The 72,089-nt window shown below is 49.1% G+C and overlaps 2 protein-coding genes across 2 annotated transcripts; one reads left to right on the top strand and one right to left on the bottom strand.

Moving 5' to 3' along the window:
• The first annotated feature begins 48,543 nt into the window (after nucleotides 1–48,543).
• Nucleotides 48,544–51,757, top strand: LOC117866662 (protein neprosin). Its single transcript, XM_034750939.2, has 7 exons — nucleotides 48,544–48,816; nucleotides 49,263–49,349; nucleotides 49,456–49,698; nucleotides 49,811–49,978; nucleotides 50,271–50,324; nucleotides 50,428–50,574; nucleotides 51,075–51,757. The coding sequence occupies exons 1-7, from the start codon at nucleotides 48,667–48,669 to the stop codon at nucleotides 51,441–51,443; spliced, it is 1,218 nt and encodes a 405-aa protein (XP_034606830.1). The 5' UTR covers nucleotides 48,544–48,666; the 3' UTR covers nucleotides 51,444–51,757.
• An 8,651-nt stretch (nucleotides 51,758–60,408) lies between these two features.
• Nucleotides 60,409–62,130, bottom strand: LOC117834180 (disease resistance protein Pik-1). The gene is made up of 2 exons (XM_034713804.2): nucleotides 61,533–62,130; nucleotides 60,409–61,463 (listed from the first exon to the last, which is right to left on the bottom strand). Exons 1-2 carry the CDS (start codon nucleotides 62,007–62,009, stop codon nucleotides 60,483–60,485), a joined length of 1,458 nt encoding a protein of 485 aa, XP_034569695.2. The 5' UTR covers nucleotides 62,010–62,130; the 3' UTR covers nucleotides 60,409–60,482.
• Between the last annotated feature and the right edge of the window lie 9,959 nt (nucleotides 62,131–72,089).

The following is a 72,089-nucleotide window of genomic DNA, read 5'->3' as shown; positions in this document are numbered from 1 at the left end:
ACTTGCTCGAATGCGCCGCCGTCCAGCAGGTGGAAAGTTCCGCGTCCCGGCGACGCGGGCAAAACGCCAGCAGGGCGGCGCCCGATGCGCCCTCGGAGAGATGCGGGGAGTCTGTCCACCAGCCTCCTCCTAGGGCAAACCAGGCCGCGTCCGCCCGGCGGACACCCCCACCCGCGGGAGGTGGGGCTCGATCCGTTCATCGACGCGTCGGACCCGTCCGCGATGCCCGCGACACCCTGGATGTGCGGAGGCGCTCCCACGCGGATAGGGAGGATGGGGTAGATCGCGGCTACCACGTCCACCGCGGTGGGCACTACGACAGCAAGGAGGACCGCAGCCCGAGCCCCGACCCGATGGGGCCCCGGGCCTTCTCCGCGCGCATCCTGAACGCGCCCTTCCCGCCGCGCTTCAGGCAGCCGACCAACGTAGCCAAATACTCGGGGGAGACGAACCCTGGGGTTTGGCTCAGTGACTACCGGCTCGCGTGTCAAGCCGGCGGGACGGACGATGATCTGTTCATCATCCGCAACCTACCACTCTTCCTGGCCAACTCGGCACGAGCCTGGCTGGAACATATCCCTTCGGGATAGATCCGCTGCTGGAACGACCTGAAGGAGATATTTATAGGAAACTTCCAGGGCACGTACACGCGCCCCGGCAACTCCTAGGATCTCTGGAGCTGCCGCCAGGGATTGGATGAGTCCCTCCGGGACTACATCCGGTGCTTCTCGAGGAAGCGCACCGAGCTCTCCAACATCACGGACGCCGACATCATAGGGGCCTTCTTAGCGGGAACCTCCTGCTGACCCCTTATCCACGAGCTAGGGCGCCGAGGCCCACAGACAATGGAGGAGCTCCTCAACATTGCCACCAGCTACGCCTCGGGCGAAGAGGCTGTTGGAGCGATCTTCGACCGCTCCAAAGGCAACGCAAAGTGGGAGGAGGATGCTGACGAAGGCACCTCCAACCGCTAGCAGAAGAAGAAGGGCAAACAGCAGCGCGAGGCTCCCCTCGTGGTTGCTGTCGAGCGCAAGCGAGGACAGCCACCCCCGGAGGGCACTCCTGGCTTCTTCGACAAATTGCTTGAGGGACCGTGCCCGAACCACGAGTTCCTCGCGAAGCACGCCTACAAAGACTGCAACCTCATGAAGAGGTACTTTGTAGGTAATCCAGTGAAGGGCGACCGGAAGCGGAAGCCCAATGAAGAGAAGAAGGGCGACGAAGAGAAGGAAGATGGCTTCCCCAAGGTGGACGGCTGCTTCATGATCTTCGGCGGCCCGGCGGCGTACGACTCCAAGCGCCAGCAGAAGCTGGAGTGCCGAGAGGTCTACGCGGCCGAGCCGGCAACGCCGGCCTTCCTCGACTGGTCGGGACCGGCCATCACCTTCGATCGGTCCGACCACCCGGGACGCGTCCGGCATCCAGGACGCTACCCCCTCGTCGTCGACCCCATCGTCGGCACGACGCGCCTCACCAAGGTGCTCATGGATGGAGGCAGCGGCCTCAACATCCTCTACACCGAGACCCTCGATGCTATGAGGATTGACCGCTCCCGCCTCCGTCCCAGCAAGGTGCCGTTCCACGGTGTCGTGCCGGAAAAACAGGCGATGCCTCTTGGGAAAATCGACTTGCCCGTTACTTTCGGGACCCCCTCCAATTACAGGAAGGAGGTCCTCACCTTCGAGGTGGTGGGGTTCCGCGGAACCTACCACGCCATCTTGGGGCGGCCATGCTACGCGAAGTTCATGGCCATCCCCAACTACAGCTATGTCAAGCTCAAGCTGCCGGGGCCCAACGGGGTCATCACCATAGGCACGTCTTTCCAGAAGGCGTATGAGTGCGACGTGGAATGCTGTGAGTATGCCGCAGCCATCTCCTTCACAGGAGATCTAGCGGTCCAGCTCGCGGAGGGCGCCGAGGACCAGCCCGACTCCAAGCAGTCGGCCACCTCATTCAAGGCCATCGAAGGCATCAAGGAGGTCCACCTCGACCCCAGCAGCTCCGACGGCAGGACCGTGCGGATCGGCGCTACCCTATCCCCCAAATAGGAAAGCGTGCTCGTCGACTTCCTCCACGCGAACAGCGATGTCTTCGCATGGAAGCCCTCGAACATGCCCAGCATTCCAAGAGAAGTCGTCGAGCACTCCTTGAACATCAAGGCCGGCTCCAAGCCAGTGAAGCAAGGACTACGCCGCTTCGACGAGGAGAGGCGCAAGGCCATTGGCGAGGAGCTCCAGAAGCTTTTGATGGCCGGATTCATCAAGGAAGTGTACCACCCCGAGTGGCTAGCTAATCCTGTTCTTGTATGAAAAAAGAATGGGAAATGGAGGATGTGTGTTGATTATACCGGTCTCAACAAAGCGTGTCAGAAGGATCCGTTTCCTTTGCCACGCATAGATCAAATAGTCGACTCAACCGCCAGGTGCGATACCCTTAGCTTCCTTGACGCGTATTCCGGCTACCATCAGATCGCGATGAAAGAGTCCGACCAGCTCGCTACCTCTTTCATCACCCCCTTCGGCCCCTACTGCTATGTTAAGATGCCATTCGGCCTCAAAAACGTGGGGGCTACATTCCAGCGATGCATGCTGAAATGTTTCGGGGACCTCATCGGGTGGACCGTTGAGGCTTACGTTGACGATATCGTAGTCAAATCCAAGAGGGGCGACCAGCTCGTCCCCGACCTCGAACTAGCCTTCGAAAGGCTGAGGGATAAGCGTATTAAGCTCAATCCCGAAAGGTGTGTTTTTGAAGTCCCAAGGGGCATGCTGTTAGGCTTCATCGTCTTCGTGCGCGGCATCGAAGCCAATCCGGAGAAGATAGCAGCCATCAGCGACATAGGGCCAATCCGGAACATAAAGGGAGTTCAGCGCGTCACGGGATGCTTAGCGGCCCTGAGTCACTTCATCTCATGCCTTGGTGAGCGGGGGCTTCCTCTCTATCGACTCCTGAAGAAGACTGACCGCTTTGAATGGACCGGTGAGGCCCAGGAGGCACTTGACCGGCTCAAGGACCTCCTGACGAAGGCCCCAATCCTGATCCCGCCGACTGACGGCAAGCCCCTCCTGCTCTACATCGCGGCGACCACCCAGGTGGTTAGCGCGGCCCTGGTAGTGGAACGAGAAAAGGAGGGACACGCTCTCAAGGTGCAACGCCCGGTGTATTTCATCAGCAAAGTCTTCTCCGAATCCAAGGCGCGCTACCCGTAGATCCAGAAGCTCATCTACGCCGTCCTCATCACGAAGAGGAAGCTGTGCCACTACTTCACCTCCCACCCGGTAACGGTTGTTTCATCGTTCCCACTAGGTGAAGTAATCCAGAACCAGGACGCCACGGGACGGATCGCGAAGTGGGCGCTCAAGCTCATGGACCAGGGCATCACCTACGCCCCCCGCACCGCCATCAAGTCCCACGTACTCGCTGATTTTGTGGCAGAGTGGACGGAGATTCAAACGCCATCGACGCCGGAGAAGCAGGAGTACTGGACGATGTACTTCGATGGGTCGCTGATGAGGGCCCGTGCCAGAGCGGTTCTCATCTTCGTCTCTCCTCTAGGCGTGCGCATCAGGTACATGATCAGCCTTCATTTCCTTGCATCCAACAATGTCGCTGAGTACGAGGCCCTCCTCAACGGGCTTCGCATTGCCATCGAGCTGGGCATCAATCGGCTAGACATCCGGGGCGACTCCCAGCTAGTCGTCAAACAAGTCATGAAGGAGTGGAGCTGCCACGACCCCAAGATGGCAGCCTACTGCAACGAGGTTCGCAAGCTTGAAGACAAGTTCGACGGGCTGGAGCTCAACCACGTCGCAAGGCGCTTCAATGAAGCCGCCGACGAGCTGGCGAAGGCAGCATCCGGCCGAATGCCCGTCCCCGACGGCATCTTCGTCAGTGACCAGTTCAAGCCTTCAATCCGCTACCCAGAGCCGGCGAGGGTCGGCGAAGCGCCCTCAGCCCCGGGGTCGGGCCCCAACCAAGGGGAGGTCGGCAGCGCGCCTCTCGTCCCAGGCCCAGACACCAGCCACGACAGGGTCCGCATCGCTTCGCCCGACTCGGCCCCGAAAGCCGATCCCTCCGGCCCCATGGTTATGGAAATCGTGGTAGACCCCGCGGTGGGGGCCGACCCCCCAGCCGACTGGAGAGCCCCATACCTCGACTACCTCGTCTGCGACACGCTCCCGGCAAACAAAACGGAGGCCCGTAGGATCGCGCGTCGTGCCAAATCCTTCACCGTTATCGATCGGGAGCTCTACAAGAGAAGCCACACCGGCATCCTCCAGCGCTGCATCCTGATCGAACAGGGAAAGGCACTGATCCAAGACATCCACGCCGGAGCCTGCGGTCACCACGCCGCGCCAAGGACCCTCGTCGGCAATGCCTTCCGGCAAGGTTTCTACTGGCCGACGGTGGTCGCCGATGCTACCCAGGTAGTCCGCACCTGTGAGGGGTGCCAATTCTTTGCGCGCCAAACTCACCTGCCCGTGCAGGCGCTACAGACCATCCCCATCACGTGGCCGTTCGCGGTCTGGGGGCTGGATCTCGTCGGGCCCTTCAAGAAAGCGCCCGGGGGCTTCACCCACCTACTTGTCGCCGTCGACAAGTTCTCTAAGTGGATTGAAGCAAGACCGGTGGCGCAAATCAAGTCCGAGCAGGCGGTACAGTTCTTCACCGACATCATCCACTACTTCGGAATCCCCAATTCCATCATCACCGACAACGGCACGCAGTTCTCCGGGAAGAAATTCCTCCAGTTCTGCGACGACCACCACATCCGAGTGGACTGGTCGGCCGTGGCACACCCCCGCACGAACGGGCAGGTCGAGCGAGCCAATGGCATGATACTCTAGGGTCTCAAGCAACGGATCTTCGACCACCTCAAAAAGTTTGACGGACGGTGGGTCGCCGAGCTTTCCGCAGTCCTTTGGAGCCTGAGGACAACCCCCAGTCGGGCGACTGGCTTCACCCCGTTCTTCATGGTTTACGGGTCCGAGGCCATCCTACCGACCAATCTGGAATACGGATCGCCAAGGGTCAAGGCGTACGACAAACAAGGGAACCAGGCATCGCTTGAAGACGCACAAGATCAACTCGACGAGGCACGAGACGTAACCCTGCTGGACTCGGCTAAGTATCAGCAGGCCCTACGGCGTTACCACAGCCGCAAGGTACAAGGCCGAGCCTTAAACGTCGGCGACCTGGAGCTCCGCCTCGTCCAGGATAACAGGGGTCGGCACAAGCTAACTCCCCCGTGGGAAGGTCCTTTCATCGTCACGCAAGTACTACGCCCGGGCACCTACAAGCTAGCGACCCCTGACGGGCAGATCTTCAACAATGCTTGGAACATAGAACAGCTAAGGCATTCTTACCCCTAGTTTTCATTTCCAAGTTCTGTACATAGACTTGTCTATAAATTCGAAGCTTTCTTTTTGCGGAAAAAGGAATTTCAAGCCGTTTCTTTTCAAGTTTTTCCCGTCGAGCTCAGGGATATCCGACCCTGGCTTCGCCCCAGGGTCGCATATCCCTCAGGGGCTATCAGGGGCTTCAGCTCAAGCCACTTGGCACCGTCTAAAGAATGTTTTTTCCCTTCTGAACCGAGCCTCCCTTTTTGAACTTTTGGGCATAAAAAGGAGAGAGTGCACGAACGGTGTTCAGGCAAGATTGATCGAACTGCGAAAAAACCTATGCCCCAGCGGCTACGGCGCCCTCGCTCATCAAAGCTTACTGACATCCCCGGCAACGCACTCTAAACTTTCCAGTCCAAAGAACAAGAAAGGGAATCGAGAACCTTTTTACGATAAGTTAGGGAAAAGGCCCCCATGGCCATTACAAAACGAGTTTGAACCTAACATATTTACAACTTGGGCGCCAGCCCGGTACAGTTAGCTCGCCGGGGGCTCTTCGGGAGGGACAGCTTCATCCTCCAGGAGCTTCGCCAGGGTCTCTACCGGGGTGAACACGGACGCGTCGATCTCATCCAGCTCAGCCTCAGAGTAGCCAGCGGCGTATCCTCCGCTCATCCCGGCGAAGTTGATGCCGGAATAATGGGAGCCGAAGACCCCGAAGGCTCGCTGCACGCCGGTGTGGAGCGCATCCACGGCGATCTCGCGGGTCCGGTGGTACATCCCGGGGACACAAGCCGTCAAGGAGCTTGACCCCTCCCCCTGGACCACGCCGAGGCCGTCGCAGACGACGCGGACCGCATCCCGCAGGGCGCCGTGCTCACCACGCTTCGTGTCAAGTAGGTCCCTCAGCCTGGTGATCTTGTCTGCAAGAACCACCCGGAAAGACCCACCAAGTTAGAAATTACTGCAACACCACGGAGACACGGGAACGAAAAGGAATCTCACCGTTGGACCAGGCCTTCAGCTCACACTCCCGGTCAGCCCCCTGGGACACAGCGGTCTGGAGCCCCTGCACCTGTGCCCCGAGCTGGCCGACCATCTTCTCCACCTCGTTCTTCCAGGCCGTCTCGGAATCCCGCTCCTGCCAGGCCTTTTGCCGCTCGCGCCGGATGCGCTAAACAGTCTTCTGAAGGGCATCAAGATCTCCCCTCAGCCGTCCGAGCTCCTCGGCATCAAGGCGGGCCTTCTCGGCAGCAGCAGCCTGGAGTTCCTCGCGGTCGAGGTGGGCCTTATCGACGACGGCTTGGAGTTTGGCTTCCGACCGCCGCACCTCCTCCTGCGCCGCTTGCTCGCGCCTTTGCAGGTTGTTGATGACCCCCGGGGTGGCAGCAACCTGCATGGATAGCTCCCTAGTTCACTCCCTCTCCAAGTTGAAGCGCTCCCAGAGCCCCCGCTCCAACAGGAGGAAATCAGATTTCCCCCAACTGCATTCTTGGAGAGCCTACAAAGCAATACACCATCAGGGGCAAGGCAACGGGAAAGGGACAATCACTGACAGGAGGGGTGACGTACCTGGCTACCAGGGAGGACGACGTTGTCCAACTCCCCCAACAACGAGGACAGAGCCGCGTGGGCGCTGGCGAGGCTGCCCTGCACCGCCTGCCACTTGCGCCACTCCGCGGCGTCATCCAGGGTGAAGAGGTGCCTCGGCGGGTCCTTACAGGACGACCAACGCAGGACAGACCCCCTCCATGCCCTGGGGACGGAAGTGGCCAAAGCCGAAGCAGGAGTTGACCCGGAAGCCTCTGGGTTCGCCGACGGTCCCGGCGCCTGCGTCCTTGTCACTGTCGGGGCCGCCGCGGACCCACCCGACGGCGCCACCGCCTCCGACGCGGGCGGCGGAACAAGTATCCCCGCGGTCTCCTAGCCTTCCGCTGCAACCGCCGAGGCGAGCTCCTCCGCCCCTGCTGGAGCCCCTCGAGCGGGCACCTCCGCCTCCGGTGCCACCTCCGCCGGGACCTCCGGGGCCGAGGTCCCCGCCTCCGTCACTGCTGCCCCCTCCGCCGCAGCCGCGGAGGCAGACACTCCCTCCTCCGTCACCGCTGTCGTCCCCGTCGCGGCTGCAGGAACATCAGTCCCTATTCCCGTCGCCCCCAATCCCTCCACCTCGTCGGCGTCGAGGTCGATCACTTCCCCGGCCTGAGTGCCCTGGGGAGCGACGCTCTGCACCAAGGGGTTGACCGGGGAAGCGGAAGGTTAAGCGGGGTCCACTCCCTCTCCCGCGCTCGATGGCGCCGCCACTCCGCCGGTCGCCGTCACGGGGGCCGCTTCCGCGGTGGGACACGCGATCGCACCAGGGATCCCGCCGCTCGCCGCGGGCGGGACCACGGTCCGCCCCGTAGAGGCGGACGACACCCGCAGCGCCTTTTTGGGCGCCAGCTGAAGAACGAGGCCACGGGGGACGGCGCTGCGAGACAATGAACGGATGTCAGCGGAAACGAACGCAAGGTGGGGAAAGGAGCGAGGTTCACGAGGAAATCCAACTTACGTTCCCCAAGAGCAAGGACGGCGCGCGCGCTTCGCCTCAGAGCCGGACGCCGACTCCGGGGCATCCAGCAGCGGCCGCTTGTCGCCACTCCTTTGCTCTTGGGTCTCAGGCGCGACGGCGGGGGCGGGCTCCGTGGACCTCCGGGGAGCACTCCGCACTGACTCCTGGGGGGCACCCCGCGCCGGCTCCTGCACGACGGTGGGGACGGGCTCCGACGACCTCTGTGGAGCGCTCCGCGCCGACTCCTGAGGAGCGCCCCGCGCCGACCCCTGGGGGGCGCCCCGCGCCGGCTCCTGGGAGGCGCCGCATCGACCCCGAAGGGGCGCTCCACACCGACCCCTGGGGCATGGCCCCGGAGCCTTGCGGAGCCGAGCCCCGGGCAGATGATCCCTCCGCCTCATCCCTCACGGCCATTTGCGGGCGCGCCTCCCGTATTACGAGCGCACCCGACCGAGGGGATAAAGGTAGCTCTTCCTCCTCATCATCATCCTCATCCTCATCCTCATCCTCATCCTCATCATCGTCATCATCATCGTCTTCGTCGTCCGACACGACCCGCCCTCGCCGCCGCCGTTGGAGCTCCTTGGCGGCCTTCCTCTTCTTTTTCGCCGTCTCCTTGTCCTTGCGGCGTTTCTGCTCCTCAGCATGGAGATGGTTTTGCAGCCGCCGATCGGCATCCTCCGGCACTGGCGGGTGCGAGTCCACAACTCGAGTCAGCATGCCCTGCGAACACGAAGTGGCCCCGTGTCAGAGTGACAACCAAGAAACACGAAAAAAGAAGGTCGGCGCACAAATTTCTTACCAAGTCCTCCTCCGGGCGCATTGGCGGGTGCCCGGGCACCGGGTAGTCGGCGTACTTGTCCTCCAACGCTTCCCGGATAGGCTGTCGGATCTCGGAGGCGGCGAGCGCACCTGTCGCCAGGACGGTACCCTCAGTCGACGCGCCCGGAGTCATGTCGGTGAGCGAACGAGCCCGGAGCATCAGCGGCACCACCCGCCGGGCATGGTACGCCCCGATGACCCCGGCTCTGGTAAGACCTCTCCTCTTCAATTGCTCGATGGCTTGCAGCAGGTCGAGGATCCGCTTCTTCTCCTTCTCGACCGGTCCATACGGCCACACATCCGGCGCCACGTCGATAGTGCGGCCGATGAATCCTGGCAGGGGGGAGTTTGAGTAGTTCTTCACGTAGAACCACTAGTTATGCCACCCCTTGTGGGACGTCGCGGTTTTCATCGCCATGTACTCCTTGGAGTGAGTATGGCGGAGGTGGATCCCGGCGTACCCGATTGGCACCGGGGGCGACCGCTGCTGGTTCCCCCTCCTCTCCGTCATCTGGTACAGGCTGACCGTGAAGAAGTACTTGCACAGCGAGAAGTTGGGCTCGATGCCCAGGAGCCCCTCGCACAGTGCGACGAACGTCGCGATATGCTGGATCCCGTTGGGGTTGAGGTGCTGAAGCTCGAGACCGTAGTAATGGAGGAGCCCGCGGAAGAATCGGCTCGGCGGAGTCGCGAATCCCCGCTCGTGGAAGTGGGCGAAGGAGACGACGTAGCCGGCGGGAGGCGTCGGCACCTGCTCCAACCCTGGCAGCTCCCACTCGCCCACCTCCGTCCTTTCGCAGAGGAGGCCTTTCCTCACCAGATCTTCGGCACGCGAGGAGTTGAAGTGGGAGATCCCCCAGGATCCCATCGCCGAAGGGGGGGAGAACTCGACGGGGATGAGAAGAAAGGGCGTAGCTCTGAGCGGAGGAAGACGAAGCGGGCGCGGATGAGTTGAGCGCAAGTGTGGAAGGTGAAAAGACATGAAAGTAGAAGGCAGGTGGAACCAGTCAGGCGGAGCCTACGTTTTATAGGGAAGGCGCGAAGAGAGTGGAACCGACGCCCTTGTCGCCACAAATGTGGCACCAGGTACGCCCCCATCATGCCCACTTTCTTTTCGAAGACCGCGCGCACAATCGGCCGTAGAGACATCCTCCCCTCCTCGATTCGCGGGTCAGCACCCTCCATAACTCCGCCTCTCGGCAGACGCGCACGCGATGACCCCCACATTAGGCCCGAGACGCAACATCCGCCCCGATTCAGCCCGAGGCCCACCAAAAGGTAATAAGGGATACGGGGCTGGAAACGCCCCTACGGCCCATTACGATCCAGAGGTTCGAAGGCTGGCCCGCTACAGGTTCGACAGCTGCCTCAGGACATCCCCCGAGCGAGGGGTAAGGCGGGACGGGTCCGCTAGCGGCTACCACCTAGGCGAGCGAAATCCAAGGGCGTCCCGAACTCACGTTCGAGTCCAAACCGACATCAAAGTTCATGGTTTTTCCATGAGGAAAGGCAACGAGCCCCCGGATCCGACCGAACGGACTCGAGAACTATATGAACTGGCCGGCTGGAGCCTGGAGTACGCCACCAGCTTGGCCCGAGCCGACCCCCCCGAACGGGGACCGGGACTCCACTCGAACCAACCCGTTCGCAGCTCAAACGAGCACCATGGTTCGTCCAACGAGGATAGCGTGGCATGGCTCAACCCCTCCGTCCCAGCGAACGAATGTTTGAGGGATAACGATCAAAAGCCGATCTAGCCTCCCGATCGGTCTCCCGCAACGCGCGGGGGCTCGGGGGCTAGCGTCGCAACCAACGACCACGCGTGTGGTCGCGATGTGAGGACTCCCTACCCTTGATCAACCACAGCTTGCAGGGCGAGCAGAGATCTCTAGCGAAACGATGAAAGAAGCCTCTGGAGGAGCATTCTTGCTCCACCACAGGCTCGAGGGCTACTGTTGGGGGGAAATATTAACGACATCCTAATACCACTCAAAGCGAATGTCATGAAGGCCCCGGCCCACCTACGGTAATTACGATTACATCCGACCCAGTGAAGGCAGAGAACACCCCACTCCGTCTCGCCTGACCCGGGTCCCCGTGGTCAAACAATCCCGACCCCTAGATGGAGGGACTCCGCCTCACCCGACCGTGGTCCCAGGGTCGGGAGCGCCCGACCCCTCGCCGCAAGGCTCCGCCTCGCCCGACCGCGATCCCAGGGTCGGGAGCGCCGGACCCCTCGCCGCAAGGCTCCGCCTCGCCCGACCGCGATCCTAGGGTCGGGAACGCCCAACCCCTCACCGCAAGGCTCCGCCTCGTCCGACCCAGGGAACCGGGGTTGGGAGCGCCCGGCCCCCACCCCAAAAACTCCGCCTCGCCCGACCCCGGACGCGGGGGTCGGACTCACTCGGGTCCACGAGACGGATATTCTCCTCGGGCGTGGGCTTGAGGATCAGGATAACGATCTCGTGGGTCCCCCTGTCGACCTCGCCATAAATGCGCTACGGCCCTGTAAAGCCAAGAGGGGAGCGGCGTCCCCAACGTAACCAGTCACGAATACCGGTGCGTGGCCATGCGGCGCGGGCTGCAGTAGCCGCGGCTCCTTCTGATTCGCCACAGGGTACTCATGAGCCGCGCCGAACGACACAGGAGGACGCATCGCTTGCTCTCGCGCCCCGTGCTCCTAACGGCAGCGTCAGGGACGCGACATCCGGGTCTTACGGTAATTGGCGGGACAACAGAATCGGGCCTCCTCCCCGGCGGGCACGGATGCCGAGGTTGAGGCTCGTCATCACATTCGACAGTGACGGCGACCAGGGAGATCATCGACAAGATCAGGAGGGAATCGCCCTCCCTCGTCGGGCGCGTTGACAGGGACTGGGGGCCGGAGTGAGAGCAGCGGCCTCGGGGCCCTCCCTTGTATTATTTTTCTTTTTGGCTTATCCTTTCTGCTTATTCTCCTAAGGCCCATCTCAACTGTAACCCCGGGCCCCTTCTTGCGCTATAAAAGGAGGACTGGGGGTCACAAGACGGGGACTTGAACTCTTTTCCTAAAGCCAACAGCACACTCTCACACTCCCGTAGAGCACAAGCACACTCAAGAGACCTGGGATCATTTCCCTCTCTCGCCCATCTGTAACCCCTACTACAGAACCCCGCGTGGGTAACACAAGCTGCCTCGATACTGGACGTAGGGCTTCCTTTGCCCGAACCAGTCTAATCCCGTGTCTCCCACGCCACCATCCGAAGCCTTACGCACAAAAAAGAAATTTACTAGTCTAGAGTCTTGATCCGCAAATCTTGACAACGACAGCACCGAAGACAGGGCGGCGCAGGCGTGGTTTTGCCGGTGGTTGAGATTTGGTGGAGGCGGGTGTCGTCGTGCGGGGGATCTGATGGAAGTGACCGGGGGAACGACACTAGAAGCGAGGGCGCACAGGTGAGAAGACAGGCGGGTTGCGATCACGCGGGCGAGCGCGAAGCAATAGATTGTCGGGGGGGGCAGCTCTGACAGGGTGGAAAAGGAGCTGTTGCGGCTGGGGTCGGGGTTGGCGGAGGAGGAATCGTCGCGTAGCACATCTGGGGTGGCGCGACGGTGGAGAGGCGGCGGAAAAGATGGAAGGCATCGGGCTCTGCAGCTGGGGTCCGGCGGGGTGATGATGGGCGCGAGCCGTGAGGTACTGCAGAAAGGGTAGCAGAGGAGCTTCCGCTGCAATTGGGGAAGGGGGCGCGAGAATCCATCCGGTCGTGGCCGGCGATGAGGCGGAGCGGCGGGTGTCGGAGAACTTGAGCCACGCGGTGGAGAAGCTCTGAGGCGGGCATGCTACTCGAGTGCATCTGTCTCGGAAGATCTGGGGAAAAGATTTTGTGGGCCCACCGGTCAGTCTTGGTTGGTCCACTGCTCAGATTGAAAAGAGATACTGTGGAAAGACTTAGAAGGATCTGGTGGTATGGGTTTGGGGTCGGCAGGGTCGGAACGGGGAACCAGCGGAGAGGGGTCGGATCTCTGGGGTCGGGACCGGGGGTCGGGACCAGAACTGAGGGTGAGCACTCAACTCGGGTAACTGAGAGGGGGATTAGGGACTCGGAGTTAATTAACTTGGAAGATTTGGGGTCGGTCGTCACAGCCTACCCCCCTTAAAAAGAATCTCGTCCCGAGATTCAGGTGTAAGAGGTAACTAGTGGGGGTGTGCAGTCCTTACCTCCTTTGCTGGGAAGAAAACCTTGGAAGTGCTTGTTCAGATACTCTTCTGTCTCCCATGTTGCTTCATCCTCCGTGTGGTTTCTCCAGAGGATTTTGTACATTTTCACCACTTGACGTCGGGTGCGCCTCTCCTTATGGTCGAGAACATTGGCTGGGTACTCGGCATAGGTCAAGTCAGGCTCGATTTGAAGTTGCTCTTGCGCTAAGATCTTGGCTGGGACTTGGACACATTTCTTCAGTTGAGATACATGGAAAACATCATGTACGGCCGAGAGTTGTTCCGGGAGTTGGATCCGATAGGCAACTTGTCCACAAATTTCCACAATCTCATATGGGCCAATGTAACGGGGAGCCAATTTCCCTTTTACTCCAAACCGTTGCACTCCTTTGGTCGGGGAGACCCGAAGATACACATGATCACCAAGCCAAGGTCAAATTGCAGGGGCCTTCTTCTCCTGTCAAAGTAACTCTTCTGTCGAGATTGGGCAGCCTTGAGATTTGCTTGAATTACCTTTACTTGCTCTTCGACTTCTACCACTAGATCAGGACTATAGGTTTGTCTTTCTCCAGCTTGTGACCAATTCAAAGGTGTCAAACATCTCCGGCCATATAATGCTTCAAACGGTGCCATCTTCAAGCTAGTCTGGTAGCTATTGTTATAGGAGAACTCTGCCAATAGCAAGCACTTGTCCCAATTTTTGTCATAATGGATGACACAAGCCCTCAACATGTCTTCAAGGATCTGATTTACTCTTTCGGTCTGACCATCGGTTTGAGGGTGATAGGTTGAGCTGCGAATGAGCTGGGTGCCCATTGATGCTTGTAGCTGTTCCCAAAAGCGTGCTACAAACTGAACTCCTCGATCAGAGATGATTGTCCTAGGCACACCGTGTAGGGAGACAATGCGGTCAAGGTACAACTCTGCATACTTCTTGGCCGTGTGGGTGGTGTGGACAGGAAGGAAGTGGGCAGATTTGGTCAGGCGGTCCACTATAACCCAGATGGAATCATGTTGCTGTGATGTAAGGGGTAGTCCAACTATGAAGTCCATGCTGATGTCTTCCCATTTCCAAGAGGGAATAGGTAGGGGCTACTGGGTACCGGCTACTTTTAGATGGCTGGCTTTGACACGTTGACAGGTGTCACATTCTGAAACATACCAGGCAATCTCTGGCTTCATTCCACTCCACCAGAAGGTTTGATGGAGATCATGGTACATCTTATTGCTGCCAGGATGGATTGAGAACTTAGAAAGATGAGCCTCATCTAGGATTTGCTTTCTCAAATTGGGGTCGGCTGGTACAACAAGTCGGATTCCATAATACACCTTCCCAGCCTCATCCTGTCGGAATTGTTTATACCCTTCATCCTTCAATGAAATCTTCCTTGTGATCTGCCTTACTTCCTCATCCTCTAACTGTGCTGACCCTATTTGGTCTTCCAAAACACACTCAAGAGATATGTGGCCGAGGGTTCCTTGGGAAACAATTTCCAAACTGAGTTTTCCCATCTCATGACACAGAGTCTCGGTGAAGGTTGTTGCCGACAAGCAGTTGCAAAAACTCTTGCGGCTAAGAGCATCGGCCACCACATTGGCCTTGCCGGGGTGATAGTGCACTTCCAAATCATAGTCCTTTATCAACTCCAACCATCTTCTTTGGTGCAAGTTGAGGTCGGCTTGAGTGAAGATGTACTTGAGGCTCTTGTGGTCGGTGTAGATGTTGCAGTGGGTGCCCATCAGATAGTGTCTCCATATCTTTAAGGCATGAATCACTGCTGCCAACTCAAGATCATGGGTTGGGTAGTTCATCTCATGAGGTCGTAACGCCCATGAGGCATAGGCAATGACTCGGTTGTCTTGCATAAGAACACACCCAAGTCCAGTACCAAAGGCGTCACAGTACACGTCAAACGGCCTAGAGGGGTCGGGTTGAGCCAAAACCGGGGCTGAGGTCAACAAGTGCTTCAGGGTCTTGAAGGCTTCTCACACTTATCGTTCCACACAAATCTGACCTCTTTCTTCAGAAGCTCAGTTGTCGGCTTAGGTATCTTGGAGAAATCTGGTATGAAGCGCCGATAGTAGCCTGCCAGTCCAAGAAAACTTCGGATCTGGTGCACTGAGGCGGGAGGCTTCCAGTCCATGACTTCCTGTACCTTACTAGGGTCGACGGCTATGCCATTCCAAGAGATAGTGTGTCCCAAGAACTTGACACTATCTAACCAAAATTCACACTTGGAGAACTTGGCATAGAGCTGATGATCTCTCAGCCGTTGGAGAACTAGATGAAGATGATCGGCATGTTCATTTTCGTTCTTCGAGTACACTAGGATATCATCAATGAACACCACTACAAACTTGTCCAACTCGGGCATGAACACCGAATTCATGAGATACATGAAATAGGCAGGTGCATTGGTGAGTCCAAAAGATATAACTAGGTACTCGTAGAGTCCATATCTTGTGGAGAAAGCTATTTTGGGGATGTTGCATGGTCGGATCTTGATTTGGTGATAACCTGAGCGGAGATTGATCTTGGAGAACACTCTTGCTCCAGCTAACTGATCAAACAAGACATCAATGCGGGGGAGTGGGTACTTGTTCTTGACAGTCACCGTATTGAGGGGTCGGTAGTCTACACACATGCGTAGACTCCCGTCCTTCTTCTTCACAAACAGGGCTGGGCAACCCCAAGGTGATGTGCTGGGTCGGATGAAGCCTTTTTCCAACAGATCATGCAACTGGGTCTTCAACTCGGCCAGCTCAGCAGGTGGCATCCGATAGGGTCCCTTCGATATTGGAGCGGTGCCGGGGTTCAACTCTATGGAAAACTCCACATCTCTATCGGGCGGCATGCCGTGCAAGTCTTCTGGAAACACATCCAGGTACTCACAAACAACAGGGATGCTTTCTAGCCGGGCTTCCGATAGAGGGTATGCACAAGGAAGTGCGAACTTAGGGGGTTTCAAGGGTAGGGTAGAACTGCCATGAAAGGGTGAGTTGATGTGGAGAGTTCGGGCAGCTGCATCTAGAACCACTTGGTCTCTCATCATCCAATCCATCCCAAGGATGATATCTATTACTTCCAGGTCAAGGATGATAATATTTTCCTTGAAAAGGGTCTGGCCTAGCTGGATAGGTACAAGGGTAACGATCTGGTCTGAGGCTATCTTCCTTCCAGGAGTGGAGATCACATAGGACCCTTTAGTGTGACCGACACTTAGCTCACATCTTTCTCTACTCTTACTCCCGATGAAGCTATGGGAGGCTCCCGAATCAAACAAAACAACAATAGCTTGATTTAAGACAAGGAAAGTACCCGTCATCACTGGCGCACCTTCGGGAAGTTCGGTCAAGCTGGTGTAGTTGAGCCATCCTTGTCGAACTTGCACTTTGGGCCTTCTTCCTCTGTTCGCCATGGAGTTCTGACCAGGCTGCTGATTTCTGTTCCTGGGGCAGTCCTTAGTGAAATGCCCTTCATTGCCGCAGGTGAAGCAACGGTTACCAGTTGCAGGACGCGGTGGTGGCTGTAGGGTCGGCCGGGGCGCCTGTGGTTGGAAGCCAGGAAAATGAGGTGCTGCCGCTGGCGGGGGTCGGGCAACCCATCTTCCCGACTGCGGGGGTCAGCTGGGCGCCTGCGGAGGAACCATCCGGAACCTTCGAGCGAGCTGGCTCGGAAACGCCACGGAGGCCTTTATCTTCTGGTCGGCTTTGAGAGCCTGCATGCAATCCTCTTGGGAGATGGCCAAATTGACCAACTCGTTGTAGGTATCCACCTTAATGGGGTTCAACCTCTCTCTGAGCTCCAAACTTAGTCCTCGGCGAAATCTGTCCCGCTTCTTCTCGTCTGTGTCCGCATGATAGCCGGCATAACGGCACATGTCATTGAAAGCATGGGCATAGTGCAGGACATCTCGGTTTCCCTGGGTAAGAGCCAGGAACTCATTGAGCTTGCGCTCCAGGAGACCTTCCGGAATATGATACCCTCTGAACGCAGTCTTGAACTCGTTCCAGCTGACAACACGGTCGGCCGGCAACATGGCATGGTAGTGATCCCACCAGAGCCAGGCGGAACCACGTAGCTGTTGAGCCGCAAATCGGGCCTTGTTATGGTCAGGGCACGGGGCGGTGAGAAGCTCGAACTTGGATTCAATTGTGCGTCGGCGTTGAGCGGGTCTTGCGTCTTCTAGAACAAAGGGGGCTGCGTCCCCAAGAAGTCCTCATAGCGAGCAACATGAGGCTGCTGCTGAGCCCTTCCCCCATGGGGCTGCTGCTGTTGTTGCCCCTGCACGAGATGCCTCAGCAGCTCGGTTTGAGCCGCTAAGATTGCCTCCAGTGGAGACGGGGGCGGGGGCGGGGGAAGATCCTGCCTCTGCTCACTGCTGCTAGGCACAGAGCTGGACCTGGTGCGATGTGTCATCTGCAAGAGCCATCGTTCCATTAATTCCATAACCTCAGAAGTATTCCAACCAAATGGGAACGCACATGTTAAATCCTCAATGCGACTCTTGCCGACAATGCAACACAACACAGCTTTATAAAGGAGATACACATTTCATCTTGCCATCTTAGTTAGCACTATTTTAGTTCTGCACATGACTTCGGGCGAACCATAACCAGATTCCAGGAGTTCCATTACATCTGACCTTAGGCCAAGGGGTCGGGCTAGGCGAAACAGCTCAAGAAAGGGGTCGGCGAAACGAACCGCACAAGAAGGGGTCGAGCGAGGCGGAGAACTACCTCGAGGGTCGGGCGCGTCCGACCTCGCGACCTGGGGTCGGCCCAACTTTGGACAGACCCACAGAAAAATGGGTGTGTGGTCACATAACAAACTCACACCGTCTGGCATCCCAAACGTGTTGCAAAGGAGTCAAAGGTCAGGCTAAGATCTGATTTCAACTGAGATCATTACACGGTTGTTCCCAAAACACAGGGGATACTCAACTCAAGACTAACCTATTACAGGACTATCCAAAGCTTAGGTTGCCGAGGAGTACAGCAAAATATTTGCTCCCTACAACTCTCCATCTACGAGGGAACACTGTGAGTTGGAGAAGGGGCGTCGTGATCCTCAATGTCCATGCTGGCCGCTCCCTCGACCTCCTCAGGGTCTTCTTGCTCCTCCAACTGCACCTGAAGGGCATGCATGTCGTCAAGCTTAGCGTGATGCTCGTCTAGATGGACATTGGCAACCGCTAACTCCATCTCTACTTCCATCTTCTCTTCGGACAGCTCGATCATGCCATCCACCAGATCGGTTACTTCTCCCTCAAGTTCGGAGATTCGATCTTGCATGTCGTGGATTTGGATGCCTCTTTGGATGATTTGATAGGTTTGGCCCACCAGGTCTCTTTTGGCGGCGTTGAAGTGCCTCTGGGTGTCCACGGCGATCTGAGCCAAGACAGCCATGGCCCATCCTTGAAGCTCGATCAGCCGATATAGGGCTGACATGCATCTGATGTTGGTGGAGATGGTGACCATCGAGTGGGATGTGGCCAACACTTTGATGTTGTTGACATGATCAAGCCACGCTGGGTCTAGCCGATCCCTGGCAGGGAACAGGCCGATTGGGTCTAGGGTGACCTCTAGCGGGTGCAGCTGACAGAACTGAGTGAGGAGTTGTAGAGCAGCCGACTCCCACGAATCTTCCAGGGCGTGCCCGTATGTCGAGATTCCGAGCTGGGGCCACTCGGGCCGCACAGAAGGGGGAGGCACCACCGCTTGCACGTTGCACCTCTGGACGCCGTGCTCCAGGTACATCCGTCCCGCATACAAAGGTGGAGACTGATAACCGAACCACCTCAAGGTGTCCCACGGAATAGTGGGAAAACCTTCGAAGTGCAAGCACGTCGAATGGGAGATGCCATCGGCGCCGTACAGAACGTGTCCGGGGGCGGCCATCTGGAACCAAGAACCAAAACAACATGAGATAGAGCTCTTAAGAAGAAAGGGGTTGGACAGAAAAGCACTCGGATTTGACTGAGCACAAGCTGGAAGAAAACTAGAAATCCTTAGAACCGAAGAAGAGCTTTTCTGAGGCAAGGTTGCTTTTGGGGAGGGTGGTTTTACAGATTTTAGTTTATGTCGCAAGCACGGCCTACCTCGTTTCTCAACCAAAACAACTGCCAAAACTTGGTCTTACGCGGTTAGTGCCGGTGGCAAGGCAACAATTACATCTCTCCCTATAGTAGCTAGTCGGTTCTAGTAGCATTTCCTAGCGAACGCGGTTAGTGTACCTGCAGAAACACAACCACATGAACCTCTTGTGCCAGCACCCACGAAAGCGTCCCCAAACATTACCGTTCACTATAGGAACGGCACCCATGCGTTCAAGGCTGCATGGACAGCACAACAACCGTGGAAATAGGCCCCCTTTGAATGGAACCGTATAACCCTTTGCATACTCATGATGCGGAATCAGCACACATATAATAGACGTGGCGGACAACCGTGATGATAGGCTCATTAGAATCGAGGCATACCACCCTTTGTATGAATAAACATACGAAACCTACGCACGTGGGCGAGACAACCGCGATGATAGGGTCCTTTGAATAGAACTCCCTATCAACCCTCACATACACGTGATGCGGACTCGGTGCACGTATGATACACGTGGTGAAGTACTGGAAGGTTAGCGAGATAACCAATAAGTATTAGCCACCTAAAAACAACCCCAAAATCCCCTAGGGCCTCTCGTACTAAAGTCATCCTTAACAATCGTACGAGATTTTTCAAGAACTTTCTTTGCAACTTGTTGGCGCTAGAAATCGGTCAACCGAATCCCCAGCATCTGACACACGACCCGGGAGAATCTGCTTAACTCCTGTTCGGGTGATTGCCCTGGTGCGGTTCGCGTGGCGTGCCAGCCAATCTGACCTGTTGATTGGCAAGGAAGAATACGTGTCAAATCCAAAAGTCACGATCGGCTAAATTTCCGATCTCGAGGGAGCTTATCAGCGAATTGGCCGATTTGCCGTTATAAAGAAATCGGCTATGAAGCAGCCGACTATCAGGCAGCGTGAACGACGACTAATTGAAGTAATCGGTACAATGCTACAGTAGCAACACTAGGAACAGATCTAATCGGCTATGCATGGAATAAGTAAATTAAACAACAGAATATGAGAAAAACCGAAACTGCCGTTTCCTAGTTGGATAACTGGTGATAAACTAGAAAAATAGGTAAAACCTACAATTCTAGTAAATATCGATAACTAGTGAATAAATCTAAACGAAACAACAGCGATGCGTCCGAAGTTAAAGCTTAGAATTTACTAGGTAAATGGAACTTACAAGATCGGCCGGAGGTCAAGTTGATGCAGCCCTTCCAACCCGTACGAACTCGTGAAAAAGAAGAAAGTATTTGGCGACGTCGCCTGCTTGAAAGTAAGTACGAGGAAATAGTAATTGGTTGTATTGAGTAGTTGATATGATTACAGATCTTCAAAGGTGGCTATTTATAGCCCCGTATAGACAACTCCTTATCTGACTAGAACTCTATCCCTAATTCAAATAGAAAACGAATATTTACAAGCACGACTCGTACTAGGTTGGTTATTATACGCTTCATGGGCTGATTTCCTCTTCATCCTTCTGATCCTTTCCAAGCCCATACCGGCCCAATTATTCCAACCTCCTAATCGGTCGATTCCTCATTGTCAAAAAGGTAACCAATCGGGAACCAGGCGTGTCCGATCCAAACCCCAAGGGTTAAGCGAGGCAGAATTCCTAAAGATCCATCGGCCGATCCTGTACTGTAGCATCGGCCGATCCTGGACTGTAGCACCAACCAACCGATCTCTAACTGTAGCGCCATTCGGCCTATTTCCAACTGTCACCCCTGTATTCTACTGTACCTTCCCATTTATTCTTCTCCTGACGCCGATTTTACTTGTGACGAAATCTGGCGTCAACACATGCCCCCCAGTTTCGGAGTAAAACATAGTCTTTTACTTCGAAATTCTTTTCAACTTCCCCTCCGAAATAACCGCAATGAAAATATCCTTCCGTTTTGCGGTCTTCAACCTGATGATTCCAATCTTTTCGAAACGGGCGCCCACGACAACCACTACTCCCAAAAAACTCGAAACGTCGGCGCGGTTAAAATTCCATTTTTACCCTTCATCAGGCACCCTTTAAATATCAGTACACCCCGCACCTCCTTTTCAAGCTCACATCCTTCTTCCTCAGCGCCCACGCCTTCTTCTTCCCCCAGCACTTTCCCTTAGCTCCAAAGCTTTCTAGCACCATCTTCCTCTCACTTCTCCTCCTCCCCTCCAATGGCGGCACCTTCAGGCAACTCACCCGCGTGCGCTGCTCCAGAAATGGCACCTCCGGCGGAAGTAGCGACAGTGGTGGCTCCGTCGTCGGAAGAAGGAGCTTCATTGGAGATCCCAATGGCGATCCCAATAGCGGCCTCATCCTCCGCAGCTGCACCGGCGGTCACGCCGACTACAAGGAACTTCATCCCTGAGGTTATTACCGAATCCTTCCTCTATCGGCAATGCATTTACTTTAGATCTATTTCTTACTTTTGCACCCCCTTTCCTTTTTTAGGCAGTTAGACATCGTATCACTATCCATCTTACGGGAAATCCCGGCCTTATCTGTCTCGGACCCATGGGGAACCCAGATCCAACCGAGATCATTAATTTGGAAACCCATAGAATCCCCTTCAAACAATCCACCATGGACCTGGATCACTGGCTGGGCACCTTTAGGTCTTGGCCGAACGAAACTCCTGGTTGGAGGGAGTGGTACCAACAGATAGCCGAACCGAAGAGGGTCCAATGGGATGAGCTCAAAATCGGCCAATGCATCAACTTATCTTTGTCCCAGATGGAGCGAAATGAACCATTGGTGATAGCAGCCTCTTACTTTTGGTCTGATGCCCTCAATGCATTCTTCTTTGGACATGGACCTATGACCCCCACACTGGCCGATGTGGTTCTGCTGACCGGCCTAGACATCTCCTCCCCGGACACCTTTCCACCTCTTAGCCGCAACATCGCATCGACTGGACACGAGGGGAATCAGCGGGTGGAAAGGATTTATCAGATGCAACAAAAGGGCCGGGTCTGTTGAGAACAGGGAGCACACGGCCTTCCTAAGGATGTGGTTGGAAAAACATTTCTTTTGCGGGAGAGCAGCCGGCCCATCAACCAACACCCAAGCCTTAGCAGAAGCACTATCAATAGGAACTCCTGTTCCTCTCAGAAAACACTTGCTAGGAGCGGCATACCACATGCTTCATCAAATCGGCATCAAACTTTCCAAGGGGGAGCCGATTGGAAATCCAGGCGGACCCTGGTGGTTCATCAATTTGTGGCTGAACCTGTATATGAGCAAGATCTCTCAGCAGAGGGTGGAACACATGACGTTCCCCAACATTGAATCGGCAGAAGATCCCACTGCTCGACGCCGATGCACATCTTTTGGTGAAGCGGCATCGGCCTTCCCCGGTTGCCTGTACTCTGCTACGAAAGTGGCCGAGTACTTCCGATGCTTTTACAACGGTTTCAATGAAGATGCAACCGTCTGGTTTCCTTATCGGTGAGATGACCCAATCTTCGAACTCCCAACTTGCTTCGACTCGACCACTGGCCGATTCGACGAGGACCTCACCGATGAGTTAATCAAACTGGGAATCCTGCCAACCAACTTCTTTTCAGGGAAAGATGCTCCTACATATGAGTTCTACAATCCCTCTGCTGCAGCACGTCAACTCGGCATGGGTCAGCTGCTGATTCAAGTGGATTTTGCTGGCCGAGCCAAGTTCAGAGATGGGCTTACAACAGGTCCAGACTACAGTCGGCTGCGAGACCGGATCCCAGACTCCACCACTATTGCCTTGAACAACTGGATAGTAGCTCCCTTTGCTGTCTAGCCTTTCAAGCTTTGGTGGGCCGAATGGAAACAATTCCTTTTCTGCAACTCCGCATCGGCATACTGCAATCTCCTGGACCCAACCAACATCCACCCGAACGCCAAGGTATTTTTCCTTAGCCGATTTTTATTCTTTTATCAACGCAGCTGAACACTAACGTTTTGCTATTGCTTCAGTCCGAGAACCGTGTCCCCCCAACACACACCCGGAGTGGTCGGCTAATAGAAGATCATCATCCATACACCACTTTTCCTCTTATCGGCTGTCACGCCCCTTCCGTGGACGTAATTGCCGGCCGATCGAAGCAAGCGCAGAAAAAAGTCACCAAGAAGACCAGTCGTCGAGTCCGAGCCCGTATAGAATCGACAGATCCTCCCACGATCGTATCAGTAGAGATTTCGGCCGCACCACCTCTTCCAGCTGCTAGAGACATCGACACTCAAGTTGTCGCGCAAGCTGGGGTAGCCGCTGCGTCACTACTGTTAGAGGCCGTGCAGGTAAACTTATGTTTAACCCTTCCAATTGTTGTTTCGATATTAATCCTTCTTATCTTAGACTGCACAGATTACCCCTATGGACACACAACAATCGGTAGCAACCCAATCGGCCATCGACGCGCCCCCGCTTCCATCCATTGAGGTATAACACTATTTCACCGATTCCCCTAGTATTTGAATAATGTGCTTATTCAACCTTTTGACACAGGTCATCGGCACGCCAAGCGCCCCTCAACCACTGGTCCCCTCTCGGGAAGCTGGTCCAAGCACAACACCAATCATCATGGAGTCTTCTTCCTCTGACGAACCCATGGCACCAGCCCCTGAACCGAGGATAACGGCTTCCCAAATGCAGCTTGAGGAAATCCGATTCAAAGAGGTAAGAAATCTTTCAACTTTATTTAGCCGATTTATTTTTCTTCTTTATTATTTCCAGGAACAGGACACCCCTGACAACAGCCTCTTCTCTTTTGCGGTCGCCCTCTCTGACGACGAAGAAGTCGCCTCCCGCCAGGTCACCTTGAGCTCCAACCGACGACGTTCGAGCCAAACTTGCCAGCATCCGATCCCTTCTTCAAGAAGACATCGGCCGATTGGTAGAAGATGCCTCGCCGATTCGGCAGCTCTTTGGTGACGTCAGCGGACGAGTGCCGGAAGAAGCGGAGGAAGCCTTGGCGCCGGCCGCATACATCGAGTCGATGAGGATCCCGGTCTTCAGAGCCCTTCGTCACATGGCCGATCGCGCCAAGTTGGCCAAGACTCGTGAAGAAGAGGATGCGTATAAACGTCAGGCCCAAGAGGTGCACCAACGCATTCATTTTCTGAAGGACTCCCGCCCAGGGATCGTCGGCGAGATAGATCGCCTCAAACGCCGAAGGGCGGAGCTCGCCAAGGAGATGGAACAGGTGACCAAGGCAATAAATGCCGAAGAGAAAAGGCTCCAAGAACTCCCTTCTGTCATCGCTGATCTAAAACAGGAGAGGCAGCATTTGGCCCATGAAGCCCTAAAACTCCACCGCAGTGCGTCAGAAGTCCCCGGATCGGCGGATGATGACCAACGGATTTTGGACTCTGCCGATCAGATCCGGCATCGAGCGATTGCGGCTATCGATGCCCTTCTAGGTAATCTGTAAAAGTACTAACTATTTTGTACGAACCTTTAATGACTGCTTTGACCGTCCTTCGCGACGCCTCTTTTATTCATTGCCTTTCTTACTTCCGACGGGATGCACCTTTACCAAATATCTACGCCTCTTTTTCTTATAAGTACCGGCCTAGACCCTCCTTCCGAGAGTACCAGTTTGGCTTGGTTTTATTTCCCCAATCTGCTCTCGTCGGCGCAACCTTCAGTCATGTCTTCATCGTCTTCCTCTTCTTCTGTTAACCAGGTGAAAATCTTACCTTGATCCTTCTTCTCAGTTTAGCTCTTTTGAAGGAGATCACTTTTTAAATCGTTCTTTCCTCAGCCTCGACGCCTTAGCCCCGAACTTGAGCGCGCCATCGAGCTCATGCACTCTGATGAACTGTTGTCGTCAGAGGACAAGGATTTAATCAGGGCTCATCGTGACGAACTTCAAGAACATGTCCCTGCTGACATCCGTTGGATCTGGGACTTTCTGGACGGCAACGCCCACCGGCGACCTCAAGCCGACAGAAGTCATCCGCTTCCTCCACGAGTGGCCCTTGAAGATGCGGCAGCAGGAACATCGCGCCCGGCCATGGACCGGAGCCACCCTCTTCCCCGTCAAGTCGAAGCGGAGGCTTCGATGAAAGAGATAGAAGAAGAGTACATCCGTCTTATGATAGAGTTAGGTTGGGCTGAGAGAGAGCGTAAGAAAAAGAATGGTTAATTATTATTTTTTGTTCTAAGGGCGACTTGCACCTTGTCGGCCGTGTAACCCACCATCCGTACCGAATGAATACATCGGCCGATTTGGACAATTACATGTTTTTTCTAGACGAACCTTTTTGTATCGGCTGTGTGCCGTTGTATTGTGGTCGATCCTTTATGCTCCGACCCATATACTAGGGTAGTATCTTTTCAAGTACCTTCCGTTCAGAGCCCTAGTAAACTCTTCTCCCTCAATTGTCTCCAAAATATAAGCATTTCCCGGAGCACATCTGCCGATTTTATATGGCCCTTCCCATGTAGGGGACCACTTTCCGAATTTAGGATCTTTCGACCCAATCGGCAATACTAACTTCCAAACCAGGTCCCCTGGGGAGAATTGTTTGACTTTGACCTTCTTATCATACCACATGGCCACTTTCTTCTTGTTTTCCTCAATGCTTATCAAAGCTCTCAATCGCTGACCAGCCAAGTCATCAAGTTCCCTTTTCATGAGTGACGAGTAGTCGTCGGCCGTTAACTGGTCCTGGAGTGAAATGCGCCTCGATCCCACCCTTGATTCCCACGGTAGTACTGCATCGTGACCGTACACCAACTGATAAGGGGATAACTTGGTGGCCCCATGGCAAGCCATCCTATATGCCCATAGGGCTTCAGTTAGACATAGATGCCATTTTTTCGGCTGCTCCTCTATCTTCCTTTTGATTAACCTAATTATCCCTTTGTTGGAGGATTCGGCCTGGCCGTTAGCTTGGGCGTAATATGGAGAGGAGTTTAACAATTTGATTCCCATATCGGCTGTGAATTCCTCGAATTCCCCTGATGTGAACATTGTTCCCTGATCGGTTGTAATAGTCTGGGGAATACCGAATCGGTAGACGATATGGTCCCTTACGAAGTCGGCCATGGTAGCCGATGTCACGGCTCTTAACGGAACTGCTTCCACCCATTTGGTAAAGTAATCGGTAGCCACCAAAATAAATTTGTGCCCTTTGCTTGATGGAGGGTAAATTTGGCCGATAAGGTCTATTCCCCATCCTCTGAACGGCCATGGCTTGATAATGGGATTCATGGCCGATGCGGGCGCACATTGGACATTCCCGAATTTCTGACAATCCTGGCATCCCTTATAATATTTGAAGCAATCTTCGAGGATCGTTGGCCAGTAATACCCATTATTCCTGATCATCCATTTCATCGTATGGGCCGATTGATGGGCTCCACACACCCCTTCATGGATTTCTCCCATCAGAGTCTTAGCCTCCTCTATTTCCAGACATTTGAGCAGGACACCGTCAATCGTTTGGTAGAATAAGTCGTCTTCAAGCAGTACGTATTTGGTAGCATGGAAACGCACCCGTCGATCCACTTTCTTAGACAGATCTTTCAAGTAGTCGGCAATTTCTTTTCGCCAGTCATCAGCCGCGAGTTCCAAAGCCATAGCACCTAGAATTGGCCGATATCTAGATGCGTGCTGGGCGAGTTTGTTGGCATCCTCGTTGTGATCCCTTGGGATGTGCTCGATTACTGCCGATTTAAATTCTTTTAAGAGCTGCAGGCAATCTTCATAATAAATTCTCAATACATCGTCCTTGCATTCGGACCTCCCCGTTAATTGATCCACAATAAGCATGGAATCTCCGAAGACTTCAACAGAATCGGCCTTGACTTCTCTTAGTAGTTGTAAACCCTTCAATACAGCCCGGTACTCTGCTTGATTGTTAGTGGCGGTGGCTTCTATCGGCAGTGAAGAATCATAACTTGCCCCCCAAGGCGATATGAGGACGATGCCGATTCCTGATACGACCCCACATGACGATCCATCAAAGTATAAAGTCCAAGGCACCAGATCTACGAAGGTAGTCTCTGGTCCGCAGTGTTGGGCGACGAAATCGGCCATGACCTGACCCTTGACGGCTTTCGCCGATTCATACCGCAGGTCAAATTCTGACAAAGCTAAGATCCATTTGCCGATTCGTCCTTTCAAGATCGGCAGTGACAGCATGTATTTTACTACGTCGTCTTTGCATACGACCACGCATTCTGCCGTCAGTAAATAGTGCCTGAGTTTGGTGCATGAGAAGTAAAGACACAGGCACAACCGCTCTACTGGAGGATATCTTGTTTCAACGTCCAGAAGTCTTCTACTGACATAATAAATTACTCGTTCCTTTCCTTCGAATTCCTGGACTAGAGCCGACCCAATAGCCTTTTCATCGGCTGATAAGTATAATTTAAATGGCTTACCAGTTTGAGGAGGAACCAATACCGGTGGTGAGACCAAGTACTGCTTGATATCTTCCAGTGCCTTGCGTTGCTCCTCCCCCCATATGAACTCCTGGTCAGGCTTCAACTTTAATAGTGGTGTGAAAGCCTGGATCCGCCCGGATAGATTAGATATGAATCTTCTGATGAAATTCACCTTGCCGATTAGAGACTGCAATTCAGTTTTATTCTGCGGGGCCACGACTTTGTTGATAGCCGCTATGGTCTTCCGATTGATTTCTATTCCCCGCTCGTGCACCATGAATCCTAAGAACTGTCCAGCGGACACGCCGAAGGCACATTTATTTGGGTTCATCTTCAGCCCATGTTTCTTAGTGCATTCCAACACTTTTCGCAAATCGGCCAGATGCTCTTCGTGTCCTTTGGACTTGACTACGACGTCGTCGATGTAGATTTCTACCAGAATGCCGATGAGTTTGTGAAATATGTAGTTCATGGCTCTCTGATACGTGGCGCCGGCGTTTTTCAAGCCAAAAGTCATCACCACCCATTCGAATAAACCAAGGTGGCCCGGGCATCTGAAGGCCGTTTTGGGTATGTCCTCTTTGGCCATAAGTATTTGATTGTACCCAGCGTTTCCGTCCATGAAGCTAATAATCTTGTGTCCCGCGGCAGCGTCTATCAGCACATCGGCCGTTGGCATGGGGTACCCGTCCATCGGTGTGGCCTGATTAAGATTCCTGAAATCAACGCACACGCGTAGCTTTCCGTTCTTCTTGTACACTGGTACAATGTTGGAGATCCACTCGGCATAACGGCATTGCCGAATAAATTTGGCTTCGATTAGCCGAGTTATTTCGGCTTTTATGTGTGGTAGAATTTTAGGATTGCACCGCCGTGCCGGCTGTTGATACGGCCGATATCCTGGTTTTATGGGTAGCCGATATTCAACGATAGATCGATCTAATCCAGGCATCTCATGATACTCCCAAGCAAAACAATCCTTAAATTCTCTTAACAAATTTGTCAGTTTACATTTGTATTCCGAGTCTAAATTTGCACTAATATAAGTCGGCCTTGACTTGGTGCCATCGCCTAAGTCTACCATCTCTAATGAATCGGCCAACGTGAACCCGTGCCCTAGCTTCCCATCTTCTCGGGCGAACTGATCCATTTAATCTGAGTCTTCGGAGCCGACTGCTCGGATCGGCTGTAGGCCAAAATCGGACACCTTCAGGAAGTCAGTATCCCATACTCTACCGGATATGCACTTGACGGTTTCGCAGCTCCACTCCTGCGTGTCGGCTGCCGCGATGCTGTATGCGGAATCGGCGTTGACCACCTCGATGTTGTCGCCGACCCATTGTACAAGACATTGATGCATTGTCAATGGGATGCAGCAATTTGCGTGTATCCAGTCTCGGCCGAGTAGCATGTTGTAGGATCCCTTGCCATTAATAATAAAGAAGGTAGTGGGAAGGGTCTTACTGCCGATGGTGAGGTCGATGCAGAGGGCGCCGCGAGTAGGAGACACGTTGCCCTCGAAGTCTTTGAGCATCATGTCTGTCTTGGTCAAGTCATCATCGCTTTTCCCAAGCTTCCGGAGCACGGCATATGGCATGATATTGACTGCGGCTCCTCCGTCCACCATTAATCTGGTGAGGGGTCGGCCGTTGACATGCCCTTTAAGGAACAACGCTTTCAGATGTTGCCGTTTGTCGTCTTCGAGCTTCTCGAACGTGGCTATCATGGGCTCCAAAGCCAATTGTGCCATATGTTCTTCTATCGCCGACATATCCTGTCGGTCGGCAGGAGTCATAAATTCCATCGGCAGTATGAAAACCATACCGATGTCGGCTGCTGATTCATCGCCTGCCGATTCGTCACCCCCTCTATCGTTTCTTGTGGGGCGCCACACCCGAGACCTGCCTTCCCTCTTGTCCGTCGTGCATTGTTGTTCTTCCTCCTGCTGCTCCCATTGGCGGAGACGTTGGATCCTTCATTTTTGAGATTTGGTCAATCCGTCGGGACACCACCTGGGGTTTACTGGTTTGGTTCTTGGCCTGGCGCGTTCCCACTCCGGCTCGCGTCCTAAAGGGTTTTCGTCTGTCACCTGAGCGTCGGCCATCTCTTCAAGCCGACTGTGAACGTTGGCCCTGTTTTCTAGCCGGTCATGTTGATCAAACCTACCCCCCGGCCTGTCATGGCGTCTGTCTTCTGATCGGTCATATCGGTCACTTCTGCCCCCCAGCCGATCACGCACGGGAGGGCGCCGATCGTCTTGGTCGTGCCAATTCCTGTTGATCGGTTCTGGTCTCCCATCTCTGGAGCGAGACCTGTTGAATGGCCGATTGTTACGATACGGGCCGTTGCATTCAGGGCAATTATCGGCCGAAGGTAGCCTGAGGTTGCTCTCCCAACAGTGGATGAAGAACGGGCACCTCCAGTGATCTTCGTGTCGCCGCATCGCTTCTTCCCGGGATCTTGAGCGTTCATGCTGCCGCTGATATTTTTGGAGCAGGAATTGGGAAGTAATGCGTGGCTCACCCGATTCACCGTCGTCGTCCTCGATCCGCCGCTTCCCCTTGACATCTTCAGGTGTAGCTTGATTCCTGGGGTCCATGGCACCACTCTTTTTAGCCGATTCGGACGTCAGCACCTTTGTTTGGAGCGAGTTCCTCCCTGTGTCAACCATGTTGGTGGGGAAGGGGTGCTGGTCGATCTTCATCGGCTTGGCTGATTTTGTTGGTACTTCAAACTTAAGTCTGCCCTGCTCAATGGCCGACTGTATCTGCTGCTAGAAGATTTTGCACTCATTAGTGTCATGGGATGTAGCGTTGTGCCACTTGCAATATTTCATCTTCTTCAATTGTTCGGCAGAAGGTATTGTATGATATGGCGAGAGCTTGATCTGTCCTTCCTGGAGGAGAAGGTCAAAGATTTTATCGGCCTTCGTCATGTCAAAGCCGAACGTTTCTGGCTCTTTCTTGCCGAACGGGCATGATATTGGCTTCTTTCCCTTGACCCACTCCGCAAGACCGACCTCAGCATCTTCTTCGGCTTCAACCTCTTCCAGGAACACAACCTTCTTTTGAAAGTTCCTCCGTGGATTGAAAGAACGTACCTCCTGTCCAGACAATCGGTGGACGATTTGGCTTAAGCTCTCAAACTCCTGTGAGGCGTACTTATCTTTGATGTGGGGCAGGAGACCTTGAAAGGCTATATCAGCCAGCTGTGCGTCGTTTAGAGCCAAAGAGTAGCATTTGTTCCTGATTTCCCGAAACCTCTGTACATATGAGGATATCGGCTCGTCGCTTCTCTGCTTGAGGCTGGTCAAATCGGACAGCTTCATCTCATGCACACCGGCGTAGAAGTATTTATGAAATTGTCTTTCCAAATCGGCCCATGTAATAATCGAGTTCGGCGGTAATGTCGTGAACCACTGGAAGGCCGACCCAGACAAGGATGACGAGAATAGCCGCACCCGTAGAGCATCTTGCGCTGCTGCCTCTCCACATTGGATGATGAACCTGTTAACATGTTCCACGGTTGAAGTGTCATCCATCCCCAAGAACTTGGTGAAGTCAGGAACTTTATACCGATGGGGAAACGGCAGTAGGTTGTACGTAGATGGGTATGGTGTCCTATATGTGTAAGTCTGTACCTTCGGCTTCAAGCCGAATTGTTCCTGAATCACTTCTACTATACGTGCTGACCAGTCCGGCTGTTGCTGGTAAACTGTTGGCTGAGGGACTGGCACGTGCTGGTACATCAGAGGTGGAATGGCCTGATGCTGAGTGAAAGTATGTGGCATCTGAGTGAAAGCCGGTTGTGTATTCAGGATCGGCTGTTTGAATGAGCCACTCGTCTCATCGTATAGTACGAGCTCTACTGCTTTGCTCATCTCTGGTGCGACAGCCTGGTACGGTGGCATGGTTGGTCGAGTGGCTGCTTGGAAAGATGCCTGGAATTGGGGACTTCCCTGACCGGTCGATTGATCATGAACGGCCATAGCTGATGGTGCCCCCCAAGGCGCTGGATTAACTGGAGGGAACGGCGCGAAGGACAGCTGAACGGGGTGTGGCTGGAGGTGTTGTGTGCCATTATACCCCAAAGGAATTGATGATGAGGAAGCGCCTGAACCCCCAACAGGAAATTGAATCGGCTGAGAAGCCGAATTTAGATAACCCTTGTTTGGTGGAATCGGCGGAGCATATGCCGGTCCCTTGTACCCTTGAGGTACCCCGCTAGCCAAGGAGCTGATGACGGCATTGTACACCGTATTTGCAAGCACCGGGGATTGATCAATGAAGGCGTGATAAACGGACTGTTGGACCATCTCGGCCATCTTGTCCGAGTCCTCGGTGATTGTGATCTGGCGGGGAGTTGGAAACGGAGACTTTTTGATAGTCTCCCCGCTTCTGGTGCGACTGAAGAACTGCAGGCAAACCTTTCGGTATTGTGCCGTCTGCTTTTCTAGTTCTTCCTTCTGGTCATCCCTGAGATCTGCCTCTGTCACTTCGATGACGTTATCTTCGGAGACTTCAGCTGCTTTTGACATGGTGGCGGTTGTGTTTGTCCCACTGGGCGTGCCAAAAGTGTGTTGGCGCTAGAAATCGGTCAACCGAATCCCAAGCGTCTGACACACGACCCGGGAGAATCTGCTTAACTCCTGTTCGGGTGATTGCCCTGGTGCGGTTCGCGCGGCGTGCCAGCCAATCTGACCTGTTGATTGGCAATGAAGAATACCTGTCAGATCCAAAAGCCACGATCAGCTAAATTTCCGATCTCGAGGGAGCTTACTAGCGAATCGGCCGATTTGCCGTAATAAAGAAATCGACTATGAAGCAGCCGACTATCAGGCAGCGTGAACGACGACTAATTGAAGTAATCGGTACAACGCTATAGTAGCAACACTAGGAACAGATCTAATCGGCTATGCGTGGAATAAGTAAATTAAACAACAGAATATGAGAAAAACCGAAACTGTCGATTCCTAGCTGGATAACTGGTGATAAAACTAGAAAAACAGGTAAAACCTACAATTCTAGTAAATATCGATAACTAGTGAATAAATCTAAACGAAACAACAGCGATGCACCCGAAGTTAAAGCTTAGAATTTACTCGGTAAACGGAACTTACAAGATCGGCCGGAGGTCAAATTGATGTAGCCCTGCCAACCCGTACGAACTCGTGAAAAAGAAGAAAGTATTTGGCGAAGTCGCCTGCTTGAAAGTAAGTACGAGGAAATAGTAATTGGTTGTATTGAGTAGTTGATATGATTACAGATCTTCAAAGGTGGCTATTTATAGCCCCGTATAGACAACTCCTTATCTGACTAGAACTCTATCCCTAATTCAAATAGGTTGGTTATTATAAGCTTCATGAGCTGATTTCCTCTTCATCCTTCTAATCCTTTCCAAGCCCATACCGGCCCAATTATTTCAACCTCCTAATCGGCCGATTCCTCATTGGCAAAAAGGTAACCAATCGGGAACCAGGCGTGTCCGATCCAAACCCCAAGGGTTAAGCGAGGCAGAATTTCTAAAGATCCATCGGCCGATCCTGTACTGTAGCATTGGTCGATCCTGGACTGTAGCACCAACCAACCGATCTCTAACTGTAGCGCCATTCGGCCAATTTCCAACTGTCACCCCTGTATTCTACTGTACCTTCCCATTTCTTCTTCTCCTGACGCCGATTTTACTTGTGACGAAATCTGGTGTCAACACAACTTTTATTTAGAAGAAGTGTTTTAGGGCCTATTGTGTTCTCTGTCTTGCTAAACCTGCTCTGATACCAGCTATGGCGGATCCGCTTCGGATTAGCTTGACTAAACATGGTTAAGTCGCCTAACACGTGACACTCATGCCTTAGCCAAGTTAACACGAAGTGCCGTCGGATTTCATCCGATTTAACCACTTGAACAGGATCGAGTTAGCAAACTCACACGAAGGTGAGCGGTTCCAGAGAATACAACAAGTCCACTGAGTTAAACAAATTTGGCCATTTAGCTCAACAACAAAACAAAAACAAAGTTTTACATGGCTCAAAGGAAACAACAGAAGGTAAAACAGCGGAAGCTAAACGCAGGGGGTCGGACGTCCTTGGTGAGGCCAGCCAAGACGTCAGTGATCCTTCTCCTCGCCGTCCGAGGAAGGATCCCACTCGACCGTCCAACCCGGAGGGAGTTGGGGCGGCCAAGTGCCAACAGAAGAAGACTCGGGAGCAGCGGCTTCACCTGAAAAAGAAAAGCCACAATAAGGCTGAGCTACTAAGCTCAACAAGACTTAACCGACCGGGAGTAACTACTCCACCACTTCTAGACATGCAAGGCTCTTTGGCTGAGGGGTTGTTTGCCAAAAGCACTATGTAGATCCCTATTTTCAAGTTTTAGCTCAGGTTCTAAGTTCATTATCCGGTCTAAGTTAGCAACTTACTCTAAGCAAACATAGAACCAACCAAAAGGTATATATATCATCATTGAGACCATGTCATCATCAGATTCCTTTATTACTCAGGGTAGCATAGCGATCAAGTAGTCTCAAACTGTGAGAGGCAGACGAATCGATTCGAGTTCTTTAACCATGCATGGTGAACCTAACCTCACGACATCCGCGCACCACCGAGGGTCGCTTCCTGTATCGGCCTTCCCCATCATTTCCCTAACCCGTGTCGGGCCCATTTCCATTGGTGCAATGTTCCACAGACCCGGCCTCTGCCGTTCTGTGACCACACTTACCACCACGTGTGGCCGCAGGGGAAACTCCGTTCCAAGGACAATGGGGCGACCGCTCACGTCTAGGTTCAATCCGGTACTCGGCTTCCTCATCTCACAATAAGTATGAGGTTAGTACTTTCAAACACTTGATCACGAACACCACCACTGTTGGTCCTTAACAAGTTCCATAGACAGACGGGGCGATCAGCCGACCACCAAAGAGTTAACCAAACCCTGCCCCGTCCATCGTCCTTATCGTTGTAACAGAAGGAGAACCACCCAACTCCTACAACTCGCGAGTGATAGGAAATCACTCGGCTTTTACCGCTCCTTATTAAGCATAGCAACTACTCGGACCCAACATACTAGTGTTCAGCTCTAGGGATCTAAGTCATGCATCTATGGTTGCAAACAACTCCTATACGTAAATGCACAAACAAGATGCAGAAGGCATGCGCAAGTTTGGGAAACTGGGGTTCATGCTCCGGGGCTTGCCTTCAAACAAGGAGGGGGAAAGCTGCTCTTCTACTTGGGCGGCTTCGGCTTCTGGAAGCGGGAGCTCGGTTGCAGCTTCGTCTTTTGGTGCTGGGTGCAGCTCGTAGAAGCCGTCGGCGAGATGCAACTCTACACGAAATGCAATGCAGGGGTTAGCATTTAGACGATTATTTCAACAGCAACACTTGCGAGTTCTAGCTCAGAACTTTGTAGCAAGGCTACGGGAAAAGTGAGCAAGTTCACTTGAGTTGGAGAAGAACAAGGTAAAAGGGTCGGATGGGAAGAAGCTTATGATCTGACCCTTAGACTAGAGGAATAGATGTGCTAGGGGTCCTCAGACTTAACGCAGAGAAGTCCCCAATTGTTACACATATACCCTCAGGTCAAGGAAAAAGATACAGCCGTGCCTTCAGGCGAGGCCGAGCAGGGTCGGCGAAACAGGTAGGGTCGGGCGAGACGGACAAGGGGTCGGTAGCTTACCTTCGTCTTACAGGTGAAGCTTGGGGTCGGGAAAGAGCAGACTTGGGCGGAGGAACTGGAGCACTAAGATTTGCAGCGGTGACGTCCAGCTGTGCTCCGGCGGCAGCGGTGCTTCTTGTGGACCACAAGCAAGTTCTTGTGCAGCGCGGAGGAGCAAGCGGCTGAGTGGATTGGAAAGGGCGGATGTGAAGCAGAGAGGAGAGTTCCTCAGGGACTTAGGCTGTAGTGCTCGAGCATGAAACAGAGAGCAAGGCGGAAGGGCAGCGATGGCGAAGGGGATTCCGGCGGGGCTCTGGTATTCCCTTATATAGCTACGCGGAGGAAAGAGGGTTAGAGCGGCACGAAGACCGGGAAGAAGCGATGGAGTGCGCTGCCGGGGTGGCGATTGAGCAGCGGGCCGGCGGAGCAGGACTTCGGGGATGACACCGTCGGCCATTGGGCACCGAAGACAGGGCGGCACAGGCGTGGTTTTGCCGGTGGTTAAGATTTGGCGGAGGCGGGCGTCGTCGTGCGGGGGATCTGATGGAAGTGACCAGGGGAACGGCGCTAGAAGCGAGGGCACACAGGTGCGAACACAGGCAAGCTGCGGTCGCGCGGGCGAGCGCGAAGCAACAGATTGTCGGGGGCGCAGCTCTGACAGGGCGGAAAAGGAGCTATCGCGGCCGGGGTCGGGGTTGGCGGAGGAAGAATCATCGCGTAGCGCATCAGGGGCGGCGCGACGGTGGAGAGGTGGCGGAAAAGACGGAAGGCATCAGGCTCTATAGCCGGGGTCCGGTGGGGTGATGATGGGCGCGAGCCGTGAGGTACTGCAGAAAGGGTAGCAGAGGAGCTTCCGCTGCGATTGGGAAAGGGGGCGCGAGAATCCATCCAGTCATGGTCGGCGACGAGGCGGAGCGGCGGGTGTCGGAGAAGTTGAGCCACGCGGTGGAGAAGCTCTGAGGTGGGCATGCTACACGAGTGCGTCTGTCTCGGAAGATCTGGGGAAAAGATTTTGTGGGCCCACCGGTCAGTCTCGGTTGGTCCACTGCTCAGATTGAAAAGAGATATTGTGGGAAGACTTAGAAGGATCTGGCGGTATGGGTTTGGGGTCAGCAGGGTCGGAACGGGGAACCAACGGAGAGGGGTCGGATCTCTGGGGTCAAGACCGGGGGTCGGGACCAGAACTGAGGGTGAGCACTCAACTCGGGTAACTGAGAGGGGGATTAGGGACTCGGAGTTGATTAACTTGAAAGATTTGGGGTTGGTCGTTATAGGTACGCCACAGATCAGCAGGTTCTGGGTTCATCCTCGCCTTGCTGACAAGAGAAGTCCTTCCTCAAGTGTCTACAAGGGAGACTGCATCACAGCTATGGGGGGCAATTGAAGTGATGTTTGCGTCCAGGACAAGGGCACGCGCAATCAACATCCATCTTGCACTTGCCACTGCTTCAAAAGGTAACCAATCTTTTGCTGAGTATGTAGGCAAGATGCATGCTCTTGGTGATGAGATGGCTGCTGCTGGGAGAGCACTTGAAGACTCTGAGCTCGTGGAGTACATACTCACGGGCCTCGACTTCAACTTCAACCCGATCATCTCCGCTCTGGTTGCTAGACCAAAGCTTGTTTTAGTGGATGAGCTCTACTCCCAGCTCCTTGCGTTTGAAACATGCATGGAGCTCATCACTAGCGGAGGAAGCGGCTCTGGCTCGTCAGCCAATCTGGCCAACCGGGGCAGCCATGGCGACGGCCGTGGCAGAAGCAATGGCCACGATCGCAGTGGCGTAGGTGGTCGAGGCAATGACCGCGGCAACGGCAACAACAACACCAGCAGCAGCACCGCGCGTCAGGGCATTGTCATGGGGCGCGGCTACAACAACAACCCTCCACATCGTGGTGGCAACAACAACTCTTCCTTACGCCCTTAGTGCCAAGTCTGCTCAAGTATGGGCATACTGCGGACAGGTGTTGTTGTTGGAGGTATGCCCTAGAGGATATCATATAGATGATGATATCTGATTGTATCCATGATTTGTATATTGTGTTCATTGAATATCCATTAAAGGCTACTTGAATTGATCTGCAATTATGTGAATTGTATGTGGAACTCTTTACTAGTATAGTTATTCTAAAAGTTGTCCCTAGTCGGAGTTCATGTGTGGACACACATGAATATTAGACTAGTACATGTATTAGTTGATGACTATGTTTCACAAGTCATGGACATGGACATGTCAAACTAATAATGTAGGCGTATGTAGAGACATGTGCTAGGACTGACCCAACATGAGAAGTAGTTCTCTCTTTACACAACAAGTATGCTTTGTCCTTAGACCAGAGATTGTCGCATGTACTCAAGATGTGGATCGACTTACTTAGGGGCTATCAAATGCTACACCGTAATAGGGTAGTTAAAAAGGTAGCTTTCAGGTTTGTCAGGAAGCATGCTGTGAGGCATAGTCAATCAAGATGGGATTTGCCCCTCTTTGATTAAGAGTGATATCTCTGGGCCGCTCGAGTCATCGGATCCGAAAATGCATGGCCATGCTACGTACGGTTAAGAGTTAACCTACAAAGGGATTCCAAATCACATGATCAAGAAAGAGCGGTCGGCTTGAAGCTAGACCAAATATCGTGAGGCAAAGGGAATAGCATGTACATGATGTTGTGACGGTTCGTCTGATATGATCTTCGTGTGTGTATAGGAGTTAGCACGTCATGCTAGAGGCTGCTACCGACTATTGGGCCGAGTAGGAGTACTCGGGCCATGTCTATACATATCCGAACCCATAGGGTCACACACTTAAGGGGTTGGAAGCCCAATTCGGATATGATCCGAGTTGTATCAGGTTTAGAAGTACTAATGGGCCTCGGACCCAGAGGCTTGTTAGGAACCTCTATAAATAGAGGGGTGGGGTGCCCTAGGGTTTCATCCCTTTGGCCAAAAACACACCTGCCACACCTCCCACGGCCTCGCCCTATTGCAACTCACGAACCTAGCAGTCCGGCTTGTGACACTTCCTCCCTGCACGTGTGGATACCTTGGAGGTGTTGCACTTGCAGCACTTGGACGAGCCACGATGAGCCGCCGATGAGCCACGACGAGCTGCACGTGGACGAGCTGCTGAGGAGCTACTCGACATCGATGTGATCGACTACGTGTTCAACTACGCTGGTCCACTTCGCTGCCCCGACACAATTCTACATCTTTCGCACCAGTGCATCGAGTGGTAATCCCGTGATCCATATACGACAGTTTTCCTGGTTTATGCGGTAGAAAGTTTTTGTTTTGTGCTAGCGTAGCTTACCTCGTATCCCTATAGTTGTCTAAGGTTCGAAGACGACTTCGTGCCTGAACAGCATCACATCACAGCTGCAGCAACAAACTCCTACGATGTCGACATCAACTGCTACACAGACACCAGTGCTACTGGTCACATTACTGGAGAGCTAGAGAAGTTGGCCGTCCATGACAAGTACAATGGTGGTAAACAGATCCACACTGCCAGCGGTGTAGGTATGCATAATAGTCATATTGGTCAATCTACTATTCATACCCCTAGTCATCCTCTCAATTTGCACAATATTCTCCATGTCCCATCTACTCAAAAGAATCTCGTTTCTGTTCACCATCTAGCATCTTATAATAATGTCTTTTTGGAGTTTCACCCTAATTTCTTTTGCATAAAGGATCGGGACACGAGGAGCATTCTGCTTAGAGGACCATGTCAAAGAGGGCTTTATCCTCTTCCCCCCACAGCAACTACAAAGCAAGTTCTTGGAGACAATAAAACATCTCTTGATAGATGGCACAGTCGTTTAGGTCACCTCACAATGCCCATTGTTGAAAGGGTGCTTAAGAGTCATAATCTTAATTATTGTTTTGAGTTGAATAAAAAAATCGGTGTGTGATGCTTGTCAACAAGCAAAGAGTCATCAGTTGCCGTATCCCAAATCTACCAGTGTCTCTAGTCATCCTTTGGAGCTTGTGTTCTCTGATGTTTGGGGTCTAGCACCTCATTCAGTTGGGAGATTTAAATATTATGTTAGTTTTGTCGATGATTTCAGCAAATTGACTTGGATTTATTTGTTAAAATTCAAGTCTGAGGTGTTTCACGAGTTTCATGAATTTCAATCTCTTGTTGAGTGACTTTTTGATGGAAAAATCCTTGCAGTTCAATCAGATTGGGGTGGTGAATATGATAATCTTAACTCTTTTTTCGCCAAACTTGGCATCTATCATCATGTATCATGTCCCTATGCGCATCAACAAAATGGTTCATCTGAGTGTAAGCATAGGCATATTGTAGATGTAGGCTTGTCCTTGTTGGCTCATGCAAGCATGCCTCTAAAATTTTGGGACGAGGCTTTTCTCACAGCTACATTCCTCGTTAATCGAACTCCTAGCTGAGTTATCAATTTTGAAACACCTCTAGAATGCTTGTTCCACACCAAGCTAGATTATTCCTCCTTGAGAGCCTTCAGTTGTGCATGTTGGCCGCATCTTCGCCCATATAATAAGCATAAACTTGAGTTTCGCTCTAAGCAATGCACCTTTCTTAGCTATAGCAACATCCATAAAGGGTTTAAGTGCCTTGACACATCCACAGGGCGCATCTATATTTGCTGTGATGTTGTATTTGATGAGAATGTTTTCCCTTTCTCTAGCATGCACGCCAATGCTGGACCATGTCTCAGATCACAGATAATTCTCCTCCCTTCCTATCTACAGAATCCAAGTTCTGGGGATGAATATGTAGGTGATCATATGCGTAATATGACTAATGGTGGTGATTTTTGTGAAGAAACCAAGCCTGTGTAGGTTGAACCAGCTGCAGGGGATCCAAGGCTCGAATCCAGGAACATTTGGTGGCTGATCCAACTGAATCACCGTTGGAATCAGCGTATGCAAGGTCTATGGCAGCCCCTCCTACCAGTGCTGATCCGCCCCAACTAGGCTGTGCCACGTGCCCCACTCCACGTGCAGACCCGACAGCGCCTGGTGGCGATCCGATGACGAGCCAGTCGCACGACGCCACGCGTCCAGCGTCGGAGCGTAGGGGGGAACCGCATCCCTACCTTATTCACGCACCTACAACAGGATCTCCTCCGGGATTGGAGCTTCTGGGATCTTCTGCTCCTCCAGGATCATCTGTGATAGCTCCATAAGCACCTCCAGCCACTCAAACTTCATCACGCTGCACCCGTCTACAAGACGGGATAAGAAAACCAAGGTATATACATATGGTACTATTCAATACAGCAATCTTTTTACTTCTAGTGGTGAACCTTAATATTTAGAAGAAGCCTTGAGTAGTAAAGCTTGGAAGGATGCAATGGATGTTGAATATGATGCTTTGATTAGAAACAAGACTTGGCATTTAGTTCCTCCCCGGAAAGCCACCAACATTATTGATTGCAAGTGAGTTTATAGAACCAAGTTAAAATCTGATGGGAGCTTGGATAGATATAAAGCCCGTTTAGTAGCTAAGGGGTTCAAACAAAGACATGGGATAGATTATGAAGACACGTTTAGCCCTGTTGTGAAGATTGCTACAATCAGATTAATTCTTTCAGTAGCTGTCTCAAGAGGATGGAGTCTAAGGCAACTAGACGTTTAAAATGCTTTCTTACATGGTATTCTTGATATACATGTCACACCTTTGCACCCCACGAATGCAAGGATATAGGGGGAGCTCACTTAATATGTGCAAATGGCATTTGAGGCCATTTTTATTTTCTATGCACATGTTAAGGGGGAGGTCACCTATATAGTTGGATTCAAAATGTTTATATATCTCATGTGAGCCCTAATTGTGTTGTCATCAATCACCAAAAAGGGGGAGATTGAAAGTGCATTTGGCCCCCTAAGTGGGTTTTGGTGTTGATGACATGCATGGTTAAGGGACTAATAATTTTATGTAGTGATTAATAGGTTTTAATTCTAAAGAAGTGCAAAGGTTATGAAAGGAATCTCAACAACCCCCAAATTTCAAAGAAAGAACGGTGTTGAGCTCAAAAGAAGACTTTTCTATGATTTCTAATTTTGAATTTGAGTATAGGAATGCCGTACTATAAAGAGGGTGCAGATGGATAGCTTGAAGATGCTAAAGTGCTTGTTTGAGATGTTAACCACCCATTGAGAGACACAACTTACTCACTTACATACTTGTGTTCTCACATTTTCTGTGAGTGTTGGAAGTTCCAACAGAAGGTTGGAAGTTCCGATACTGGCTGGAAGTATTCAAAAACTTCCGACCAGGGGTCCTCGGCCGATTTTATCTAATAGCATCGGAAGTTCCGATGATGTGTCGGAAGTTTCGATAAAAGTCACTAGATATTTTTTGAAACTTCCGAGGAGAGACTCTCAGCCGTTTTAATCTAACTATGTTGGAAGTTCCAACCCTGTGTCAGAAGTTCCGACAAGCACATAAATATACAGTAACAACTAGTTTTAGGGGCTAGGGTATAGATACCCCCCCATCCATTGATGTTGAACAACTCGAGCTAAAACAGCCCCCAAGCATTGAATACTCCTCCCTTACTCCCCTTTGAGCTAAATCCTTGAGAGTTTGAGCTAGGGATTGGGTGAGAGTAAGGTTGAATGTGTGAGTCTTGAGGATTTGGGTGTGAGGTCCAACAAATTCATCTCAAGAGCACTCCAAGCATCTTCAGCCATCGATTCGCGTTTATTACTCTTGAAGCTTGCTTCAAGACAGCTAGGCAAGTCGCCCGTTTGAGCGTCCTCTTTGTGTGGTGCGCCCGGGAACATTTGTATTACCCATCCTTTGTAGATTCATAGTAAGTACCTCAATCCTCCTTTGTGGTTGATTGAGGGAGATAAAGGGTTAGCGAGGACCTGGCTCTTTGTGAGATCCTCAATGGAGACATAGCTTCCTTTGTGGAAGTGAACTTCGGAAAATAAATCCTTGTCTCGTGTGCTTATTGTGTCCGTCATGTTCATATTGACCTAGAAGCTTGATTTAAGCCGATTTATAAATTTGTGTGGTTCCTTGCATATCTATTACCTGCAGTAGTCTCTACACTTCATTTATTATCTTTTGATTTAAGTAGAATTGGTAGATTCAGGTTTCATTTTGAATTTCGGTCAGCTCACTTTCTATTGTTAAAAGTTTCGACCCTGTACCGGAAGTTTTGACATAGCGTCGGAAGTTCTGACATATCTAATACCGCTGCAAAGTTTTTCAGAAAAAACTTGAAGTGAGCCTATTCACCCCTCCTTAGGCATCACAAGATCCTTTCAATGATGCTTTGATTAGAAACAAGACTTGGGATTTAGTTCCTCCCCAGAAAGGCACCAACATTATTGATTGCAAGTGAGTTTACAAAACCAAGTTAAAATTTGATGGGAGCTTGGATAGATATAAAGCCTGTTTAGTAGCTAAGGGGTTCAAACAAAGACATGGGATAGATTATAAAGACACGTTTAGCCCTGTTGTGAATATTGCTACAATCAGATTAATTCTTTCAGTAGCTGTCTCAAGAGGATGGAGTCTAAGGCAACTAGACGTTTAAAATGCTTTCTTACATGGTATTCTTGAAGAGGAAGTGTATATGAGGCAACCTCCAGGATATGAGACAAGGCAAGGCCAAATTTCGTGTGTAAATTAGACAAGGCTCTTTATGGATTGAAACAGGCACCACGTGCATGGTATGCACACCTCAGTTCCAAGTTGATTGGTCGTGGTTTTATATCTTCTAAGGCTGATATATCTCTATTCTATTTCAGTAAAGGGAATATAATTGTTTTTGTGTTGATATATGTTGATGATATTATTGTGGCAGGCTCTACTCAGGAAGCAACAACTAGGTTATTGAATAAACTAAAGGAAGATTTTGCTTTGAAGGATCAAGGAGAGCTTCATTATTTCTTGGACATAGAGGTAAATAAAGTAAGAGATGGTATTGTTCTGACACAAGACAAGTATGCTTCAGATTTATTAAAGAAGGTGAACATGTCAGATTGCAAACCAATAAGTACTCCCTTGTCAACAAGTGAGAAGTTATTTTCCTATGAAGAAACTCCTTTGGGTGCAAATGATGCTACACAATATAGAAGTATTGTTGGTGCACTTCAATATCTAACACTTATCAGACCTGATATAGCCTTCTCAGTTAACAAGGTATGTCAGTTTCTACACTCTCCTACTGTTGAGCATTGGGCGGCTGTGAAGAGAATATTGAGGTATTTGAAATATAATACTAAGATTGGCTTAAAGGTCAGGAGATCAGACTCAATGCTGGTTAGTGGTTTTACAGATGCTGATTGGGTAGGATCACTAGATGATAGGAGGTCTACTGGTGGTTTTGCAATTTTCTTGGGTTCGAATTTGATTTATTGGAGTGCTCGAAAGCAAGCCACTATGTCAAGATCTAGCACAGAAGCTGAATATAAATCAATAGCTAATGCTACTGCAAAGAACATATGGGTTCAGACTCTGTTGAAAGAAATTGGTTTACAAAGTCTGGCCAAAGCATAGTTGTGGTGTGATAACATGAGAGCCAAACATGTCTGCAAATCCGGTGTTTCATGTAAGGACTAAACACATCGAGGTAGACTATCTTTTGTGAGGGAACATATTGCCAAAAATCTGTTGGAAATAGATTTTGTTCCATCCAGAGATCAAGTTTCTGATGGGTTTACTAAAGCCTTGGCAGAGCTAGAGAACTTTAAGCACAATCTTAACCTCACTCGGTTATGATTGAGGGGGCTGTTAGATATATCTGTAACAATAAATTGTAACAAACATGTGTGCGGTATGTTGGGTTTGGCTGGATAGGTTTGTTGAGTAGAATCTTGTAGATAAGGCTGTTGTAATTTGTATCTCTATCTCCAGCCGAATCACAACTTGTAATCCAAGTGAGGGGAGTTTCCTCACCTATATTAACACGCATTGCCGGCCAGGAGAAGGTCACGGCGTTCCATCCATCCAATTGTGCCTCTCACTTTCACAGACCGCTAAGTAGGTCTGCCAGGCCCAGGCCCCCGCTTTGCATTAAAATGAATTTGGTTGTGATCTCCACTGCTCGCCAAGGGCCCAGTGCATGCATGTATGGTTAGCGATCGAATGCATCTCCTTGTTGCACTGGGAAGGGTGGAAGAACAGAAATAGTATCGGGTTCATCTCATCAACAAAGAAAAAATAATAAGCCCTTGTTTACTTCCCAAGTTGGGAGGTGCCAAATTGGCATTTTGCCATAAATGTGACACTGTAGCGTTTCGTTTGTATTTGTGAATTATTGTCCAAATATTGACTAATTAGGCTCAAAAGATTCGTCTCGCAAAGTACAACAAAACTGTGCAATTAGTTTTTGATTTCGTCTACATTTAGTACTCCATGCATGTACCGCAAGTTTGATGTGATGGGGAATCTTCTTTTTGCATAGTGTCAAAGTTAGGAGTTTGGAGGGAAGTAAACAAGGACTAAGAAAGAGTGATCCAATTCATCTTGGCGCACACTTTGACCGAACGGATATGGTAATGCTGTGGCGGTCGTTGCACGGCGATTTATCCTCCCTTAGTGAATGTCAACCACTGACGATGACATATGAGATGGTGCATGCACGCTGCTGCGTCGTATATGGGCGCGGCGACCTCATCTTGCACAGGGTCGTCGCCGTCGGCCGCCACTCCCACCGTAAATACTGCACACGTACGTACGACGCATTTTGGAGAATATATATATATATATATATATTTCAAAAAAAATGATTGAAAATATAAAAATATTTTTTGAATTCATTACCTAAAATTAAATAAAAAGATTGACACAAAGATACATAGTTGGGCCGGAACTAACCCAATATGTATATGTAATGCATGCAACTGGCCTGCGACGTCTTCGAAGAATCCACCACCACCTGCACGAGCGCGGTGGTGCTCCTACCTTTCCAACAAGCACGTTATTAGCAGCCACATCGACCGAGACGTCTCCACTCACTCAGTCACTCTCAACCCCTTTAAAAGCCCAGCTGCATGCAGAACGTACACAGCACAGCACAGCCAGATTTAGTAAGGCAATACACGCTAGCAGCTTGATCAATGGCAGCGACTACAAAGCGAGAGTGCTTGGTCGCGCTCGTCGTGGCTCTCGCGCTGCTCTTCTCCTTTGAGGGGCCAACAGCAATGGCGGCGGCGTCGGGGACGACCGCCGGAGGAGCATCGTCGGTGCAGCGCCTGAGGCAGGTGCAAAGCTTCCTCCGGCGGGTCAACAAGGCTCCTCTCAAGAGCATTGAGGTATATTAATTAATTGGCATCCTAACTAAACTCGCAGTGAGATCGAAGAGCATATTACATAGTAAACATGAAGAATTCACTGCTACAGAAAAACACTCGGTTACGGTTACCCAAATGACAAGTACGGAAATTAATTAACAGACACGGGTGACGTCTAGTACATGTACATGCATGTGTCGCCCGCAAAGAAACGGATATAGTTTGACCAAAATTTCATGGACGAAACTAGAATCGAAACAACACGGTGGCCACCCCCGAATTAACAACATGGTCACAACCTCACGTCAAGTTCCAAATGACGGTATCTTTGGTGCTTGCATTGGACGAATTGGAATAAAAAATACACCATCAGATGTTTTGATGCCCCACCTAAGAAGTGTCGGAGCAACCATTGGAGCAATGGGTACAAATAGGGAAAAATCTCGAGTGCACCGGATGATCCAATGGAGGTAATTTTACAAGCGTCGGAGTAATTTGCTGAGGAGGAAGAGGAAACCCTGTAGCACCAGATGTTCCGATACCCTATGGAGTTGACCATCGGACGAAGCATATTTTCTTTGAGAAGTTCCAGGGAGATTTTGGTCAAAAATCCTTCAGCATCGGATGATCCAACGGCACCATCTTAGAAAGTGTTGGAGCAATGACATCAAGGGGATCCAACAGCTGTGTGACGTGAACAGTGGTACCGGATGATCCGATTAGGGCATCGAATAAAGTGTCGAATGAATTCCTAAGGAACTTGTGTGTGGGGAGCCAATGGCTAGTTGCACCGGATATTCTGATGCAGGTCAAAAATAGACCATCGGAATATCCGATAGTATCTTTTTTACTAGCCATTGGAGCAACGGCTCTTTGAGCTCTTGGGGCTATTTATACCCTCACCACTCACCCATTTAGAGTTGCTGGAGTGTCCAGGGATGCATTAAAGACCAAGACTCATCAAAAATACATCCATGCCACCAAAAGTGATTAAGTGATCCATCAAAGGCTTAGTGCAATCTTAGGAGAGTAATTAGTGCTAGGATATGCCTAGAGAGGAGTGAGTGCAAGGTGTGCCGACCTTGTGATCAGGTTCTAGAGTGAATCACCGCTGTACAAGAGGTGTGCCAGTGCCTTAGAGCCTTGGTGGCTCGCCGATAAGTCTTCGACCCTCCAGCTTGGTGTAGAGCGGCGTCGACGACCTTATGTGGGGACGTGGAGACCCCTTCCTTCGTGGAGAAGCTCCTTACTGAAGACAACATCAAGGTGACTGAAGGGACTTGGTGTGAGCCTTAGTGGCCGAGCTTTTGTAGCAAGTCAAGGGGCACCTTGGGAGAGACTTGGTGACCAGGAAGCAATACTCTTGTCTGAGTGCTTCAACAACATGGACTACTGGTGGCTTAGTGCCTACCGATACCACGGGATAAATCTTTGTGTCAAGAGTTTGCTTCCCCTCGTCCCCTCTTTACGTTTTCGCATTTCATACTTGCAACTTGTGTGCCTTTACTTTCCTAAAGTATTATCTTGATAGGATTCGCTATAGGTTGCAAAAGTTATTTTGGGATGAGTGTTGCACACTAGATCAACTATAGATAGCATGATCTAGTTTATATTTTGATGCAAAGTAGTGGAAGTCATAGGTTAAGTTTTTAAGTTGTCTAATTCACCTCCTCCCTCTCTTAGGCTAAGAGTACCGATTCTTCACATTATTCCAACTGTATCTGCACTGCGGATAAGTGTATTGTCAAGACATAGTACATCCATGAGATCTTTAGAGCTCAAAATAACTACTTCCATGAAATAAATAAATGTGATTGTGTACTCAGTTTTTTCCTTGTCCATGGAACATTAATTTTTCTCCGTGAAACATTTTTCCTTGGGAGTGTCGGAGAAAAACTGTCTTAATTGAGTTGGCCTCGACCATGCCAGATTGGGTCAGCTCGTCTAGGCTCAGCACAACATTTTCTGAGTTATTAGGTTAGTGCTGAGATCAACACATGACATTGATCGATGCCACTAGGCTGGTTTGTATTCAATGGACGACGACTGTCGACTGAGGTGCAGTGCAGCAAACTTTGATTTCAGTGTAGTGTGTAGATGCACTGCTACTTTTTGAATCAGTATGGTTTGTACAGCATGCAACACTTGAGACCGAATCACACGCTTGTGTAGTTGCCTAAGACTTCCCAAGCAGCAGGAAGTCGAGTGGTGAGCGTTGTACAAGTCCCAATCACCCAGAACAATCTGAAAACGGAAAAACGCTGTGCTATAGTTCCTTCGAAGACTTGGACTGGCAAACCAAGATGTATCGCTTTCTCGCCGGACGCGCCATTGCGTGGTCTTCTCTCTGGAATTTCGCCATTAGATGGTCAAAGTCGATCGGAGTCGGGCAAGATGACGGAGAGTCGACCTCGACCATACGTTGCAGCGTCAACAGGGTCTGTGGTGTTGTATGCTGCACGTATAAACCATATGCTCTCTGGTAACCAGTGGTGCTGTACGCATACGTGATTTGTCGGCTCGTCGTCGCTAGGTGAGTCTCCGTCTCGATGATCTGAATTGCACATATATATGACGACGGCAAGTCCCATCTCCAGAGCCAATCGCTTTGACGATACTATCTGGTAAAAGTTCTAAACCTCATAGAAACATATTTTCTATATGTTTTGATTTAAATTATAAAATGTTTAGATTCTTTTTTTGGAAAGGTAAAAAACGGGCACAAGGATAAATGTTACTATCTTCTGGAAAGCGATGTCACCAGGTGCGAATTGACGGCGAGCAACGGAGACTTGAATGATTATGGTGCCTCAAGGGAAACCGTCCTCTGTACGTTAGGCACACCATGTGCATGCCTTGCGCGTCAAGCTTTTCAGATTGGAGGATCGAACATTTCTTCGCATTCCAAACATGCGTTGCAGGTCAAGCTTTTTTTTTTCCTTTGCTTCTGTTTCAATAATCAGAGGACAAGGAAATGAGGACGTGTCAAACATGCGTTGCAGGTCAAGCTTTTTTTTTCCCTTTGCTTCTGTTTCAATAATAAGAGGAAAAGGAAATGAGGACGTGTCTGAATGCATGAAACAGGCTAGGGCGTGCAACACTTGCATTATTGCTGTGTAAACAACGGTCAACTAGCTCGACCGGTTCTGTTACCCGTCGCCTTCGACGTATCGACAAAGACCAAGAATCCACCCACGGCTCCACGAAACTGCAGAATCCTTTCCTAGAACCTCCACAAGTGAAGTGTTGAAAAGACTTTGACGCCCCAAAAATACGGCAGAGCCAAGGCCGGCCTTGTTATAACACACCTACCAGCCGAAGCTACCAAAAACCAACACCAACAGGGTAGCTCACTAGCTCTCGCCTGTTTCGTTGGAGCGACTAATGGCAGTGACTACTCGAGCATGCTTCGTTGTGGCTCTCGCCTTTCTCTTCATGGAGGGTGCAGCGGCGGGGACTGCAGGCGGGCAGCGGCGGTGGCAGGTGCAAAACCTTCTCAGGCGGCTCAACAAACCTCCTCTCGCCAGCATTCAGGTAATGACCGACCTGTCCGTCGTCTTTTATCTTGAATATAGATTATGTACTCCCTCTGTTCCTAATTATAATTCACTTTAATAGCTTGTTAGAGATTTTGAATCTTTTTCTTGTATTTTATTATTTCTTTTTAGTAAATCAGATCTTATGTCTTGGCTACATATTTTCCTGGAATATGTACCCCTTTGTAATGTTTGTGGTTTGATGTATTTTTGAAAAAAAAGTCTGAAGCCGGAATGTTATCTTCCAGTATCTAAAAACATTTCTCTCACATTGACCAAGCTTGTCGAAAAAAACCTAAGCATCAACAGACAACATATATAACATCTAGTTTTATTAGATCCACAATAAAATATATGTCTTCAAAGTATATTTATTTTGTATTATAGATGTTATTATATTTTCTATAAACTTTGTTGCAACTACTGATACTGCGAAATTAATAGAGCCCAGATGGAGATATCATAGACTGTGTGCACATTTCCAAACAGCCTGCATTCGATCATCCTTTCCTCAAGAACCATACCATCCAGGTACCTCTCCACCATACAAACAGATGTACCAGTGCCCTCACCACCACCATACAAACACATGTATCATGATATCACTCAATGGTGCCCCCAACTTGTAACCTTTCAGATGCGGCCTTCTTATCACCCTGGTGGTTTATATGATGACTCCAAAATTGAAACACAACCAATTACCCAATTATGGCATCAGAATGGCAAGTGCCCTGAAAACACCATACCGATCCGAAGGACCAAGGAGGAGGAAGTGCTGAGGGCCAGCTCTATCAAGAGGTATGGCAAGAAGAGACCTGGGAGCATCCCAAAACTTGTTTCTGTTGATGACCCTGACGCTAGTGCAACAATTGGTCACCTGGTACAAAACATCATTCGAGAATCACCTTCATATTATTACCAATCTTCATTTTGGATTTGTAGTATCATTTCTGACATTGCTTAAACAATTTGTTTGCTCTCTCATTGATCAGCATGCTGTAGCGTCTGCATTGGTTGACAAATACTACGGAACAAAAGCCACCATTAATTTGTGGCAACCAACGATTGAGAGGGGCAATGGCTTCAGCCTGGCCCAACTATGGATCACAGGGGGGTCCTATCAAGGCAATGATCTCAATACCATTGAAGCAGGATGGCAGGTGATACCACGAAGGGGAAAACATAAACACACCTTCATCAAAGATTAGAAGTTCCTTCAATTCTCCATTCATGCAAAAAAGTTTCTTTCATTAGTTGTAACGCTAACATCACTGTTTTTAGGAACTAATGGCCTGTCGAAAAGCATAGAGAACTTTTTCTAAAAATCTTTATATATGGCTAAATCACACTGTTTTACGATCTAAAGGTTCTTGTAACGATGCACTAATAAGTTGTGCAACCTCTTTCATTGTATAGTAGTGGCTAATGGCTCTGTGCTCTACAAAATTGCAGGTTTACCCAGGGAGGTATCATGATAGTAATACTAGGCTCTTCATCTACTGGACCGTAAGACAAACATCACATTCCTTTGAAATACTAGACACATGTTTATTAAGTTGAGGAATGGAACACATGTTTATTAATTTTCTATTGCTGCGGCATATTGTAGCGTGATGCATACCACCAAACAGGATGTTACAACCTAGGCTGCCCAGGGTTCATTCAGACAAACAATCAGATCGCCATCGGTGGCAGCATCTCCCCAGTCTCAATATATGGTGGCTCGCAACGTGATATCGATATCTTAATCTGGAAGGTAAAGCACAAAAATCGTTCACAATCTCATCCAGCACAAAACGAGGCTAAAACTGTGGTATTGCCTGTTTGTGGTCGCCCTCACGGAATCACATCCCTATGCACGTACCGGATTTTGTCTACAAATGCAACACTGTTAAGTTAGCCTTATACATTAATAAAGCTTTAAAAGGATCTTTACCTCCACCTTATGCAAGGAAATATTATAAATCTGTCCTAATTGCCATGAAAAATCTTGCATGACAGCCGTCACCCCTTCATAATCAACAAGATTTATAATATATTTTGTTTCGAATTTTTGATAACCGGCACCCCTTCACTTAGAATTTTTGTTTCCATCAATGTGCAGTACTTTCCATAGTGCAGATAAGGAATAAGTAAAGTCACACTTTTGTGCATGCTTTGATTTTAGGACTAAAAGGAATATACAACTATGTTCCCTACTTCTCTCGTCGATCATAATCCTGTCTGCTGAACTCTCCAAGTAATTTCGTTTTGCAGGATCCAAAGGGGGGCAACTGGTGGTTGCAAGTAGGAAACCATATTTTGGGCTATTGGCCATCGTCCATCTTCTCTTACTTGTCAGACAGTGCCTCCAGTGTTGAATGGGGCGGTGAGGTATACTCACCGGACGCCGGCCAGACTTCCACTGAAATGGGTAGCGGACACTTCCCAGAGGAAGGGTTCGGCAAGGCTAGCTACATCAAGAACATCCAAGTCGTAGATTCATCCAACAATCTCAAATTGCCAAATGGTGTGGTTTTGATAGCTGAGCGATCCAGCTGCTATAAGGTGCAGAATGGTGCCAATAGCGACTGGGGCACTTACATCTACTATGGCGGACCTGGGAGGAGCCCTAACTGCCAATAGTAAAATTTGAACTGCGTTTGGAGCCCAAGCATCTCGTTGATACATGATGAATAGTTGAATACCCCTGTAAACTATGCATTTTGCATTATTAGAGGGCCAATAAAGTATTGTTGGTGTCTACTAGCACATTATGGTTTGGTGTTCAAGGGTCAATTGCTAAGTATACATCTACGTTGCATTAGTAAGAGGTTTGAGCGACTCAAATATATTCATGTTTCCTGTATGTTACGGAGTATAGAATAAGCAGGTTTCATCATTGTTATTACAACTGTATATGCACTGCAGATACATAAATTGGATTGTGTCCATTTCTAGAGCTTCAAGATTTTTTTTGATGATGGAATAAAACACTGTCCCAGCCTCTACATCTTCAATGTGCAACATACATGACGCATTTGACCAATGATTATTAAGGAACATACGACTCCATCAAGAACATTCAACAGTTAATAGACGACAGAAAAATAAGATCTGAATTATAGAGCTTAAAATATACATAATATAAGTTCTTAGTACTGAAAATATTTTTCTTCGGGCATATGCAGTGTTCTCTAATTGAGAACTAGTTCCAGCTTGTGCTAGTTTATTTGTCTAAAAAGAAAATATTGTGTTTCAAACTGAATGCATAATACACTAGAATATTGTACGAAGGTGACTTTACAAGGATTTATTAAGTTTACAAAATTGGTGGTTGGTATGACGTTAGAAATATATTTGACCAGGTACAAAAATAAATGAAATAGAAAAACGGACACAACTGGGTGTGAGTGTGTCGCCCCAATTTATCTTTAGTCCACCTGTGGTGTGTGGATCCTTCTTCGTGGGCCGAGAATGACAATGGGCTAGGTGCAGCCTAAATTTTGACCAACTGAGCTCAGAAAGCTCACTGCTGAGAATTTGGGCTGCACCTTGAGAAGCTTACCAAGCTTCTGCTCAGAAAGTTTCCTTAAGCTTTTCTTTCCTTCTCTTTTTTTAAGTGAAATTATATTACCACACCCACAGAAGCTCGGTGAGCTCAGAAAGCCCCCAACTAGTCATTCAAAATTCTCGAAGCCATTTTTGAATCTGATCCACCATGTTGGAAAGCTGCTGTCGTCAAGGCAGAGTGTGCTATCATGTGGGCAGTTTAGCCGCAGCTCCAAGGGGTTTGACAATGTTGACCAAGGCTTACATATCCCAGAAGGTACAGTAGGGCGAACTGAAAAAACTGTTGAGAAGAAGATGACATAAAAGTCTGCGTGCAACCACATTAAGGATGAGCCCATTCGCATCATCAAGACAATCTTGCAACTGCTTCAGAATACGTATGGGAACAAATTATTAACAGAACTGGATCACTGGCATGAGTCATGACTACATTGACCCAAAGGAAATGTTGGACGGAATGCTCAGTTTGCAGATGGTGCAAGCTACCATATGACGAACAGAAAGTGATCTGTAAAAAAAAATATTGAGAATGACGAACAAGCGTGCGTACAGATAATGTGTGACATAGAGAAGGAAGACCCCAAGTTCAAAACATACGTAACTTTTTTGTTTAGGTTTAGCAAACCAATGCATACAACATAGAACATACTTCAATCCAAAGTTGCAGAAATTATTATTACATAAACCCGCACAAACGGCGCATCTTTAATTCACAAACGGTACACCTCTGATTCTCCTGTACCACACGAACCCGCAATCAGGAGCGAATTCCCCCTCTTCCGCGGTACTTGTCCCGTTGAAGCTGAGCTCGCTTCTCTGCTGCCATGAGATGTGACTTCCGTCGTTCATAATATCCTCAAGGTCCCTTTCCATCTTTCCCGTGCTGCCCTGAATAGTTTATCTCTTTTTTCCGAAAATGGCCTTATCGGCACCCGTGCCGAAAGCCTCTGGCAACATGTCATTGACCCAAAGGGTGATATTGTTGGGGTGCTGCACGGCTTCTTTTCTCAGGACATCAATTGTCTCGCGGATGCCCGGACCGTCACTTGTACAGTACTCGGATCATCGGAACTCGACCTTCTCAAGACTGTCGAGATGCTTGATGCCCATGTAGTAGTCTCGACTTGCTGTGCCGGTGTAAAAGAGTCCTCAAATGCTGCAGTTTTCTGATTTCCTTAGGCAACTCTCTCACCCGTGTCCGGCTTATATCCAGAGTCTCCAAGCGCTCAAGGTTCTTGATTTCCGCTGGTAGTTTACTAATATCTGTACCTGCCACGTACAGGGACTCCAGATCTTGCAGTCTCCCAATCTCCCGTGGGAGCTCTGTGATTTGATGGAAGCCCAAGATACCCAGATACTTGAGCCAGATCAGCCCACATCTATCCACCAGATGACCATTCTCTAGACGACTGCTGTCACGTATTTCTAGCACTCGCAGCTTCTTGAACGCCTTACAATCCAGCTGCCATCGCTGACCACAAACAACAAGGGAGCGAGTACGAGACAGCGGCACATCCTCATCTGGATAGCGATCACCCGTGGTGACATAAAGACGACGGATCTGTTTGGCATGCAAGGAGTTACCGGGCCCATCGTAATTTAGCAATAAAATTATCTTGCTTTGCTTTGCACACGAGGAAGAGGCTCGCATGATGGGTGAACTGTGTACTTCCCAATGTAATGCTGCAGCAGATTCCTGGAGACAAGCTTGTCAAAGTAAGCTTCTGCTACTTCAACTTGCGAAACAAATTCCTTCAGCAATCCATTTTCTCACCAAGCATCCCTTATAAAACATACGCCACGGAGGATATACGCTACAGTATAGCAAGCAAGTCCTCAGCTGAACAGGGAAGATAGTCGAAACCAAGGCATAGACAGATAGACTCTGGACCACTGGTTTCAAGGATGGACATATTTTAGTGGACAGCCCCTTCGCGTTGGTTCCCTCGACAGATTTGCTGAGTCTCATATCTGATAGCCTTGCAGCGTCCGCATGACCAAAATACTGTGTGTACACACCTGCACCTTGTTCAGTTTCACATTTCTCAGCTATACTCCTGACCCGGGTCGTCATGACTAATTTACAGCGCAGATTATTCTTGGGGAGAGCCTTACGGATGACAATAAACAATAAGGTTTCCTTTAGCTAAATTCATTATATTCTACATAAACAATAAATTTATTAAATTTTGACATAAACATTATAATGTAGCTACACAAATAATTATTGGTTACCATTTTTTTAAAATAATATACAACAAAACATAGTTCCTTCATAGATGACATCTTGGTACAAAGTTGTCTGCTGAAACAACTTTCCATGCCATGGCAACAATTAAAAAGCTCAAATTTTACTCCCTTCAAGTATGGACGAAATCTAGATAAACCCCTAAACCTTTTTAAGTTTATTTTACACCTAGAACTATGTCAATTGGTCCAATTTATCCTTATAAGATCTGTCTTGCTAAGGTGTAACTTGGACCAATTAACATAGTTGTAGGTGTACCATGAACCAAAATAGTTTAGGAGTTTACTGGGACTGTGAGCACCTGAGGGGAGTAATTTGGACATTTGCCTTATAGTAACTAAAAATGAAATGTATGGTCCAGAATCCAGATGTTAGTAACAAACAAAGGGATGGGTAGAAATTAGTAACAAACATGTACATCCTATGCTTTTTCTTGCAATTTTAGCAGGCAATAATGAAGTTGGGAAGTCAAAATCTAGATTTGTTAAGTCACGACAAATAAACATATAGGTTGCAACAAAAGCTAACATACCTACAGCTAAGGTTTCAACTAAAGTGGAAAAAGGATTATGAATTTGAATTAAAAGGCATGTAGCGTAGTTTGTACTCAAAGTCAATCACGGTCAGGTAAGAGTAAGAAAGTCATCAAGTTGTTCACAAGCTGTTTTGAGGTATGTGAGGAGTTTTTCCGTTTGCTGGGTCTGAGGCAGGGCCCTCAACCAATAGGCTACCTCCATGATATTTGCCATCGGGGTGCGATTTATTCTTCCACCTGCGGGTTGATTGAATTCGCCCATCAAGTTGCGTTGGGTTGTGGCTTGATTGAATTCGCCCGTCAAGTTGCGTTAGGTAGTTTGCTAAGCTGCAGGTTGACATGACTCTGCACATTTCTTGTTCTCGAGGCGCCGGCGTGCCGTTTGCTGTGGGGTTTCCTCGCCAGCTTCAGGAGTGTCTTCAATAGCTGATATGTCCTCGAGCCTTTCGTTGTTGTCGTTGTCATGTCCAGCACTTGTGTGAGAGGAACCAGCCGTGACAAAGATTTCATGTTCTGGGAAGTAGTTCTGGTGTTGGATGTAACCACTTCAGTATCACCTCCTCCATCAATTACTGACAGGGTGCTCTGTTTGGTACGGTAAGGTCTCGAGACAGGCGATGAGGCGGGCTTTATTGTCCTGGTCAGTGAACGAATCTCCCTTCTGGTATTAACGTGATGAAAAATCCTTGTTGGATGCCAGCTAAGGGCACCTTGTCTTTTGGATCCGAATACTCATCGAGAAATATATTTGCGCGAGTACAAAATGAATAAAATAGCAAAACGAACAGAGCAAGGTATTAGGTCGGTCCAATTTATCTTTGGTCTGACTTCTGGTGTTTGTGAACCTTTGTTCATGGGCCAAGAACAACAGCGGGCTAGGTGCAGCCTAAATTTTAACCAACTGAGCTCAGGAAGCGCACTGCTCTAGTAGTACTGGTCCGCTTATGCTTTTCTTCCATTTTCTTTTTGTAGTGAATTATATTTCCACACCCACAGAATTGCTTGGTGAGCTCAGAAAAGCCCGCCGGCCAGTCATTCGCTGTGACGAGAAGCCCCAACAGGGCTGCCATTCTCGAAGCCGTTTTGAATCTGATTCGCTAGCTGAGGTCGTCAAGGCAGAGCGTGCTCTGCCCCAGCATCTACACGACCATTATTTTTCACGGGAATCGATCTCCCAACACACCTGACGAGTGCTCGATGCATCGAAACATAGCTTGGGCTTCCGGAGATTCGACGCCATGCTCTCCTCCAATTTCACCCGGAGGCACGGAACTGCACCTGAACAGTTCAACTGCTCGAGGAAGGTTGCCTTGCCAAACATCCATATTTCTTCAGGCTCTGTTCGGAACTTGAGAAACGCTGATTTGCCGAAAACGATCTCGCATTATCGCCTGGTAATCGAATGTGCCTTTTGCAGCGTGCGCGACACCATTCAGAGCGTTCCCAATGCATCATCGCCACCACCGCCGTGCTAGTAGAATGACTGCATTTCATTTCACTCGTATCTATTGGATCCTCATCAATTCCAACGATGGGCGCGAACGTGCTCTCTGGATTTATGACGAGGCGCACCGCCATTCCGTTGTCACAGTGTGTTGTTTGACACTAACACGCACATTACTCACACCACACGTGTACACAAGCATACCTACAACTACAATCAGACCGAAATATCGCATCCTTAAGGAGATCACCAAAACCATCCTGGCTCCGTAGATGATGGGCGCGTCACATTCCCTTTGTAACTCCATGCGCGAGAGGCCGGAGAAAATGGATTCGGAGCGAACCACGGTGAGAACACTAGCATCAAACATGTCACACCCTAAAATTTTTGAATTTCAGGATGTGATTAAAAAGAATAATTCAACAATAATTTTTCTCATAATTTTAAAATTTTTCCCAACATTTATTTTTCTTTACCGGAAATTTAGTATAGGAAAATAATTGTTTGTTTTTCTAAATTAAATAAGGTTGTTGTGTGTGTTGCATTCATGCCGATGTATTTTGTTGTTTCATGAGTGTAAATATTTTAAAAACACGTCTTGATAACGATCAAGTTCTTTCGAGAATTTTTCCAGAATTTCCTGGAATTTATTCTCATTTTTCTAGAACTAATTCAAATTTTTGGAAGGTTTTGTAATCCTTTTCATATCTCTAAGTATTTTATTTGGATTTATCATGTCCCAATCTATCTCTAGGATTTTTTCTGGGATTTTTGGAATTTTAGAGTATTTTTCGTGGCTTAAATGAAGTATCTAGATTTTCTAGATTTTTATTTACACGGGAAATATTTTCTGAAAAAAGAAAGAAAACCTAGCCTATCAGTTTGGGTTGAGCCCGTGGGCTCGACCCGCGTCAGGCCGCCCAGCCAACTAAGGCCCATCAGGGCCGCTGCACCGTTCCTCGGGGCAAGCGTAGCCGTGCGCTGCCGTCACCGCTTCGGCCTAAGCGTGCGCGCCAGTCGTCCTTGTACCCCGTGCCCTATTTAATGCACCGCTCGAACCCCCGCGCGCCCTGCCGTCCTCGCCCGCTGCCGCCTCACCGCCCGTCCGCGCGCCCAAGCCACGAGCCACTGCTGCCGCCGCGGCACCTTTTGCGCACTGCTGCCACCAACCGCTGTCGCCGCCCGCGCAACATCCTAGCCAAGCGCCGCCTCTCCACACCTCCTGTGCCACCCCTACGCGCCGCGCCGCTGCCGGAGTGCCGCCTTGGACTGGAGATCGAGCCACCGTCTGTCATCATCCGCCGCCGTTACCGACCGTCTCCATCCGCCCCGTCGCCGGTGAGCCACCCCACGAGATCCCCTCGACCCCCTCTCCCTCTTGCGCCGCCCGCCGTCGACCCTAGCTCGCCAGAGCACCGGCAAGCCAGCTGGCTGGAGCCCTAGCGAAAGGAAGAAGAAGGCCCTGGCAGTTTTGTTTCTAGGCCCCTAAGGAAGGCTGCAATGATTTGATTAGTTCTTGTGTCTTGAGTCTTTAGCAAAAAACCCCCTGGAAAAAGTTCATGCCCACAACGGACCCTTGCCATGACCTTTTACAGATCTAACCCCAAGGTTTCACCTATTCACGAAGACTGTTCCATGTGTCTTGTGAATCTTCCTTGCTAGCCTCTGAAGTCTATAGTTAATCACATCTAGATCCTTCTAAACTTGTTTAGCTCATACAATCTATGTTTTAGCTCTGTTTTAATCTGTTCAAGTTGCGTTAGGTTCATGATAATATAAATTATACGTTAGTGGTGATGTTTGCCTTCATGCATGTTTTTGAAAATAAATTAGATATTAAATTGATTAATTTCTGTGTCTTCTCTAAATAAAAGCTACTTAGAGTTATGCACCGCTTTTCATAATAAACATCAATTTGATTAATTCCTACTTCATATCCTTTTCTAAATAAAAGCCAATTAGGCTATATATCGGTTTTCATAATTAATGTTAATATGATTAATGCTTATAAAAAAAATCTTCCAATTAAAAGCTAACTAGAGTTATACCTTGGTTTTCATAGTCAAACTTAAATTGATTAATGTGTATTCAATTTGTTTTATAAATAAAAGTTACATAGGTTATATCTCAAGTTTTCATAATTAAATGTTAATTTGCTTAAAGTAAATATAAATGTATTTTTGAATTATAACTTGTTTTAGTTCAACACGACATATAAAGTTGTCATTAGATGTTATTACATATAGTTTATTTTCCAAATTTAAATGCTTGAATGGCATAATTACGTGAATATTTATAAATAAAACTTGACTAGGTTTTATATCATATTTTCATAAACAGATATAATTTGAATTATCTCTAACTTAGGATATTTTCTAAAAGTATCCTTTACATATGTTTTCTAAATAAAAATAAATGCAGCATATAGCTCTTTGTTTTCCTATACAACCAAAGTTTCCTCGATAGATGTATGTTTTCAACAATATCATCGTGCTTAGTGTCTGATGTGCCTCCGTGATCCTAGAATTGAGCCATATCTTTTAGTACGTTCTTTTAAAGTTTTTCTTTTCTTTTGGTGCATTGTTCTTAGTTGTACTTATTTGTTTGCTTGTATGTTTGTGCTGATGATTGCTTCGAGTAGAAGGATCGTTGTTCGAAAGATTTGCAGGATAAGAGTTTCAAGAGAGCAATAGCTGAAGAGCAGTAAGAGTAACTTTTCGTTGGAGAAAGGCAAATGTCACTAACCATCCTTCTACCTATGCTTTGTTTATAATACCATGATAATGTTAATCGGGACATGGAGCGACCACCTAGAAAAATAGTGCAACCACAAGGACTATATGCCTCTGGTCTTAACTAATTAATTAAAGACTCTAGTTTGTGGTAGCTTTACCCGAAAGGGGAAAGAGGGGGAGACAGTAGTGGGTGTATAACCTGGCCCTCATGGGAAGGGAGCTTTGCTAAGACCCTATGCCCACTAGAGAGGTTAATGCATTACGCTAATCATGAAACCTTAGCGAGCTATCCTTACTAGGAAATCTTTGTAAAGGTCATGTAGCGTCCATATGCAGTCACACATCGGTAGTGTGATGAGTGCTTGATCAGCATAGCATGGTTGGGTCTAAAGTTCTTCTAAACTTTTACGCGACTTGTGGTGAAAGTGTACAACCTCTGCAGAGTGCAAAACTGATATATCAGCCGTGCTCACGGTCAAGAGCGGCCTGAACCCTCATATGATTAATAAACTTGAAGATGGATTTAAATCGATATTCTGGTTATTTCTTGTGACCTTGCTGAGTACCAACCATAAGTGTATTAACCGTACTTACTATTGCTTAGAAAAGGAAGGTGTGTGAAATTTTCTGAAGATGATGCTGAGTTCTAGGCGTACGCAACCCCCAGTCGTTTGCCTGTGAAGTTTGGAACCTCCGTTTCCAGAATTAAGCTGTATATCTCTGATAGACTCGTAAGTATTTATTTATTTTCCTTTAGGTAATACTGTTGCTGTTATTCACTTTTGATGTTACTATATGTATGAAATTAGATCCTGGCATACATATAAGTAGCACTTGGTTTTGTTTTAAAACCGGGTGTGACAAAACCTGAGGTTCGAACCAGCTTTAAAACCAAGTTAGGGCTTGTTTGTTTGGGATTCCTAGCAGCTTCTCAGTGTGAAAAGTTAGAAACTTAAATAACAGTGAACTTCTCGTGTAGATTCTGAAAAGCTGAAAGTTCAGAAAATCCGAGTTTACATGGAAAGCTGAAAAACTTAATTTTATAAATTTTTCATAGCTTTTTAAGCTCACACATCTTCTAAAAGCTGGCGTTAGTTTTTTAGAAAAAAAAAGTAGCAGCAGCTTTTTCAGAAAAGTTTAAAACTGCAGCTCAAACAAACAGCCCCCTGCATCGGCGACGCTCTGCTGCATTGTATAGTTGTTCCCTTCTTTTAGTAACGGCCTTATCCGCAAGGCTTTCCCATTTATAACTACTGCCGAAGTCCACTTTCTTTTCATTGACGCAAAGGTTGATCTTTTTGGGGTGGTCCGCGGCTTCTTTTCTCACGACTTCAATCGTCTCGCAGATGCCCGGACCGTCACTTGTATAGCACTCGGAGCATCGGAACACGACCACCTCAAGACTGTCGAGATGCTTGATGCCTATGGAGTAGTGTTGCCTTGCTGTGCCGGTGTAGAACTTGAACTCAAGATGTTTCAGCTTCGGCATCGCTCCTTCCCCAAAGGTGATCACCCATGGCAGACGGCAATCAACGTAGAACGTTTCCAGCTTTGAGAACCCTCCACCAGTGATAGCAACCGGCTCCCGTGGGAGGACCTCGAACCTGAGTTGGAGAGCCTGCAGGTGCGGCATCTGCGTCTTCAGAAACTCGAGGTCTTCGTGCACAAGTTTGTAGAGCCTGATATCTAAGGAGCAGACATTGCACAAGTCTTGCTTGACCCACTGCGGGACTTTCATGTGTCTCCCGGCAACTCTAAGCATCCGAACTGGTAGGACTTCACACCTCTCGCCGAAATGGTTAAAGAGGATGAGGATGGATAGGTCATCCCTGCACTTTGCTTCAGAAGAGGTAACCTCTTCACCACCACTTGATCTAATGACACCCAGAGGCGACATCAACGTCTCCACTTCATCAGAAAACCTATGTATATGTGCATCAACAACCACACTTAATAACGGATTCGGGTCTCTACTGCAGGATAGCTCTCGGACCTTAGTACCTCTTATGTCCAGAGTCCTCAGATGCTGCAGTTCCCCGATTTCCTTAGGCAACTCACTCACCCGTGTCCAGCTTACATCCAGACTCTCCAAACGCTCAAGGTTCTTGATTTCCCTTGGTAGCTCCGTGACCTTTGTGTCACTTACATCCAGAGTCTTCAGAGATTGCAATTTCTCGATCCACGTAGGCACCTCCGTGACCTTTGTGCCACTTACATCCAGAGTCTCTAAGTGCTGTAGTTTCTCAATTTCCGTTGGTAGTTTACTAATCCCTGTACCTGCCACGTACAGGGTCTCCAGATTCTGCAGTCTTCCAATCTCCCGTGGGAGCTCTGTGATATGACCGCAGCCCATAAGATCCAGACACTTGAGCCAGATCAGCCCACATATATCCACCAGATGACCATTCTCTAGACGACTGCTGTCATGTATTTCTAGCACTCGCAGCTTTTTGAACGCCTTGAAGGGGACACCATCCAGCTGGCATTGATAACCAGAAACAACAAGGGAGCGAGTATGAGACAGCACATCCTCATCTGGACAGCGATCCGTGCTGAGAGAAAGACGACGGATCTGTTTGGCATGCGAGGAGTTGCCGGCCCCATCGTAAGCAATAAAATTATCTTCCTTTGCTTTGCACACGAGAAAGGCTCCCATAATGGGGTGAACTGCATGCATCACACCCTTCCGCTGCAACAGATTCCTGGAGACAAGCTTGTCAAAGTAACCTTCTGCTACTTCAACTTGCGAAACAAATCCTTCAGCAATCCATTTTCTCACCAAGCATCCCTTATAAAACATATACCACGGAGGATATACAGTACAGTATAGCAAGCAAGTCCTCAGCTGAACGGGAAGATCGTCGAAACCAAGGCATAGACTCTGGACCACTGGTTTCAAGGATGGAGTACTCAGAAACCCATCATCCAGAACGTGGCTTGCCCATGTATCCCATTCCGCATCATCACCTTGCACATGGTGGCTCTCTGCCCATGCTGACGACAAACAGATTACTGCTAGCGGACAAAAATCAAATGGTGGCCCGCCGCACATAACCGCAATCTTAGTGGACAGCCCCTTCGCGTTGGTTCCCTCGACGGATTTGCGCAGTCTCATAGCTGATAGACTCTCAGCTTCCGCAAGACCAAACTTCTGTTCGTACACACGTGCACCTTGTTCAGTTTGACATTTCCAAGCTATACTCCAGACCCGGGTCGTCATAATAAATTTACAGCCCAGATTATTCTTGGGAAGAGCCTTACGGATGACTTCCCACTCTTCCCAGTGCCAAATGTCATCAATTATGACCAAGTACCTAAAAAAACAAGACCAAAGAAACTTTAACATTTGGGCCATCTTATCCCATATTACTATTACTAATTGATTGGAGTGTTCGTACTCACATGACCTATAAAAAAAACAGAATCCTAGAAATTCCCAAAGACATGCAGCCATCAATTTGGTAGTTAGCCTGGATAACCATAGGCACCGGGTCTAATTTGTTTCTAAATTATTCAATTCACGTCTGCCATCTTACTATAACTAATTGGAGGCTCCTTTTGAAACCTCCAAATGAAGCCATCTAGGATTCATAGGTGGACACTCTAGAAAAGAGAGAATTCTAGAAATTCTCACAAAAAAGCAAAACATCCAACCATCAATCGATAGATTCAAATCATCATAGCCATTGGATCTATTATGTTTTCTAAAAAATTACCCACCTATGCTATTATGAAAATAGCCTAAAGTAACCCCCTAAATCTATATATAAATTACCCACCCCTGCCATTATATAAAATAAACTAAAGTAAACCCCTAATTTTCATCAAAATTACCCACTTATGCCATTATAAACAATATTTAAAATAGCTCCCTAATTTGCAACTGAATTGCCTACCACTATTACTTTAAAAAACTTAAAGTAACCCCTTAAATTTGCATCTATATTACCCACACATGTTATTATTAAAAAATAACATGAGGTAACCCTATGTTTGAATCAAATAACCTTAATTAGAAATATACAACAATATATGATTCTAAATCGTCTATATCTTACACTATTGGTATACGATATAATAATTAAGGTCTATACGCATGATGTGTGTCACCATTTATAAGGATATAAAGTTATGGGAATATACATTTCTATGCTAAAATTATATTTAGCATTATGGATAGTTCTATTAAATTTATGAGCACTCAAACTTAGGGTTCATTAAACAAATTCAAACCCATACATTTGGTCCAAAGTGGAAAGTTAAAGATTATAAATGTGGATGAAAATATTATAGAGTAATTACTAACTGAAATCTATCACAATTGGATGAAGATATTAAGTATAATATCTACATAAGTATTGTGTTCGAATATTTAACAAACAAGAGGTAGCTTATGGTAATAGTTTTGTAGCAATGTAGTCTCATTTTTTTTCATTGGAGACTCCGCATTAGTTCCCATGAGACACGCTAGAAAAAAGAGAGATTCTCATAAAAAATAAAATCATCAAACACCAATCCTGTAAATTCTAATAATCATAACCATTAATTTATTATATTTTCTAAAAAGTTATCCACCACTGTCATTGTGGAAATATTCAAAAATGAGCTCTAAACCTATATCTAAATTACCGAGCTTAGCTATTATAAAACATAATCTAAAGTAACCCCGTAATCTTCATCCAATTTACTAATACACATCATTATAAATCATAACTTAAAATGTCATTCTAAAATTTTATCTATGTTACCCACGTATGTCGTTATTAAAAATAACCTAAAGTAAATACCTAAATCTTAATCTAATTATCTTCATGTGCATCATATAGAAATGTCAAAAAGTAAACTAATATATGATTCTAAATTACCTATTTATGTCATTGTTAATATAAAAATACTACCTTAAAGTATATACACATGATGAGTGCCACCATTAGACCATGTATACATGTACGTGCGGAATCGATGAAAAATATTGATTTGTGTGCTAAACATAATGTATAGAGGATTGGAGGTGTGATAAAAAGTATGAATATGAATGAAAAAGTGCATAGAATAATTATTAATTAAAAATCAATCACAACTGGACGAATACATAGCTATATAAGTATTATGTTGAAGTATTGGAAAAATAAGAGAGTAGTAGGTAAACAATTTTGATTATTAGCTAAGAGTTTAATTTCTAAACAATTTTTAACTCCAATAGCTTATAAAAACATTAGCCCGTGCAGGAGCACGGGTTGATGGACTAGCTATATGAAAGAGAATAACAACTTTTCATGCCATTGCAATAACGAAACATTATAATGTATCTACACAAATAATGTATCTCCATTTTGACAAAAAAATATTATAATGTATCTACAAAAATAATTAAATTCATTACATTTTGACACAAAACATTATAATGTATCTACACAAATAATTATTGGTAACCACTTTTTAAAAATACTATACGACCAAACATAGTTCCTTCATAAATGACATCTTGGTACTAAGTTGTGTGCTGAAACAACTTTTCATGCCATTGCAATAACAAAAAAGTTCAAATTACTCCATTCATGTATGGCCAAAGTCTAGATAACCCTCATAAACTTTTTTTAGTTTATTTTACAACTAGAACTGTGTCAATTGGTCCAATTTATCCTTATAAGATTTGTCTTGCTAAGGGGTAAATTGGACCAATTAACGTAGTTGTAGGTGTAAAATGAAAAAAATAGTTTAGGGGTTATCACGACTGTGGGCATACTTGACGGAAGTAATTTGGAAATTTTCCTTACAGTAACAAAAAAATGAAATGTATCATCTAGAATCCACATTTTAGTAACAAACGAAGAGATGGGTTGGAATTAGATTACACCAAAAGCTAGGTTTTCAAACTAACATGTACCGCCTATGTTTTTTCTTGCAATATTAGTAGGCAAGAATGAATTGGGAAGTCAAAATCTAGATTTGTCAAGTCACGACAGATAGTGTGGGGGGCACCCCTAAAAGAGATCCCGAATGTCATTTGTATCATTTCCTGGTTCAGTAGATGATACAAGAATTTATCACAGGAAGTAACACATCCATACTTTGTATAGCTTTTATTGACATTTTACATAAGGTTACAAAAGAGAAATAAAGTGCATACCACTAAGAGTAGCCTCAGAGTAGCTATACAATAGAGTTCTATGTAGTATTCCCAAGTCCACAGGCAACTTGGCTCCTAAGGTTGATCTCCAAGATCCTCATCGTCTTCAACAACTATTTCTTCCTCTATAGAAAGAAAGCAGTAAAGAAAGTAGAGTACTCAGCAAATCCCACTGTCATAGAGTTATTTCATGCTGTTTTTTCATGGAGGGCTCTGGTTGGATATTTGCCGAAAAGCCATTTTTATGCGGGGTGAAAGGTCATAGCTTTTAAAAGGAATTCAGGACATTTAACAACAGTTTGTTGGTCCTGGAAGGGGGAAACTACATCCCTTCCAGTCCCCGTATTTTATTTAGCATCAGGATCCATCAGGGACTTCCTGAGCCAGCTTTGCCTTATTTAGAAACAAATCCTCAGGCCAAGGCTCGAGACACAAGATTTTCATAAAAACAATGTTATGACTAATGAATGGGAGCTTTGACCAAGTGGGATCATATTTGTGAGCCTTGGGTATCCAGATACATCATGTGGTATACAATACCACCAGACCACTCTAGACCTCAACCTATGACCCATGTCGACCAGACCTAGGACAAAGCAAAGATCATGTTCCAGTCTAACCATTGCCCACCGTGGCCCCTTGGGTGGTTCACTAAGTTCAGCTGGTGGGGTGCGAATCAAGGCCTCACATAGATAGGTACTCCTGAGGGTTGTACCTTTTTAGCGTGTGTGGTTGTACAATTCACCGGATAGACTTGCCCATGAACCGGTCCTTATATGACCAGAGTAAGCTTTTTGGATAGGATCCTCCATCGAGGCTACCTCTTACTCTCGTGTCTAGCCTTATATGGTTGCTAGACTTGTTAGTTATTTTTATCTAATTTTCAAAGAACTCATGCTTTTGGTATTTTGTAAACTTGTGAATGGCTGCATAAGTAGTTCCTAAGCGTTTCTATTGCATCCTAGGTTTATGGTATCAAGGAGGGCTTGAATTATTTAGGAATAACTAAGCAGCGCAGAGAAAATATTATGCAAGGTTTTGAATGGAAAGTCCATGTTATTATCCTGGCTCATTTTATTTATAAAACTTGGGATTCAAGAGATGGTAATGCGTGGGACTTGCCTTCTTCAAAGTCTTGTTCGTTGATAACTTCCTCTTCGTAGTCCGGGTTGTCAAACTCGTTCTCGGTATCGTCGAATTCTACATAATCGTAGTTATAAGAAATCAATCAAACAAACATGGAAATACATCAAACATGAGTTAAAAGAGTAGAATTAGGGTTTAGAAGGCTTGAGTGATTTTCTAGAATTTTCTAGGATTTTCTAGAGTTTATTGGAATGGTTTCCTATTTTTGGTCACATGAAATATAGGCTTTTCTATTTTTGGAAAGGATGAGAGTTTGCTCTTGGGAGTTTTTGGTGTGGGATTTGGGTAAACAGGGTATGGATGGGTTTAGAATCATCTCTAATATTGTTGGTAAATTTTTTGGTAATTTTTATCATGGTGAAGTGAAGTTTGGGGTACAAGAACCCGGGTGGCCGTAGTAAAGATGAGAGGGAAAGATAGCAAGGGCTAACAGGTGGGCCAGAGTGCGATGTGGCAAAGGGGGTCCGCGTGGGGCTAGCATGGTCGGGCTGTGCTGTGTACTAGTGGTCCATGTGGTGGACTGGGGGGCGTGCCTACGGTCCTTGTGGACTGGGAGCAAGGAAGGAGGGAGAAGGGGTGGCACCAGTCGAGCTGTGATGCCGGACCACCGCATAGGGTAGAGCCGCTCGCCGGGGCGAGCTGCTCCGAGCGGGGTAGACTTTGGGCCAGGTCAAAAGGCAGCCGGGGTGCTAGAGGGGGTCATGGCGAGGCTATGGAGGGTGGTGTGTAGATCAAGGAGTGGCCGATGGTGAGTCTAGAGCTCATCGGAGTTCATGTGGCAGAACGGTAGAGAGGGGAGAGGAGAATAGGGGTAGTAGAGGCTGGGCAACAGCCTAGGGAGGATGGGGGAGTACCTCAGGTACGTATGCGAGTAGCACAACGACCAGAGAGGGAATGACGATGAGCAGCAACGGTGGGTTGAGCGGCGGTAGAGGAGCTCGCAGGGAGCAGTTGGCGGGGCTGTTGCGATGCTTGGGGAGGGGTGGTTAGTGCCGCGCGGCCATCCCCAACTTTGACCCAGCTCGGCTCTAGGGAGTAGAGCGTGGTGGCAGGTGGGGGTGGCGCGACATAGTTTCTATGTTTGGCGAGACGGGATTAAGGTGGAGGGGGAGGGGCGAGGGAGCAGTGAGGAGCGCTAGGGCTATTTATAGCCCAGGGATGTTGTGGTGAGCCTCGGCCGAGCTTATCCGGCCGGGGTGCGTGCGTGACGGCGGTGGCGACATGTGTCACGGATGGTAGGAGGAGATAGGGTCGGGGAAGGGGTTTTGGCAGGGCGATGGGCACGCTGGACGCGTGTTGACACCCGTTTTTTTACTAGAGTTAACTAGACAGGACAGAGTTTTGAAGCCGATACAGGCAAAGAAGATCGAAGCAGAACCGACTCCACTAGATAAGCGAAAGAGCGTGGAGATGTATCTTAGAAAGCTTTAGTTTTAGTTTTTGCATTAATTGTAATAGTCATTGTCGTAATCGACTAGGATTTGGTACGTGCCAAGGTATAAATATAAGCCCAAGGCGTTGTTGTAGAGAAATAGATGGGAAACACCACACACCCTAATAAGGGAGGGTGACCTCTATATATATGACCAATATAGCTTGGAGTACAAGGAATACATCAAGTGTACAAGGAAAGGATAAATACATCCTAATATACACTTATACTTCCTAATACCTTCCCGCAGTCGAAGCGGGAGGATATCGAACGCGCAGACTGGACCTAAACTTAGTAAACAAAGGAGTTGGTAGGCCCTTCATCATGATATCCATGAACTGGTGAGAGGACAGCACATGGAGGACTTAGACCTCACCCAAGGCCACCTTCTCACGAACGAAGTGAATATCAATCTCAATGTGCTTCGTGCACCGATGATGCACCGGGTTGGCTGTCATGTAGACAGCACTCACGTTGTCACAGTGGACAATAGTAGCCGAAGCAAGTGGGACATGAAGCTCCTGAAGAAGTTGATGCAGCCAGCAACACTCTACCACAACATCAGCCACAACCCGGTATTCCACCTCAGCAGTGGAATGAGATACCGTGGTCTGGCGCTTGGAGGACCAAGACACCAGATTGTCACCGTGGTAGACGTAGAAGCTGGAGGTGGAGCATCTAGAGTCCAGGCAGCTAGCCCAGTCGGTGTCGGAGTAGACAATTAGAGACTGAACAGATCCGGTGACAATGTGAAGCTTGGAGGAGAGTGTGCCCTTCACATAGCATTGGATGTGCTTGATCGGGGCCATGTGGGACTCACGCGGGTCATGCATGAAGAGGCACACCTGCTGATCGGATACGCCAGGTCAGGTCGAGTCAGAGTGAGGTACTAAAGAGCACGTGCAAGACTCCGATACTCAGAGTTGTCCTAGAGCTTGGCACCGTCATGTGCCGAAAGCTTGGCATGAGTGTCAATGGGAGTTGCTGTAGAGTGACACTCAGCCATGCCAGCACACTGAAGAAGATCCAGGGTGTACTGTCGCTAAGACAAGATCAGGCCCTAGGTTGAACGCGTGACGGAGATGCCGAGGAAGTGGTGTAGGTCGCCAAGATTTGTCATGGCAAACAAGACGTGAAGATACCCCATGATGTGCTGAAGAAGAGGTGAGGATGAGGTTGTGAGGACGATGTCGTCGATGTAGAGTAGCAGGTAGGCGATGCTCGGCCCCTCTTTGTATCTCTTTGTATACAAAGAGTTAGGTGTTGGAGGTCGAGGCGACAAAGCTGAGCTGTCAAAGGAAGGAGGCTAACCGCTGGTACCATGTCCTCGGGGCTTGCTTCAATCCATACAAGGACTTTTGCACGAGACAGACGTGATCGGGGGTGGTGGGGTCGACGAAGCCGGGAGGCTGCTGGCTGTAGACAGTCTCCGTGAGGTGTCCATGAAGAAACACATTCTTCACGTCCAGCTGGTGGATCGGCTAGGTGCTAGAAGTGGCGATGCTGAGGACGATCCATATCATCATCGGTTTGACAATCGAACTGAAGGTCTCATCGTAGTCAATGCTGTGATGCTGGGAGAAGCCACGAACCACCCAGCGCGCCTTGTGCCGGGCAAAGGACCCATCAGCATGGAACTTATGTCGGAAGATCCACTTGCCCGACATGACATTGGCACTGGGCGGCCGCAAGACGAGGCACTAGGTGTCATTGTCGATGAGGGCCTAGAACTCGATGACCATGGCGGCACACTAGTTGGTGTCAGCTAGAGCACTATGATAGTTTGCCAGAATCAGAGAGGATGGAGAAGAAGTTGAGGCTATCGTGCCCTGGTAGTAGACCCGCTAGATTGCCCCAGTCATAGACCGAGTGATAGGGCGTGGAGGAGCAGGTGGCGATGAGGAGGACGCAGGAGGCGCTAGGGCCATGGGTGCGGGGTGGGGTGGGGGGAGGGGACCGTGGGCACTCGTCGGACCGGTCGGAGCGCTCGCCGGTGCAGTTCGGGCGCTTGCCCAACCGATCGGAGCGCTCGTCGGTGCGGTCGGGGCACTCGCCGGTGCGGTAGAAGTGCTCGCCGGTGTGATCGCGGCCGTAACCGCGCGTGGCGCAGTCGCGGTCAGAACCGTCGGGAGCGTGCCCGCGCACGCCATGGTCGTGGTCGGTAGCGGTGCGGGCGCGATCAGAGAAGTCGGGTGTCCACCCGCACGCGCCGCGGTCACGGTCGGAAGTGCTGCGGTCGCAGTCGGAGCAGTTGGAGGCACAGTAGAGAGCGGCGACCTGCCTGCAGATGGAGCAGGGTACACGGTCGGCCCGTGTAACAAGATGGCAAGGTCGTCGTTAGTGAGTTCCTGCAAAACAACTGGTGAGGGCCGCGGCTGCTCAACGTCTGATGACGGAGCGACCGAGGTGGAAGCGAGAACATCGAAGGGGCTCGACAAAAGGAAGTCAAGCTGCGATGGGTGAGTAGTATGGGAGGAGAAGGGAAAGACGGATTCATCAAACAAAACATGGCGAGAGATGATGACTCGACGAGTGGACAAATCAAGGCAGCAATACCCCTTGTGAGACGAGGGATAACCGAGGAAGACACAAGCTACGGAGCGAGGAGCAAGCTTCTGGCGTGCCGTGGCTGAGAGGTTGGGGTAGCAAAGCCAACTGAAGACACGCAAGTGAGAGTACTCGGGTGGCTGGGAGTAGAGGAGGCGGTAGGGGATGTCATTCTGAACGGCAGAACAGGGGTGCCGGTTTAGAAGATAGGTGGTAGTGGTGAGCGCCTCTGCCCAGTATGGGGCGGCCATGGATGCATGAATGAGCAATGTGCGAGTGAGATTATTAAGTGTGCGGAGGACATGCTCGGCTTTCCCATTCTGGGGAAAAGTGTAGGGACACGAGAGGCGCAGGTGGATACCCCGAGAAGTTAAGAAAGATGTGAGAGTCCTATTAACAAACTCGATCCCATTGTTAGCGTGGATGCTGCGAATGGGAAGACTAAACTGCGTATGAGTATAGGTGCAGAAGTCAGTGATCTATGAGGCGACTTCAGACTTGTGAACTAGAGGAAACATCCAACAAAAATGTGAGAAGTTGTCTAGAATAACTAGGTAGTAGCGATAACCAGAAGCGCTAGCGACCGAAGAAGTCCAAACATCATAGTGAACTAACTCAAAGGGAGCAGAACTGCGAAAGCTAGAATGAGAGAAAGGTAGCCACACATATTTCCCAAACTGACATGAATGACATATAGTGTGATTGGCTTTATTACAAGTAATGGAGGAATTCTGTCTAAGTGTAGCGATGGCGACAGGATCAGGATGACCAAGACGAAGACGCTGTAAACTGGAGGAGATGGCGACATCGGCGTGAGCATTGTGAAGCTGGCTACTGGAGGCATGGTATAGAGGTTGCCGACACTATTGCAGTGAAGAATCATGTGTTTGGTTGGAAAATCCTTGAAAGAAAAACCAAAGGCGTCAAACTCTATGGTGCAGTTATTGTCCTTAGTAAACTAACGAATACAAATTAGATTGTGAATTAAAGAAGGGACAACAAGGACATTGTTAAGCTGAAATTGGGAGGTGGGGGTGGTGCGGGTGGAGCTTCCACGGCACGTGACGTGAAGGGTGTGACTGTTACCGATAGTAATGGAGGAGTGAGAAGGAGGGAGGCGGGAAAGAAGAATACCATCCGAAGACGACATGTGACCGGATGCACCTAAGTCAATGACCCAGCCACCATTATGTAGCGCCATCTGGTTCAAGGTGGCAACAAGACCTGCCTAGGCCCAGGTTGGCGCCAGAGTAGGTGCCTGAATGGGGGCGTAGGCAGCGTGGGCCTGCGGAGAAGGGCCGAAGAGGCCAGGGGTGCCGGTGCGCCATCCCCCGCTACCCCGATCGCTGGCCTGCTGAAAGCCTGGAGCGTCATAGGAGCTATCCCTTGGTTTGAAGCAAAACCACGGGCCAGTGGGCCATGGGGGCCCACCGCCGGAGGGCGCCTGGAAGCCGCTGCCACCCTTCTTTTGCAGCCACTTCTTCTTGTCGTTGCCGCCACCG

This window comes from Setaria viridis, chromosome 8, assembly GCF_005286985.2.
Source record: "Setaria viridis chromosome 8, Setaria_viridis_v4.0, whole genome shotgun sequence".
NCBI lineage: Eukaryota > Viridiplantae > Streptophyta > Magnoliopsida > Poales > Poaceae > Setaria > Setaria viridis.
Note: the sequence above shows the minus strand (reverse complement) of the source record. Positions and strands in the feature narration are given on the sequence as shown.

Coding starts and splice junctions, on each gene's coding strand:
- LOC117866662 (XM_034750939.2), top strand. CDS start 48,667: ATGGCAGTGACTACTCGAGCATGCTTCGTTGTGGCTCTCGCCTTTCTC. Junction 49,979..50,270: donor CCATTGAAGCAGGATGGCAG/GTGATACCACGA, acceptor ACAAAATTGCAG/GTTTACCCAGGGAGGTATCA. Junction 50,575..51,074: donor TCGATATCTTAATCTGGAAG/GTAAAGCACAAA, acceptor TTCGTTTTGCAG/GATCCAAAGGGGGGCAACTG.
- LOC117834180 (XM_034713804.2), bottom strand. CDS start 62,009: ATGCATGCAGTTCACCCCATTATGGGAGCCTTTCTCGTGTGCAAAGCA. Junction 61,464..61,532: donor TGGATGTAAGTGGCACAAAG/GTCACGGAGGTG, acceptor AGTGACACAAAG/GTCACGGAGCTACCAAGGGA.